This window comes from Ochotona curzoniae, unplaced genomic scaffold (assembly GCF_017591425.1).
Source record: "Ochotona curzoniae isolate NIBS_2020 unplaced genomic scaffold, NIBS_Ocur_1.0 contig_3255, whole genome shotgun sequence".
NCBI classification, from domain to species: domain Eukaryota; kingdom Metazoa; phylum Chordata; class Mammalia; order Lagomorpha; family Ochotonidae; genus Ochotona; species Ochotona curzoniae.
The window spans coordinates 754,991-826,579 of NW_024465777.1; the positions used below are offsets into that span (position 1 = coordinate 754,991).

At 47.2% G+C, this 71,589-nt stretch overlaps 2 protein-coding genes and 1 pseudogene across 2 annotated transcripts; all 3 read left to right on the top strand.

Moving 5' to 3' along the window:
* The first annotated feature begins 17,777 nt into the window (after window positions 1–17,777).
* LOC121156114 (proproteinase E-like) lies at window positions 17,778–27,398 on the top strand. Its single transcript, XM_040979727.1, has 7 exons — window positions 17,778–17,831; window positions 18,977–19,074; window positions 19,208–19,324; window positions 20,505–20,641; window positions 20,918–21,060; window positions 21,630–21,782; window positions 27,351–27,398. The coding sequence occupies exons 2-7, from the start codon at window positions 19,052–19,054 to the stop codon at window positions 27,396–27,398; spliced, it is 621 nt and encodes a 206-aa protein (XP_040835661.1). The 5' UTR covers window positions 17,778–17,831; window positions 18,977–19,051.
* On the top strand, window positions 24,287–24,738 carry LOC121156162 (annotated as a pseudogene).
* A 19,341-nt stretch (window positions 27,399–46,739) lies between the features above and the next one.
* LOC121156129 (chymotrypsin-like elastase family member 3B) lies at window positions 46,740–52,183 on the top strand. The gene is made up of 7 exons (XM_040979739.1): window positions 46,740–46,779; window positions 48,078–48,187; window positions 49,043–49,140; window positions 49,270–49,398; window positions 50,887–51,023; window positions 51,305–51,447; window positions 52,016–52,183. Exons 1-7 carry the CDS (start codon window positions 46,740–46,742, stop codon window positions 52,181–52,183), a joined length of 825 nt encoding a protein of 274 aa, XP_040835673.1.
* Window positions 52,184–71,589: the final 19,406 nt, after the last annotated feature.

Consider the following 71,589-nt stretch of genomic DNA (forward strand, 5'->3'; position numbering starts at 1 on the left):
ATCCACCATGGGGGGAGGGTTGGGGGTAGGGGGAATCCAGTGCCTAAAAAACTGTGTCACATAATGCAATGTAATAATAAAAAAAAAGTATCACTAAACCTATGATGTGAATTTTTTCCATTTTTAAATTTAATTTTTTTATTTTGAAAAAAAAAAACCAGCCTGGAAACAGCTTCCTGTGGATGTACCAGTTCCAAGTGGCTGGGAAACATCAGGAACTTAAAGCGAGCAGCAAGAGAGGCATCAGAGAGAGATTCCTTAAAACAAGACACGACTGGGCCCGGCGTGGTGGTACAGTGGTTAAGGTCCTCACCTTGCACGCCCAGGATCCCACATGGGTGCCGGTTCTAATCCCGGCAGCCCCACTTCCCTTCCAGCTCCCTGCCTGTGGCCTGGAAAAGCAGTCAAAGACAGCCCAAAGCTTTGGGACCCTGCACCCGCGTGGGAGACCCGGAAGAAGTTCCTGGATCCTGGCTTCATATCGGCATAGCATCGGCCGTTGCGCTCACTTGGGGAGTGAATCATCGGATGGAAGATCTTCCTCTCTGTCTCTCCTCTCTGTATATCCACCTTTCAAATAAAAATAAAATAAATCTAAAAAAAAAAAGACACGACTGCTTGAGGCGTCACCCGCTGTCTCCCGAGAACACACTTGCAGTCAGAGCATCTTCAGTGCCCACTCTGATACGGGACACAGTGTCCCCAGTGGCATCTTAGCCAGCGTGCCAAGTGCCCACTTCTGCCTCCTGGGTTATCTTCTCTTTCTGTATTCCACCAGTCCTTCATTCACCCTCGCATCCACCCACTTGTTATCCATTCTACTAACATGAACCAAGCTCCATCTCCGTGTCAGGACATAGGAGCGCATCTCCAGCACTCATTTCCACAGCCAAGAAGAGCTGGTGATGAGAACTCTTCTCAGAGAAAGCCTGCAGTGAGGACCGTGGCTCACGCGCGCCCCCTGCTGCTCACCTGAGATGCTACATGCTGAGCTCGATGGCACCAGTGCCCCTGTGGAAATAAACCCCTGGCACTGCCCTCTTGGGTCCTACACTGTAACTGAGGCTGGCAGCTCCACCTGGGGGAGTCTGAGTGTGGGTCTTTTCAGAAATGTTCAATGTGCCGGCATTTGCCAGGCCCTGGTCACAGGCTGCCTTAAGAGGCAGTGGGAGATTTTTTCACGTGCACATTTTTCTTATTCGATTGAAGAGAGCTTGATTATCATGTGTGGTGGTGGAGAGAGCTTAATTATCGCGGTGAAATTCGCTTTTGGTCAACCCTGTTGGGAGTTCTGTGCCCCTCCTGGATCTTGTTTCCCAATTTTTCTTCTGATGAGGAAAATTTTTCTCCATCACTAAATACACTTTCAAAGCAGCTTCTCTTTCTGCACATTCTGGAACTCCCATAACTCTTATATTTGACCTTTTAATGGTGTCTCTTAATTCTTGAATACTTTTTTAGCTTGACCGAGCTCTACTTCCAGCTTTTTGATTGTTTCCCCACTGTGACTAGAAATCTTTGAATTCTAAGATTCATTCTGCTGCCTCCTACACTCTCTTACTGAGACTTTCCATTGAGTTTTTATTTTGCTCTACCATGTCCTTCATTTCCAAGAATTCAGCTTGATTTTGTTTCAGTGTTGCTATTTGCTGTGTGGCAGACTCCTTAAATTCTTTGAAATCCTGTGTGCCTTTCATTGTTGATAAGAAGCTTTGTAATGAGTTTTCTTAATTTTTTTCAAGATTGATTTTGATTATACAGTCAGATGTACAGAGAGCAGGAGGGACAGAGAGGAAGATGTCCCGTCTGCTAGTTCACTCCCCAGATGACAGCAATGGCCAGAGCTAAACCGATCCCAAACCAGAAGCCCGGAGCCTCTTCCGGATCTCCCACACAGGTGCAGCGCTCCAGGCTTTCGGCCATACTTGACTGCTTTCCCAGGCCACAAGCAGGAAGCTGGATGGGAAACGGGGCTGCTGGGATTAGAACCGGTGCCCATTTGGGATCCTAATACATGCAAGGTGAGGACTTCAAACACTAAACTATCATGCCAGACCAAATGTTATGAATTATGTATCACCCATTTTCTTGATGTATTTCTCAGTTAACTCTGAGGTTGGCAATGGCGTTTGCTCCTTTGCAGGGAAGTTTTCAGTAATATTCATTGTGCCTCTGTCTCTTCCTTTGTTTTGGTCATTGTACTTCTGGTTAGCAGGCTCTTCTCCTTGGAGCAGGTTTCTGTGCTGTGTCACCCACAGGTCTACACTTGGATTTACTTACTATTGTTGGTACACAGTTCTTTGTTTGCCATCAGTTTCAGATCTAGTCTTATGTTAAACTTCCACCCCGGTCTCCCTACTTACCCCAACTCCTGGCTCATCTCTCTCCACCTTCTGTGATCCCGTGCTGTGGTTGCACCATTGTCTGTACAATCTTTATCCCACTTCCTGTGCAAGCAGTTCCCGGGATTGGGAAGACACCAGGTGTCCTAAATAGCTAGATTGATGATGGTGCTGATCTTGCTGGAACCTGCTGGCCGTTAGGTCTGAGGGCCACATAGACATATTTTGAGTCATAAGATGCCAAAGTTGGTATTGTTTTCTGATTTGTACAAGTGCAAGGCTCTGAGCTCAGTGAGTTCACACCCAGCTCAGCCCATGCACAGCTCACTGTTGTCCCTGCAGACTCACAGCCTCACTGTGCAAAATGGTGCCTAATGTGCCACTCATGGATTTTTGGGGCTACCTGGACCTATTTTGGGTGGATCCTGTAGGATGATACATCATTGCAATTCACTGAGCCAGAAATCAATTCACACCCAGCAACTTCCCACCCTAGATCTGTCTCTCATTGTCTTGTGGATATGAAATAGCATGTTCCTAGTACAGCATGTTTGGAGAGATGTGAGGGCACAAGCAAGACCGCCAGAGCAGGTCTTTCCCTACACCTGCTCCATGACACTCCCCAAAAGTCCCAGGCTGAACCAGCTCTCACCAGGAGCTCCTAGACTCTGGATCCTGGCATCTGCCCCTTCTGTCTCCCTGTCCCCCTGTCCTGTGATCCTGGGAGGTGGCTTCCTAGCATTTTCCTAACATGAGTGCCTAATGCCCTGGGTTCTGTTCAGTTGTGTTGCAAGGGCCTGACTATAAGCATCCCAGGCTGGGAAGGAAGCTGGCAGCCTGTGCAGGGCAGAGCCTGGGAACAGCAAGGCACCGAGGCACAAGTCTTGGGTCAATACAGTGCCTCCACTGGAAGGCAAGCACACACACAAATTCACAATTGTGTAGTTAACACAGGATTTCTTGCAGCTTCATCTGAAAATACTTGTACTTTCAGAAATACAATTAGAAATCCATGGCATCCCCCAATAGCTGTTTCCCTTTTCTTCCCCATGCCCAGGGCTGGGCAGAAGGAAAGCCACTTCTCCCTCCCTCCACAACAGCCAGGTGAGGCCAAGTGCAGAGGAGGTGGGTGCAGACCCCAGGCTGGGTGCTCAGTGATGAGGCCTGCCCCTCCTGTCTGCAGAGTGGCTGTGGGGCTGGAGCCATGCTGGGCTGAGTTCCTTTGCTAGTGCTGCCATCATGAGGCCTCAGCCTCGCATGACAGTCCTGCGAGCAGCAGTTCTAAAGGTCAAGAGTCCAGCATCCAGTGGTCAGCAGGTGGCTTCCCTCAAGGACCAGGACTGGTCTGTTTCAGGTCTCTCTCCTAGGCCTATAGAGAACCACCCTCCCCCTACACTGTCTCCTGTGCCCCTATTTCTCCTCTCTGCAAAGGCTCCTGTCACAGTAAATGTGGGAATCCCTGTCCTGTGTCTCATATTACCGGCAGTTACTCTATTCCAGATGAGACCACACTCACTGGGGTTAGGACATCAACAAAGGAATTTAGAGGACATAACTCCATACATGGGAGGAGCTTGTAGGTTAGGGCGTCACCTAGGAATGGGGCCATGAGATAGTAAGGAGGTGGTGTCCCATAGCAGAGACACAGGCCAGCTTGGAACTGAAGGGGCATAAACTGTCTCACTACATGCACAGTGATTGGTCTCTGTGATCTTCCACCAAACCTACAACATTAGTCAGAGCCTGGAAGGAGAACTGAGTGACATTTGATAAAAGTGGGGACACAGCTACAAAAACTCACAAAGTACAGCGATCTTCAAGTCCAACTGCAGCAGAGAACTGAGGATGCTCGTAGGCCTGAAGTGGGCTAGACTGAGGACTTACTGAACCCAGAAGCAGGACGCTGCGCAGCAGCAAAGGCCCATCAGGAGGAAAGCAGCCAGTGCACACATCGACACTGTGAGGAAGCTGAGGAACAGGTGTCCTGACTGTGCTCTCTTCCTGTCTGTGTCTCCAGCTGCTATCTGTCTAGGTGTCAGCAATGCTGTCTCTCTATCAGCAAGAGGGACCCAGAGAAGCAAGGTGGTGGGAGCAGGGGAGAACAGGCAGGTGCAGACTGCGCTGCACTCCTGCTGCTGTGCCCCCTGAGCTGTGAGCTCCCAAAGGGCCAGACCCTTGTCTGTCTTCCTCATTGAGAATCCAGGGGAAAGGATACTGCCTGGGACCACGTCTGTGTTCTACAGATGTTTGCAGCAGATGCATTTACCAGGAGGACCTCAGAACAAGAGTTTGGAGGGAGACTTTCACTGCCCACTATCCCCAAGGGTAACAGAGAAGCATCCCCTGCCCATCACAGCTCAGTTCTAGAAGGCATAGCCACGGTTGTTAGAAAAGAGTCAAGGCTGCTTCCTCAACCAAGGCCATTTCCCAACACTCAATTGGCAGCCAAGTTCATCATGGCCTGCCATCCACTGCTCTGTCATTTCTTCTGAGGAGGACCAGTTCTCACAGCTGAGCCCATGGACTTGGACCAGGAGGCCTGGGTCTCACCAGAACACCTGTCCCTGAGGTCATGGACCAAGTGCCCATGGAGCCTGGATCAGCATGGCTCACTTCACTTTGGCATCCACCAGGGGGTGCTGCAGTCCAACCTGGTCCAGCCTGCTCCCAGTTCCAGCTCCTGCTGGTTGCTGATACAGTCTAGCCCAGCATACCCAGTCCCCAGTCTTGATCCTAATGTGAAACGGCTGGTGTTACAGTCCAACCTAGCTCATCCCACATTCCATCCTACTTCTCAGATCTGCCAGTGGATGTTATGAACTGGCCCCTAGATGGAAGCCCTTGACTAGGGGACCTGGTCCTGCTACAGAAAGAGATGTTGAGGCTGAAGGAGGACCTGAAAGGTGGAAACAGCTGCAGGTGTCAGGAGAAAAAAGTTTCATGGCCTTTCTGGTAGGGAGGCGTAGGACTGGAGTCAGAGTCCTTCTTGAACCACATAATGGAGATCATCTAAGGATTCCAGCCCAGCTGTGGCTGTGTGGACACAGGGCCCATCTGCCCTTCCTTAGCGAATATACTCTTGGGCTATCACCCACTCAAGGGGCTTTGGGTGTCCCCTCTGACACAGCTTTAGGTGAGCACCTGAAGATTCAATGCCTGCTTCATTCCCCTGTCCAGTTTTCAGTTGGAGAAACCACAACTCTGAGATGAAAAAGCTGCCTAGGCTTAGGCTGCCTAAGACCTCAGCCTCCTAGGAGGGACTGAGCGCTGAAGACGGGGCAAAGACCACCATGTGTAAGATCATCCTTCTTTGCCAGGCTGCCAAGCAGCCCACTGAGCATTCCAGAATGGAGACTGAAGAGTACCCAGAGACTCAAAGAAATCAGGATGATTAAGAAATGTCACTTCCTGGGGCCCAGCACTGTCCGTCCAGCAGTACAGTCAGCGTGGGCTGCAACCAACCTAGGAGGACAAGAGACACGAAGAATGGACAGCAAGACAGGAGGTCTGATCAAGCTGCCAGATTATTGCTTTCAACTGAGGGTTTTTATATTCTTCAGTAACTAAGGCTCAGGGAGGAAAGGAGAAACTGGGACACAAGCCATGGTCTCAAGACTGATTCTTCTTGAGCAGCCACCATATCAACAATAGTAACAAACTTATCAACAATAGCATAGGTAATCAGTAACAAGATGTCGGCAGGTACAGCATAAATCACATTCTGAAACAGTTGCTAGAAACAATTGAAGCTAATTGTGTGATTAGTTTTATAACCTCTTTCCCAAGCATCTAGCCAACCGGGGGTTTTCCATTGGCCCATAGTTCTATATTCAAAATGGCTTCAGTGTGGCTATAGTACTCGGCTCCTGACATCTCCTCCTTTTTTCTATGTATCAACGAAAGCAGCGAAAAGAAAAAGATTCGTCTAGGCAAAATAAATGCTACCAGTCTTAGGTTCATCCTGAGGGACCCTCAAGTCTTACCTGTTTCTGGGCAGCCCTGCCGGTCATCCAGGGCTCCCTGTATTAGGTTGCCCTGGGAAAGCAGTGGAGGACGGCCCAAAGACTTGGGCCTCTGCACCTGCATGGGAGACCCGGAAGAGGATCTTGGCTCCTGGCTTCAGATTGGCATAGCATCAGCCATTGCGCTCACTTGGGAAGTGAATCATCAGATGGAAGATTTCTCTCTGTCTCTCCTCCTCTCTGTATATATCTGACTTTGCAATAAATAAATCTTTAAAAAAAGAAAAAGAAGTGTCACTGCCTAGCAGTATGATGGCTGATTGGCTAGCAGCCATCCTAATACTGATTTTAGGTCCCAGATCTGCAAGAACCTTCTGTGGTTCTTTCAGAGCCTGAACACACGTTCGTCTTCCCACTTCATGCTAGGCAAACGTTCAGGAGGTCCCATTAATGAGGATGCAGCTCAGCCAGGGACATCATCAGACTCTTCTAGGAGATGCTGTAAATGGCTGAGACATGAGGGGCACACATGGAGCACACTGGGGACATGCTGGTGCAGGAGTCACTCAAGGCTGTCTCGTCTCAGCAGCCTCTCTTCACATACCCCAATGTCACCTGGAGTCAGCATCACTGGTTAAGTCTCAGTGCTTCTTGGTCCAGAAACAGGAGAAAGCAAACTAAAAGTCCTCTTAGGTGCAGAATCTAACCACGCCATGGAAATCAGAGACACCGTTCCATTTAACCTTTTCTTTGACTGAGTGTGAGAAAAATCCATTTGAACCTGTAGTTGGACCTGTCTCTTGGGCAAGACAGCTTTATTTCCTGGGACTGTGCACTCCAGGCGTTTCTCGGCCTGCTGGTTGTGGCTTTCACAAGGACTAGCCTTTCTTCTGCCTGCTGCCTCCATCTTACACACTTTTTGGCCTGCTTTAATGTATTGATCCCAGGCTTACACGTGTCACAGCAAGATAAGCTGTACCCTTTGTTGTCAGCAATCTAATGAGAGCATGCATCAAATACTGGCTGCTTCACTTCTAACATGGCTCCCTGAAAATGTGCCTTTGAAGGCAACAGAGGAAGTCCCTGAGTACTCAGGCTGCCTCTCCTACATGGCAGACCCAGATCAAAGTTGAGGGCCCTGGTGTCAGCCTTTGCAAGACCTGACTCTTATAGCCACCTGTGGAGTGACCCAGCACCTAAATGATCTCTCTTCTCTCTTTCTTGCTTTTTGTAATTTTTCAAAGAAATAAAGAACATCTTGAGCAAACAACATGTACATATATGTGTATATATATGTGTGTGTGTATACATGTATATATGTGTGTGCACATGTGTATATATGTGTATGTATATATGTGTGTATTTGTGGACATATGTATGTATGTGAGAGAGAGTTCCTATGTGTTCAAACAAGCCATCAGCTCTGGCTTTCAGAATCCATGCTCTGGCTTTGGGGCCTGAATGGGAGCTGCTGTAAGCACACCCACAACTCCTTCAATTACCTGAAATATCAATGTCTGTGTCCACAGTAAACATGTGCCGTGGGAACTAAGCAAGCTGACAGAAGTCAGTATCTGAGAAGGTGAAATTAGCAGGAGAGGTGTGAGCCAGAGATAAGACCTAGGGCTGTGGTGTTCTTGAACTGCCAAACACAAGCAGCCCTGACCTCTCTTCTAGACTCAGGATTTAAATTGGAGGAAAATGGAGGAAGAGGTCACACAGGGCCATTATCAGCGCAGAGCTCTCACCTGAGCTGTGTGGCTCACACTTCCTCCATTCCCATCACTGGTTCTCCTACAGCAATCTGGTGCTGCATACTACTGCGGCAAATGAGGGATTGAGCCACTGTGTCACAATACTGCCCTGACCCAGGTAAAGGTAAAAGCAATCCATGTGGGAAAATAGAAGCCCGGTGCCATGGCCTAGCAGCTAAAGTCCTCACCTTGAGCGTGCCTGCACCCATATGGGCACCGGTTCTAATCCCAGCAGGTCCACTTCCCATCCAGCTCCCTGCTTGTGGCCTGAGAAAGCAGGCGAGCATGGCCCAATGCTTTGGGATTCTGCATCCATGTGGGAGACCTGGAGGAATTTCCTGGCTCCTGCTTTCAGATCTGCACAGCACCAGGCATAACACTCACTTGGGGAGTGAGTCATCAGACTGAAGATCTTCCTCTCTATCTCTCCTCCTCTCTGTATATCTGACTTAGTAATAAAAATAAATAAATCATTAAAAAAAGATATGCATGTGGGAAAATAATCCAATAATATGGAAGGGGATAAAATGAAAAGCTAAGGACTTTCTTATCATCATTAACATTTGTGATAAATACTTCCAGATATTTAAACAGATATGCATATTCTTTTTATTTAGACAAAATGTCATGCATTTTACTATATACTTTTTCATTACCCAGAAAGTCTAAGAGGTCTTACGTTATGAACAAAAATAGTTTTATTTGGGTGGAAAAGTTATTTCTGATAGCCCTGTGTGTCTCTCCAGTGCTCACTTTCCAGGCAGAGGAGTGAGGTGGAGGACAAGAGTACATCTCTGTGCCTGTGACTCCTTACTAAACCCTATACGATGGGCACAGAATTGTCCATTTGTTTCTAACTTTCTCCCTCCACACACATGTTCTATGATCCAGATCATCTTTGGCAGAGATGTATAACCGAGATGAAGGAAGTAAGCCTGGACCAGTCAGAGGCAGGGCAAGCGGAAACACGTTGGGTCCATTCTTCTCCTTTCTCTGACTCCAAGAAGACCCACTTTCCTGGTCAAGCCTACTGATGTGGGTGCAAGTGGATGTGGAGACTAGGGAAAAAGGTTGGTTGCCACTCATAGGATCATGTGGAGGTTAACTCAGCTGCTTGTCATAGGCCAGGACCAGTCTGATGGGTGCCAACACTCATGCCCAGGAGAGCATCTTAAGTGCAGCTCCTGCTTTCTGTACTCCATCCTGCAGCCCTTGGGGAGACGGCCAACGCTGGGATCCTGACAGAGAAAGCACTTCGAGACTCTCTCATTCCATGTGTGAAGCATCAGAAGAGCATCATTAGGGGCACATGAAGCTTCCCAAACAGGGTCAGCCCCTGGGAGCTCACAAGAGGGCACACAGAGCATGGGAACCCAGGGCAACACACATCGAGAAGGGCTCAGCTAAGTGCCCTGGGAGTTCAGAAGAGGCAAGCATCACTTTTGGCATGGGAGGCAGAGCTGCCTTTGAGCATAGGGGGCCTTGTGTTGGTTCATGAATCATTAAAAACATTTCTGAGGGCCAAGTCTTTCAGGTAATTAGGCAAAACAACAAAAGTAAGTAAAGTCAGATCCCTGCCTGCTCAAGGTGGTTGGAGTAGCATAGACACAAATCATTGCAACCTGGTGTGTCCCGGGAATGGGAAAAAGCAATGATAACACACAGGCAGTTAGCAGTTGCTGAGACTGGCCCAAGACGACCTCTCTCTGGGACCTAGGCTAGCCGATAAGGAGAGAGCTGAAGACTGGCAGACAGGAAGGAACAACAGAACCTGCAGAGGTGGGAAAGGACACAAGCACAGTGCTGGTGGAAGGCACAATCCATGATGGGAAGACACAAAGACCCCTTCGTGTCAAAATGCTTTTTCACGGGTCATAGTCACTTCTGGGACATTGGTCTCAAACTGCTTGTCTGTAAAGTCAAACAATGCCTTGTTACCAAAATAGTGTCTTTCCTTGCAGTTTAGAAAAATGTGCATTAAATGAAATACTACTCAGTTACAGTTCAGAACAGTTTCTCTCTAGCATAGACTACTCTTAAGGGGCCAGTGCAGTGGCACAGCAAACTAATCCTCTTGTGTCGTGCTGCCGTCCCATATGGGCACTGAATGTGTCCCAATAAGAATCCGACTCCTGCATGTGGTCTAAGAAGGCAGCATAGACAACTTCCTCTCTCGGGCCCCTTGTGTCCACCCAGGAGACCAGGATGAAGCTTCTGGCTCTTGGCTTCATTTGGCTCAGCTCCAGCCATTGAGGGGTAAACCAGTAGATGGAGCTCTCTCTGTGTGTTTCTCCTTCTCTCTGTAAATATGTCTTTCAAATAAAAATAAATAAATTCTTATTTTTAAACATTTTAAGTCATGGTATTTGCTTAATACAGGTGTTGTGTCACCTTTAAAGAACCTCTGACTTGAGGTTATGCTGCTCCTTTGATTTTAATATTTTATGTTGACAATTACATCATTTTCCTTAAAAGTAAACTACTTCTGTTTGCCTTTTGATTCTGCACTGTGTGTTCTTTAAATATGTATACTGCAATTAGTTTGATTAAAAGCTTAGATTGGAAATGCCAGGGTATATTTAAAGTTCATGGAAAATATAATTAAAAGATAAGTAGCTTTGCGTTAAAAAATGTTTGAAATCCATGCATGTCAGAACAGTGACATAAAGCATAGCTTTGGGGTGATTGGCCTGGTGGTCAAGATCCCATGCCCCTTACTGGAATCCTGTGCTTGGTGCCAGCTCTGCCTCCTGACTCCACCTTCCTGCCAATGCAGACTCTGGGAGGCAGCCATGTTTGCTGAAGACACTGGGTCCCTGCCCCCCACTGGGAAGGCTGCATTGAATTCCCAGATTTGGTCCTGGCCCAGCTCTGGCCAGTGCAGGCTGTGGAATGAATCAACAGATGGGAGTTCTAGCTTGTCTTTGTATCACTGTCTCTGTCAGCAAAGATAAAGCTGACGGGGTTCACACCATGCCTCTGCTATTTATTAGCTATGTGGAGCCTACATAAGATACTGACATTGGTTTGTCTCTTATAAAATGAAGGCTGCCTACAGTGCCTACCTCATGTTTGAGCAAAGATTTAAAATCATCCAGAATTCATGTATAGTTTCAATTTTCATTTTTCAGCAAGAGAAATATATGTTTAAGTAAGTAGAAAGTCAGAAGGGCAGAAGTGTGTGGCTGGGGCATGGGCAGGAAGAGAGAGAAAGAGAGAGAGAGAGAGAGAGAGAGAGAGAGAATAAGACACAGACATATTCCATCTGTAGCCTCACACTCAAATGTCCACAAAAACACACAGCAACAGCATGTTGAAAACCATCCCTCACTTAGCCCAATCTGATTAATCCAGTGAAAAATTCAAAAGAATTTCTAACATTTTTTTTACTGTTAATTATATAAGGTTTACTTTCATATACTTGAAAGCAGAGAATTAGATGGGCATATACACACGTACACATAACACACATACACACACACATACACACACACTCGTGCACACATTGTGATGTGGGGAAGGTCTTCCTTCCATCTGCTAGTTCACTCCCAGAGTGAATAACCAGAGGCCTCAATAACCAGGACTGGGCCAGGAAAAAGCCTGGAATCTGGAGTCCAACCAAGTCTCCCTGATGGGTGATAGGGGCCCATGTGCTTGCGCCATCACCTGCCACCCTGGAAATGCAGCAGGAAGCTGGGAAGAAAACAGAATTGAAGGGACTCTATAACAGGCACTCCTGTATTCAATTCCAGAGTCTCAGGTCATAGCCTGATTTACTGAGCCTCAAATCCTGCCCCAGTTCTGCTCACGTGAAATGATTCTGAAACTTCTGCAGGAATTAGGGCTTCTTGCTGTTGGGTAGAATCGTCCTATGCATGTGCTCTTCACCAGGAGTAGCTGTATTAGGGTGAATGTGCCACTGCTCATCTGTCAATAATACACATTAAATCCTTGGCTAGTACATGAACTTTACATTTGACCTAAGGATGTTTTAGTGAAAACTGATTACTCTGAAGGAGAAGATAATGATCAAAACATAAGATGAGGCTCGTTCATATTGGTTCTGAACACTTACTGAAATGTTGACTTGGCATTTAACTGGTCAATGTCTTTTAAATTTCTTACCTATTTGCTAAAATTATCTCTGCTCTCAATGAAAAATGTACTTCCCTAAATACTCTTTCTTAGCTGCTATGGAAGAGATAACTGCTGTTTTTCAAGGACTGCATTTATTTCTCTATTGTGGGAGATGTCCTGTAACTCCATCCCTGCGCAGGACCTGCTCTGGAGTGAGGCTCCGGCCTCTCTGAATCCATGCAGATGTGGAAGGTGTGTGCAGGCCACCCTGGACAAGGGACAGGTTGCTCTTGGTTGACCACAGCAGACATCATCCCGGGTGACTGGGAAGCTGGGGAGCAATGTGGCAGTCACACATATGAAGTAGCTCTGAAAGAGAGAAAATTCACATCTGCCCTCTCACTCTCCAATGGATGCAATGTCTGAGTCTGAGCAGAACAAGGTCAAAATCCAGAATCCTAATCAAGGTCTCCCACATGGGTGTCAGAGCTCCTGTCATTTAAGTCACCACCTGCGGACTCCCAGGTGCACAGCAGCAGGGAGCTGGAATCAACACCTGCACTAGAACCCAGGCACTCTGACACTGTGAGAGGGATGATCAGGGGTTGTATTGACCTCCAAATTAATCCTGCCTCCAATTTTTCATCCTTTATCAATTTTCAATGTGATTGAAAGACAAACTAGGACAAGGAAATGAACACAGATATACAGAAATCCTCCATCCCCGAGTTCCCGTCCCAAAGACCTGCACCACTTGGGATTGTTCAGGTCGAAGCCTGGAACTTGGAACTCCTTCTGAAATGGGTGGCAGGGATCCAACTCTTGGATTGTCTTTGCTACTTCAGGTGCATTATGATGGAACTGAATTGGAATTGTAGCACCCTACAATTGATTAACCTATTCAGTACTGGTGTCTCAGGTGATATCTGAACCTGCTATAGCATGGCATCCATATGGAAAAATGAAGTTTGCTAAAAGAATTATTATTTCGGTTTCAGAACGTCATTATAATACAACCTTACTAGAGTTATTATTATTTCTTCCGCTAAGTTTGTCAGTTGAGTCAACCATATGACATCTCAATTTACATAACCAGGATTTTATTGTAGTGTTTAACAACAACCACGGCACCAGTAGGGTCTATCCAGGCCTCTCCTTGGCAAGTAGGAGCCTCTCTCTTACACTGTCTGTCTCTTACACTGCCCTATTCCCCTCTCTACAAAGACCTACATTCTATACTCCTCACAAGCCCCAATTCTCCTACTGCCTGATCAAGTTGCTTGCCCTCACCTGAACCTCTACTGCCTGGTGGAAGTAGTTTGTTTTGTTTCAGGCTGAGGACACAGTAGAGCTCACCCTGACTGTCCCTGATATTTCCTTCTTCCCAGGAGGGTCATGGATAGGGAGCTTTTTACCTTTTTAAAAAATATATATTTACTTAAATGTCAAAGTACAGAGAGAGGAACAGCAAAAAAGGGAATTTGAATTGGCTGATTTATTCCCCAGATAGCAACAAAGCACAATGTTAGGCCAGGACAAATCCAACAGACTCGTTTTCACCTCCCAAACACCTGGGCCATCCTCTGATGCTTTCCCAGGTCTTCATTCAGAGCTGGAAGCAGAAGTGGAGCAGCCATGATGCAAACAGACACACTTGACATGCTGCCATTGCAGGCAGGAGCTTAACCAGCACTGGGAAAACACTGTCCGCTCCCAGGAATTTCTCTTAATGATTTTGCTCCCACTGCTCCTGGACAAGATATTTTTACAGAAGCGGTCAAGTCTTGGTGTGACAAGTTCACCTGACACCAGCTTCTATGTCAATGTGGGCTCAAGTCCAGCCTCATCTGCATCCCATCCACCTTCCTAATGATGCTGTTCAGAAAGCAGCAGGTGATGCCCCAACTAGAATAGAAGACATGGCTAAGATTTATTTGAAAGAGTGAACCAGGACATGGTGTGTATGATTTCTCTCTCTCTCTCTCTCTCTCTCTCTCTCTCTCTCTCTCTCTCTCTCTGCCTTTGGAATAAATAATGAAATAAATAAATAATGAAATAAATAAGCATCTTACATAGAAGAACTAACTTTGCAGCAGTCTGACCTACCTAGGAGCCCTCCAGGACCTGCAGTCCTCCCCGCTCCCACCTGCAAGCACTGTCCCTTTGAATTTAAGTTCTTGCAGCAGAGTTGTGTTAGCCACAGTCTTCACCCCATAACCTGTTCTCATCATCCACATCTGAAATGGTGTCAATCTACTCATGACCACTGTTCTTAGTTAAAATCATGGAGATTTTCAATAATGTCTTTTGAACCTCCCTGACTACATGGAATACAAGGACAAGATGGATCCCAGAAACAAGGTGCTCAAGGAGAAATGCCAGGAAACAAAGATACCTATTGTGTGCTTCAAATCTTGCGAAGAAATTCTGGGAAAGGCAGGACCCTCCTGGCAGAAGGCAGAGAGCCAGGTGCCAGGGGCCTGGTGTGGGAGATGAACTATGACGAGACAGGAGGGAAAGTCAGAGTAGTATGAATGTCTGTGGTGTCATAACATTAGATGCTTGTCAAATATCTTAGTTTTCAGCTGAATACTGGAGTATTCAGTCATGTGCCAAGTAACATTTCAGAAATCTAGAACAAAGCTTTGACTTCCAGCAGCAGCTAATCTATCCCGTGTCCCAGATGTAAGCAAAACATCATCCAGAGCCTATGTGTATGAGGCCTTTGTTTCCCTTTATATATAGTGTTGTTTGTGATCCAGATCAAGTACTTCTTAACGTTTTGGTTGCATTAATTTCTTTTTTAAGATTTATTTATTTTTATTAGAAAGGCAGATTTACAGATAGAAGGAGAAACAAAGAGAAATATCTTCCACCAGCTGGTTTAATTCCCAAGTAGCCACAACTGCCGAAGATCAGGGAATCTGAAGCCACGAGCTTCTTCCAGATCTCCCATGCAGGTGCAGGCTCTCAAGGCTTTGGGCCATCCTCTACTGCTTTCCCAGGCCATAATCGGGGTACTGGAAGGGAAGTGAAACAGCCATGATACAAACTGGCACACAATTGAGATCCCAGTGCATGCAAGGTAAGAATTTAGCCACTGAGCCATTACACTGGGCCCAGTCTTAAGTTCCTCAAAATTATGGGATTGAGTGTTGAGCCTTGTATATATAAGACTTTCAAAATGCTTGCTTATGAATCTCAGCTCCTATTCCTGCCTGCATATGCCAGCATGTGCAGGCCTGGGAGGATGGGATGATAGCTCAAATAAGTGTGTTTGTGCCATCAGTGCAAGGGACCTGGATGGAGCTCCTGGTTCCTTGATTTAACCTTAGTCATGTTTGGGAACAACCAGTCAAGGGACTGGATCTCTCTCTCGATCTCTCTCTCTCTCTCTCTCTCACTCTCGCTCTCTCTCTCTCTCTTTCTCCGTGTGTGTATATTTGTGTGTATATATTTCAGTTTTCATACTCTGTGCATTTCACTTTCCCTACTTCTTACATGAGAAAAGCAGGTATGTATGAACATTTGGTACAAACATTAGGTCACGTCTGGGAACCCTTCATCCCATATCAAAGTGCCTGGGTTGGAGACCCAGTTTTGCTTATGATTCCAGCTTCCTGTTGATACACATGCTGGAAGCAGTAGGTGATGGAATCAGCATAAGAATTCCTTCCACACACAGGGAGGACCCAGATGAAGCTCCAGACCTCAGGCCAGCTCAGCCCCTGCTGTTGCAGTACAGGTATGTGGAGAGTGAATCCGTGTACAAGAAATTTTTTAATCTCAGTCAATTTCTAGTTGTCTATTTTCCAGTTCCCTAAACAAATCTCTTTATTGAGGTGAATACAAATCTTGATCCCATATTGGAGATGGTAAAACTGAAACTCAGAGAAGTGAAGCTGTGAACCCAAGGATTCAGAGCCGGGAGGCAGAACAGGCAACATGTTGATCAGATCTGAGGGGTTCCAGCACCTGTGACCCTTCCTGAAGTAGATGGCATGTTAGGATTTCAACTTTCCATCCTGCTCCTATTATCAATTGGCCACCTGGTGCCACCTATGCAGCCACACAAAGAGGGAACCCTGAGTACTTCCCTTGGCTGTCAGTCCTCCATGTGCAGCTGGTGGGGACTGTGGCCTTGGACCATGGGAGATCTGGTGCTCCACCACCTGTTCTGGAGTGGGGCCCAGTCCAGCCCCCTCCACCTCTCTGCCCTATATTAGAGGCCAGGTTCCGTTTCTCCTTCCCTTCTTCTCCAGATCCACAATGATCCGGCTGCTGAGCTCCCTCCTCCTTGTGGCCCTGGGTAAGTCCCTGCCCAAGTCTACCTGTGCTGCCTTGGGCCAAAAGCCCTGAAATCTGCTCCCCACCCTGGGTCCCATGATCCCAACACCTGTTTCCAGAGGAGGAGTCTCAGTGTGTACCTGGGTTTGGTAGTGGGAGCTTTCAGCTTAGTGCTGGGGAGCAGAGAGGAGGGAAAACAGGAGGACTGGGAGCCGCACCAAGGGCAGTGTCACTGCTAAAATCACTGCTGAAGAACCACATGATTAAGAATCTGGCTCTGTGCTTAGACTGCATGATATGGAATTTGCACTCCCCTGATGAACACTCTAATTCTCCACTCACACTCCTTCTACCTGGCTCTATAGCCTATGATCAGCCTTGTCCTGGTCTCTGTCACACTAAGTGGCAGCTCTGAGCCACCTCTTGTGAGCAGCCTCTGCTGACTGACAATCATGGTAACATGAGATTTACTGAGTGGTAACCATATGCCCAGAATATTGAGCGGTTATTCTGTGGGTTCTCATGTCATTCTTATCACAGCCCCTCTGGGTCATTGCTGTAATTGTCATTTTACAGACTGGCACACTGATCCTCAGAAGAGTAATATAGTTCAACTTAGAACAAGGAGCTGAGCTGCACTCTGAACGCAGAAGGTCTTATTTCAAAATCTATTTAGAAAAATTTACTGACGTATTTTATTACAGAGAGAGAGAGAGAGACAGAGACGGGGGAGAAAGAGTGAGAAAGAGAGAGAGAAGAGACTGACAGACATATGTCCCTCCCTCGAGTTGCTCTCCAATGCATGACTGAAGCCAGCAGTCAGTGGGGACTGGGGCTCCAGCACTCAGGCCATCATTTCAGCCTCCTAGGGCACACACTGAAGGGAGCTAGAGCTGAACACACAGAGTCAAAGCACAAACCAGGCACTTGGTGTGGGCTGTGGGTGACTGACGAGCTGTCCTACCACAGCACCAATGCCACCACAAAGCCTCCACCCTCGGGGACAGCAGCCAGCACTGGGAGAGGGCTCCTTGTCCCAGACTGTGTGAAGTGTCACCCTCCTCAGACACTCCATTTACTGAGGCTGCATTTTTATCTCCATCCTTGGACTCCTGGGGCTCTGGAAAGTCCTGTTGTAGTCCCAGTGCTCACTTCAAAAGTGGCTGCTGAGGGTCAGAGAGCCAAAGGAGCTTGTGGGGGTTAAACAGCCTGTGTGGGATCATGGAACTGGGATCCTTCCCAGCTTTCTTATTGGGGTCCCTCTTCTGACTGATGCCCCTCCTCTTCTCTCCTCTCTAGCCACAGGCTCACACCCACCAATCCACATCCCCTCCAGCCACTTCTCCAACCCCTCCAGCCGAGTGGTCAATGGTGTTCCTGTAGAGCCTCACAACAAGTATCCCTGGCAGGTAAGAGCAACCCCAGCTGCACTGACTCCCACTATGGGCTTGGGACTCCATGTTCTGATTGCAAAGTCTCAAATTCTGACCCCACAGCTCGCTTTGAAACCCTCACATCAATATTCTAGTTTATAGACCTGTAAGAGTCAACCTCGCACAGAGATTTTACCCATGCCATCTACAAATCTCATTGGACTGTTGGCAAATTAAGAGTCATCTGGGGTAGGGAAAGTCTTAACTCAAGCAGCTGGTACAATAATAGAGGAATCCAAGCTCTATATAGAGGCAGAGCTGTGGACTCAGTTCCACTTTCCTGAGTCTCAGAGCAGGGTCTAAGAGCTGGGGCACATAGAGTAGAGTGAAGGGCAGCGCTGAGGGTGAGGTTTGCTGTGGAATACAGTAGCCATTGGCCATATAGGGAATTCATATGTGAATTAAATGCAATTGCATCCAACATTTAGTTTCTCTATGCCATCCACACTTTAAGTGTCCTAGAAATGCATGTGGCCAGTGGTTCCCAACTTCAACAGCAGAAACAGAGAACATGTCCAGTGCAGGGTCAAGCAGTCTGGATTGGAAGGGAGCAGTGCTGTAGCCCTGTCAGGCACATGGCTCCTCCAGCAGTGACTTAGCCCTGCCATTGCAGCAGGAAAGCAGCCAGAGAGCATGTGTGCCTGAGTGAGCATCCTATGTGCAGTCAGCATCTGTGTGCACACAGACCACAGCCAGCCTGGGAACCGAGGGCCACACTTCACTCCCCCACCCTTGGTCTCCAGGGAGATATTGAGAATCTGAATGAATAGGAAATGAGAATGGAGGCAAAAGGAGTCAGAGTGAGCTGTGCTTCAGAAGCTCTAGAGGGCCTTGAAGAGCTGAGGTGCAGAAGAATGGGAACCTAAAAGAAAAGATGGTCCCGGAGGCTCTCAGGAGACAGAACATGTGATGCTTCCCTAGAGGGAAGCGAATGCTGGGGTTCTCAGGGTGGAGAGACTGAGAATCCCAATGATCCCTGAGGTAAAAAGGATAGGACTTTCATGAGCGGATGTGCAGGTTGTCCACTGCGTCACTCAGAAGAAGGGCTATTCTTCTCTGTGAACACACAGTGCACAATCTACAGTTGTGACCTAAACCTCTTATCTTTTCTGGGCTTCCAGGTTCTCTTGCAGTATCAGGTGAGTGGAGGCTGGTCCTTCACCTGTGGAGGGACCCTCATCGGTCGTTCCTGGGTTATGACTGCTGCCCACTGCATCTCGTGAGTTCTCCTTCTGCCCCACCCCTGCACTGTCCTTTGTCCCTGTGTGAGAGCCAGGAAGCCCAGGCCATGGAGTGATTATGCAGAGTTGGCATTCAGGCCCAAACTGACCTCCACTACTCTGACCTGGCAGGAGCGGCCGGACATACCGGGTCGTGTTGGGCGAGTATGACCGCTCAGTGATAGAGGGACCTGAGCAGTTCATCACTGTGGAAAAGGCCTTTGTACACGAAGACTATGATGGAGATGGGTGAGTGAATTCCAGCCTGGACCGGGCTCCTGTGTTCTTCCCTCCATGACCACAGCTCAACTAGTCCCACACCAGTGTTCATGTGGCTGATAATTTACTGATGAGAGTTCACAGTCAGGAGCAGAAACATTAGAAACCCAATACAGGACTTAGAGACTATCGTCATGGAAACCCCAGTGCACCCCCACAAGGAGCCTGTGGCTGTAAAAAGTGAGACACAAGAGAAATGTCCAGAGTGACAGCAGGCAGAGCAGTGGTCCCCATGGTGTGGTCTGTGGGGGCACCAGCCGCAGTGTAACCTGGGAACCCTGTGAGTGATGTCAGACCTCAGGCCTTGGCCAGAAATAGTCTCAGAGCCTGGGATTGGGTCCCAGAATACTGGATGCCTTTTTAAAAAAAATTGTTTATTACTTATATTTATTTGAAAATCAGAGAGAGAAAGAAATGTTTCTTCTACTTATTCAAATCCAAATGTCTGCAAGATTTACACCCACATGAGATGAGAGCCAGGAGGCTGAAAATCTGTCAGGATGTGCAAGCAGGAGGCAGAGTTCAGGCAACAGAGCCCCCAGCTGCTTTTGCAGGTGTACATGAGGAGGAAGCTGGAACAGAGCAGCTGAGACTGGCACCTGGCACTGTGATGGGGGATGTAGCCCCTAACCAGTGAGCTACCTGTCCCCCAATAACTATGTGCCACAGCTATCCTGGGCATTATGATGCAGCTGCAAGATGAGACCATAAGTAGTACTAGGACAACTGCCAAGGCCTGACGGCTTCTGGAAGCTTCTGAAGTCTTAGAAGAAGAAAGTAGTAGCAGGAGTCTCCAAGGCCATTAGGCTATACATGATATTGAAGATATATTTATTTATTACTGAAAAGGCAGAGCTACAGATGTAAGGAGACAGAGATCCTCCATCCTCTGGTTCAGTTCCCAAATTGTAGCAGTAACCAGAGCTGATACAGTCTAAAACAGAAGCTTTTTCCATGTCTCCCACAACGGGGCAGGAACCCAAGGACCTGGGCCATCATCCACTGCTTTCCCAGGCCATAAGCAGGAAGCTAAATAAGAAGTTGAGCAGACAGATATCAAACCAGTACCCATTTCTGAATCCAGCACCTATGGGGTCCAGCCTGAAATGGTACCATACCATGCTTCCAACTGATGTCTTTGTCCCCACAGCAATGATATCGCCCTCCTCAAGCTGTCTGAATGTGCCGAGCTGACGGATGAGGTCAAGCCTGCCCGCCTCCCTCCTGCTGGCTACATCCTACCCCATGGGACGGAATGCTACGTCAGTGGCTGGGGCCGGCTCACCAGTACGTATTGACCAGGGACCATGGCAGAAAGACAGGGCCTGGGGGCCAGGGACGCATGTTAATTTATGTCCAGTTTAAGAGATTTTCTATTTCTCAAGAATCCCAAACTGAGCATCTTGAAGGCTTTCATGTGCTAGATCAGGAACATAGAGTCACACACAGTATGAAGATGGTGTAACTGGGAGACGCCCTCAGGCCAGGAGAGCCCTGGGACTCCATGGCACTCCCCAGGCTCCTAGCCTGCCCTCTGGCCCTCATTGCTCTCTGTCTTTGCAGCTGGTGGGCTACTCCCAAATGTACTGCAGGAAGGGCTGCTGCCCGTGGTGGACTTTGAACACTGCTCCCAGCCTGACTGGTGGGGATCCTATGTGGATGAAACCATGGTGTGCGCCGGCGGGTATGAAGTCTCTGGCTGCAACGTGAGTCACTTAACAGCAGTCCCAGGTGGGAAGGATCCCAGGTCCCTCTGCCATCTCCATGGAGGCAAAGGAGCTGTCCGCTCTGTTGACCCCTCTTGGGCTTCTGATCAGACTGATTTAAGCCAGCACAACCCACATACTCTGACTCCTGGCCCAGCTAACAGGCTCCCTCACCTGGGACCATCACTGTCCTCCTCCTGCTCAGGCTTCCCCAGCAGCACAGCCGGGACACTCACACCACCATCTGAAGTCACCCACTCTGGGCTCTGCAGGGATCCTCAACCACTGTGCTGTGGCAGCTGAGTCCTCCTAGGCAGCAGGGAAGGTGCTGCCAGCAGGGGGCGCTGGCGTCTCTCGGGGCTCCCTCTGTGCCAGGGGCTGTGCTGAGGTCCTGTGTGGGTCCCTTCCTGCTCAGCAGCTGTGGTAGCACAGACCCTGGTCCTGGCCAGCTGAGGCCCTGAGGGTGGGGGAGGTGCAGCAGTGTAGGTGTGTCTGCAACCCCCAGGTCAGGGACAATTCCTTCCAGGTGAGACATGGCAGCTCAGTCCCCACCCCTCTGACCATCACAGGGTGACTCTGGAGGACCCCTCAACTGTCCCGGAGTGAACTGTGAGTGGGAGGTCAACGGCATAGCCAGCTTTGTTTCTGCCCGTGGCTGCAACACAGAGAAGAAGCCCACGGTGTTCACCCGCGTGTCAGCCTACATTGACTGGATTAAGAAGGTGAGGACTGAGGAGCCGGGATGACTCCAGGTTGGGAGTTCTCTTACAGGAGGCTGGGTGACATGGTAGGAGGGTAGATCCTGGTGAGGGGCAGCAGGGAACCCAGAAGGGCAGTGGGGGAAGGAGCCTTGGGGACATTCCCGAGCGGCCTGTGGATGTGCTCTGCTCTGTGTGGCCTCAGAATTTAACAGGCTTTGGGTGGAATTTGCACTTCCGTATTCAGTGAGGGTTTCTAATTGTGTCCTCTGGTACGGTCCTTACTTGTCATAGAGGACAGAGGGACACAGGGACATGTGGCCACCTCGTGGTGTGGGTGTGAAAGGAGCAATAATGGTGAGGCATAGTGAGAGCAATGATGCAAGTTGGGGTCCAGACATCATCAAGGACAGCTTGTTAGAGAGAAAGAGTTAATACTGTCCATGATAGCGGAGGTGACCATCAATTAGAGACCATGTAAATGTGCACCAGTCCAGTGATGGGGTTGTTGGATAATAGCTAATCCTGAATGGAGCAAGTATTGTGGTCACCACTGCCATTAGAGGAAGAAGCTGAGGCTCAGAGAGGGCAGGACACTCTCTCGGCTCACACAGGGAAGGAGTGGTCAAGCAGGGAATTGACCCTAGTTCCCTTTGACTGCAGAATCCATGACGCTAACCAGGATGTTCTGTCCCCTCTCTGCTCATTTCCAGACAATTGAGGAAAACCTTCCATGCCCGTGCTGATCCCACATGTTTATAAAGAATAAAAATCTCCCAGCAAAGCAAAATAATAAATAAATAAATAAAAATAAAAATCACTCAGAAAGTCCTGAGTTGGGTCTCTTTCCTCCATTGCCTCTTCCCCTCTGGCCTGTTCCTGAGATCTGAGAGCTGGTGTGCAGAGATGAGACCAGAATCAGCATCTCACATGAGGACCAGGAGCTCCTGTGGCCCTGGATGAGGAGTTGTGAAGGGGTGACCATCCTCTGGGTTGGATGGGACTGTGGGTTCTCAGTCCCAGGATTTCAGTGTGGAAACTGAGGCAGTCCCAGCACAACTGGGACAAACAGGTCCCCCAGGATAGAGTCCCTCAGAGAATCCGTGCAGGCACAGCACAAAGTGACACCTGCAGAGAACCTGAGCTTGCCCCCTATTGAGAGGCTCGTGGTAGAGTGGAAGGACCAGGGGTTTCTGCCTCCACTGACTGGCAGAAGGAGGGGGGCTGTGGTCATTTATTCATTCAGTATCATTAATCCCTCATTTCAGAGGAGGGCTCTGAGAGGGACAGATGGTTCCTGCTCTGAAGTGATTCATTATTTTCAGAGAAATGCATTTGTTGGTGTTGGGTGCATCAGGTAAAGCCTCTGCCTGCAGTGCCTGCATCCCATATGGACACGAGTTCAAGTCCCCACTCCTCTGCTTCTGAACCAACTCCCTGCAGATGGCCTGGGGGAAAAGTGGAAGATGGCCCAAGTCCTGGGCACCTGGTCTTGCTTGGGAGACCTGGAAGAATTTCCTGGCTGCATTTCCTGGCTGCTGGCTTCAGATCAGCCCTGCTGTGCTGTGGTGGTCATTTAGGAGTCCTAGATGAAAGATCATTTATCTGCCTCTGATTCCTGGCTTTGTCTTGATTCAGCTACAGCTGTTAATACCAATTTGAGTGAATAAGCAGATGGGAGATCTTTGTGTCTCTTCCTCTCCCACTGTAAATCTGACTTACAAATAAAAATTAAATAAAGAATCAAGATGGCAGAATAGGATAAGGACATGTTTAAACAGATGGAGAAATATTAGCCGGCGTGAACCAGAGAGGGCACATTCCAGTAAATAGAAGAAGACAAAACAACAGCTGAGGGGTACCTGGAGACTGACAGACACAGGAAAGCATTGGACATAATGGTGTGGTGTTGCAGTGACTGATACCCCAGCAGCATTCAGCAAACGGCGATCTGAAGCCCACCGGCAGCCGGAACTCCACCAACAACCAGATGGGAAGGGACTTTCAAGAGAGCTCAGGAGGTGAACCCAGACAAAGAACTGTCCATCCTGCTGGTCTGTTTGATTTGACCAGGAGCAGAGACAGAGTGGCAGATCCCAGACCAGCGATGGGAAAACAGGATGGATTTCATAGCCCAGTCGGCCTCCTAGAGCTGAATCAGGCACCATTTTGTTTAAGGAAACAAGGGCTATGGGGCAGAACTGCACGTGCACTGAGCTGGGCGTGAACTCATTTCTGGCTCAGTGAGCTGCAACAACGTAACATCCTGCAGGTTCCACCCAAGACAGGTCCAGGTAGCCCTCAGATCTGAAGAACTCTAGTAGTGGCACATCAGGCACCATTTCTTACAGTGTGGCAAAGAATTTAAGACTGCAGAGGACAACAGTGAGATATGCATGTGCTGAGCTCAGTGAGAACTCACTAAGCTCAGTGTATTGCATTGGTCCCACAGAAAAATAACGATGTCTATGGCATCATAAGGGACAAAACATGTCCATGTGATCACCGGCCCAGCTGCAATTGCCAACATGGAGCGAGTGGGCCAGCAGGCCAGGCCAGCAATGCGAGGAGGAGCTCAGATGTCTGGGGTGGCTGATAGGGCAGATAGCAGTGGCAAGCACTCAGCCCGGGATGCTGGAGCCAAAGAATGCCACTCCTGCCCACACGCAGCCTCCCAGGGGCCCTGTGGACCTCTGAGAAGTGTCACTATATCCGACTGGCAGGCAGTGATCAAGAATGCAGACATGTCTGAGGACATGCAACAGGATGCTGTTGACTGCGCCACAAGGCCACGGAGAAGTACAACATAGAGAAGGACATTGCTGCCTAAATCAAGAAGGAATTTGACAAGAAACACAATCCTACCTGGCAATGTATTCATAGGCTGAAATTTGGCTGAAATTTTGGCACAGATGAGACAAAGCACTTCATCTATTTTTACTTGGGTCAAGTTGCAATCCTCCTCTTCGAGTCAGGCTAGGTGGCTGTGGCTGTGGTGACAGTGGAGGCGGTGATGGCAGCAGGCAGTGTTGCTGGGACTGTTCTTGCACTGGGGCCAGCATCAGAATGTCCTCTCCAATAACTGTGCTACTGCATGGACTGTATACTCGATTTCATGTGTATGTCACAGTAAACAAAACCAAACTCCTTTCTGTTTAGTTGCCTGGGGAAGAAGGCCGGTTTATGTTTATTTTTCAAGATTTTTTAAAAACTTATTTTGGTTGTATTGCACTAGGAAATCTCTCCCTGCCTCTCTTTTCTCTTTCTTTTTCTTTCTCTCTCATTACACAAAATAAAAAGCCCTTAACAACCCTCCCCCTTTAAATATAGGTCAATGTGGCCATCAGACCTAACAGTCAACAGCTTCTGGCAAGATGAGCACCAATAACAACCTAGCTATATAGGAAACCTGGAGTCTCCCTAATCCTGGGACCTACTCCAACTGGAAGTAGAAGAAACGTTGTACAGAAAATGGTGTAGCCTAAGCATGGTATCACAGGAAGTGGAGACTGATGAGTCAGGAGCTGGGATTACAGTGACCATGGTGAAAATCTAACGTAAGAACCCAGATCTGGGACTTGCAGGAGGAAGTGGCACAAGTGAATGTAAACTAAAAGATGTGTATTGGGCCCAGTGGCATGGCCAAGCCTCTGAAGTCCTCGCCTTGAACGCACCCAGGATCACGTGTGTATGCCGGTTCTAATCCCAGTGACCCCACTTCCCATCCAGCTCCCTGCCTGTTGCCTCAGAAAGCAGTCGAGGACGGCCCAATGCTTTGGGACCCTGCACCCGCGTGGGAGACCCGGAAGAGGTTCCTGATTCCCGTCTTCGGATCGGCGCAGCACCAGCCATTGCGCTCACTTGGGGAGTGAAACATGGGACGGAAGATCTTGCTCTCTGACTGTTCTCCTCTCTGTATATCTGACTTTGTAATAAAAAATAAATCATAACAAAAAAGCTGTGTACCAACTGCAATAAGAAAAATCAAACTGTAGACCTGTGGGTGACACAGCTTAGAAACCTGCTCCAAAGAGAAGAACCAGATAACCAGAGGTACAATGATCAAAAACAGAAGAAGAGACAGAGGCGCAATGAATATTACTGAAGACTCCCCTGCAAAGGAGCAAAACCTTTTGCCAACATCAAAATTAACTGAGGAAGACATCAAGAAAATGGGGGACATAGAATTCAAAACACTTGTTATAAAACTTATCAATAACAAGAAGCATGTAAAAGCAGGCATTCAAGGAATTTCAGGAATATGTCACACTGAAAATGACTCAAATGAAAACTATCTATAATAAATGAAGAATACAGTGGAACAAATTAAAAGGACAGTGCAGAGTCTCCAAAATAGAATGAAACAAGCAAAGAGAGAATCCCAAAATTAGAAGATATTTCCTGTCACCAGGGCGCAACAAACAAAAAGCTGGAAGCAGAACTGGATCAGGCCAAAAAAGGAGTATTCAAGAATCGAAAGACATTGCTAAAAGGCCAAATATAAGAGTTACAGGAGTCCCAGAATGTGCAGAAAAAGAAGCTGGGATTACAAATGCATTTAATGAAATCATAAGGGAAAATTTCCCTAATCTGGAGAAAGAATTGGGAAACAACATCCAGGAGGGGCACAGAACTCCCAACAGGCTTGAACAAAGCAATCTTCACCATGACACATGATAATACAGTTCTCTTCAATCAAACATAAGAAAAACATCCGTAAATGGGCACGTGAAAAAAAATCAACTGACATATAAAGGAATGACAATTAAACTCACAAGAGACCTCTCACAGGAAACTCTACAGACAAGAAGAGAATGGAGTGACATGTTCCAGATTCTAAAAGAAAAAACTATTGGCCCAGGATAACATATCCAGCAAGGCTTTCCTTTGTCTTTGAAAATGAAATAAAATTATTCCACAGTCAAGAAAAGTTAAAAGAATATGCCTCTTCCAAACCTCCCTTACAAATGATACTTCAAGATGTTCTCTTAACAAAAAAAGGAATAGCGCCCACCAAACCAAAGGCAAAAGTGAAGAACATTCCAGTAAAACAACAAAAGACTAAAGCAATGAACAACCCATTACTAAAATGATAGAACCAAATTATCAGGGCCTGTTGTGATAGCGTTGTGGTTAAGGTCCTTGCTTTGCACGCACCGGGATCCCATATGGTCGCTGGTTCTAACCCTAGCACCCTGCTTCCCATCCAGCTCTCTCGTTGTGGCCTGGGAAAGTAGTTGAGGATGGCCCAAAGCCTTGGGACCCTGCACCCACGTGGGAGATGTGAAAGAGCTCCTGGTTCCTGGCTTCGGATTGGCTCAGCTCCAGCCATTGTGATCACTTGTTGTGTGAATCATCAGATGGAAGATCTTCCTCTCTGTCTCTCCTCCTCTCTAATATCTGCCTTTCTAATAAAAACAAATAAATCTTTAAAAAAAATTACCAACTATTTGTATTAACCCTGAATGCAAACAGCTTACAGTCATCAATCAAACATCACAGATTAGTAGACTGGATAAAAGAACAAAAAATCAGTAGCTTTTTAATACAGCATAGTGTCAGTAGCTCAGGTTCCTTTAAAAAACAACAAAGACTATTGCTTCCAACTTCCTTTTTAATTACAGAATGTTAATCACCTGATTCTCCTGTAGAAATCACTGGTGTGCAGCATAAGCTGGCAGAGGTTGGCACTGGGGGCTAAATCTGTCAAGTTAAACTCCAAAACCATGTGGAGAGTGTAAAATTCGAGAGCGGAAGTGGCCTAGTAGGGAAATAGTGGACACCGCCCTCTTGGGTTACCACTCCCACTGGAGAGCATGAAAACCAGGACAGGGGCAGGAGTGGCTAGACAAAAAGGCACCCACCAGTATGTGTATGGGCTGAATAGTAGGTTGGTTGGGTTGAACTAGGCTTCAATGCCCATTGACAAGTATGAGAGCTAAATGGGATGTGGGACAGACTGAACAAGTCTGCTGTACCTACTGGCATGCATGGGAACCAGGGTAGGGGGCAGGCCTGGTGGAGGTTATGAGGAGTCACCCAACTAGGTTGCTGCTCCCACTGGTTTGCATGAGGGCCAAGTATGAAGTGGGCAGGATTGGGCTGGACTGCAACACCCACTGGTTCAAGTGGAAGACAGCGATGGAAACAGAACTGACCAAGCAATTGCAACGACCAGCATGTGTATAAGCTGATTGGGGTGGCGGACTGTGTTGGACCCTGTACTGGCAAACACACACAAGAATCAGGTCTGGGATCACCTCAGATGTAGTTTCTTTGGAGATCCCTCCAACTGAACTGCTGATTCCAGAACCCCAACCATGAAGACTATGTCAGCCAGTGGATTCTGAAGAGATTTCATCATGCTTGGAAGAGCGATATGGGTAGCAGTTTAGAACTATTAAACTATTAAAACTGCTTGAACAGGACTCTCGGAGCATGCCTCACATCGGGGAACTGGGATGGGTGGGAGGCTGGGTGGGGCTTCTCCCTTTGTTTCTCCCCTGACCCCAGATACAGGGGAAAACAGTGATGATAGTAGTGTGGAAACAATGGTATTACCCACTTTTCTATAGCCCTTGACCCTTTGCACCCTAGTCAACTAAGTAAGATTATAAAATAATAATAATTATAATTAAAAAGTACAAAAAAAGAAATAATTGCCAAGCCATTCATTCCTTTAACCAACAGGGTCAACAATTTGATTTTTCCAAAGGACATTACTTATTAGTGCCCACATTTTAGACTTCTGCTTTGAGAAATAATTTTTTAAAACTTATTTTTGTTTATTTGAAAGGCAGGGTGACAGAGAGAGGGTGAGACAGAAGGAGGAAGAGATCTTCCATCTGCTGGTTGACCCTCCCAATGGCCATAACAGTCAGGGCTTCTCCAGGCTGCAGTCAGGAACCCGGAAGTCCATCTGGGTCACCCAGTTCAGGTCTCTCACAGCTTTGGACGACAGGACCCAGGTACCTGGGCTGTCCTCCACTGCCTTCCCAGGTGCGTTAGGAAGGAGTTAGATCAGAAGTGGAACAGCCAGGACTCTAGCCAATACACAGTCTTGGGATCTTAAACACTACACCACATGTCAGCCAACATATAGGTGAATTTTTATTATCTATTTCTTTCTCCTTTGAGTGACTGTAAGAGACCAAGAGACAGCTGTCACTCTCACCCATTGGTACACTCCCAAAATTTCTGCAATGGCCAGGACTGGGCTGGGTTGAAGGTGAGAGCTTGAAACTCAACGAGGTCTTTCACATGGGTGGTAAGAACATGGTCTCTAGGGCAATGACCTACTGAAGCCCAGGTCTGCATTGACAGCATGCTGGAGTCAGGAGCTGGAGCTGAATATGGAAGGTGAGAACTATAGATGAACTATAGAACTATGTGGGACACAGGCATCCTGATCACTGAGGTGGGAGAGTGTCTGCCCTCAGGTGCAATAATTAAAGAGAGAGAGAGAGAGATTTCATCTGCTGGTTCACTCTCCAAATAGCCACAAGAACTGGAACTGGGACATCCTGAAGCCAGGAGACAAAACTCAAGATGCATTTCCTGCTGTGTGGTAAGGGCCCCAGGCATAAGGCCAGTCTTTGCTGATTTCCAAAACACATCAGCAGGAAGCTAGATCAGAAGTAGAACAGTCAGGTCTTGAACTGGCACACAAATGAGATGCTGGCATCACAGGTGATTGCCTTACCCACTATGCCACCCTGCCAGCTCCTAATTGCTGAAAATTGTTAAACAGTTAAATTTCCCACTGCAACAAACCCTCCCCTTCGCCTGGGATGGCTGCTTCTTTCTGTTCCCGTGCCTGCTTCCCTAGTGGGGATTGTCCATTTAGTCTTCAGTTATCATGCTAGTTTCAGGCTGTTTCCTAATGTTACCTGGTTCCTGTTGACAGTGCACCTTGGAACACAGGGCAGTATTGGTGTTCCTAAACAACATGTTCATGGATATGAATAAAATGGAAGATTTCTACCCTTCCTCTAGCTGAAACCAACACTCTGCCTGGCTCTCACAGTCTTGTGACTCAGATGACACCCAGTTTATGCGTTTCTTCCGCCTGGAAGTTACTGGAGCTTTTCCTCCTGATGTTCCATGTAGCTGAGGGTTTATTCTCACCTTTACAGGACTATTCTCCCATATTTATTTGGAAAATCTATAGAACTTATGGTTTATAGAGTAAGTGTGTACCAATATGAGACTGCTGCTGTTTGCTTCACCTGCTTGTAAACACTGAAGTTCCCAATGTGATGCTTGTTGCCCTACCTGGCAGGGTGGATCTGAAGGAGCCACAGTGGATATTCTATGAACATATGAGAGGTTTCGAAGGCCTTCCAATGCAAGGTTTCCATCCTCCCCAGGTGAGGCTGTAACATGCACTTCAATGCCTCGCTAACTTTTGGCATTCATAACCCTTCAGGGGACAAACTACACTGCCTGAGGTGAGGAAATTGGGGCTGAAGAAGTCAGGCAGCATGCCTAGGGCCCCACAGCTCTGCAGAGCCTGAATTCACACCAAGCCTGACTCTGTTTAGACCAGAACAGGGGGTTGCTGGTAACGTCCGCTAGAACTATCAGAGCAAAAGTGTAAAGAACACTGTCAGCCTGGAAACAGCTTCCTGTGGAGGTGCCAGGCCCAAGTGGCTGCGAAATAGCAAGAACTTAAAGCAAGGTGCCTGAGAGGTCAGAGAAAGATTGCTTGGCCCAAGACACGACTGCTTGAGGCGTCACCTGCTCCCTTCCAAGGGCACATTTGCAGTCAGAGCACCTGCAGTGCCCACTCTGATACGGGACACAGTGTCCCAAGTGGCAACTCAGCCAGCGTGTCAAGTACCTGCTTCTCTCTTCTGGGTTATCTCCTCTCTCTCTGTTCCCCCAGTCCTCCATTCACCCTCGCATTCACTCATTTACTATCCATTCTACTAACATAAACCAAGCTCCAGCTCTGTGTCAGGACATAGGAGCGCATCTCCAACACTCCTCTGGACCACCAGGAAGAGCTGGTGATGAGAACTCTTCTCAGAGAAAGCCTGCAGTGAGGACCGTGGCTCACGCGCGCCCCCTGCTGCTCACCTGAGATGCGACAAGCTGGGCTGTAGGGCAACAGGGCCCCTGTAGGAAGAAACCCCTGGCACTGTCCTCTTGGGTCCTACCCTGTAACTGAGGCTGGCAGCTCCACCTGGGGGGTTCTGGGATTGGGTCTTTTCAGAAATGTTAAATGTGCCAGCTTTGCCAAATCCTGACCACAAACTGCTTTAACAAGCAGTGGGGAGATTTTTTTCACATGCACATTTTAATATCTTTTCCTTATTGTCGATTGAAAGGGGCTTGATTATAACTTGTCAAGATGAAGATTTTTTTTGGTCAGTTATGGTGGGAGTTCTGTGCCCCTCCTGGATGTTTCCCAATTCTTTCTCCTTATTAGGGAAATTTTCTTTATTGTTTCATTAAATACACTTTTAAATTCAGCTTCTCTTTCTGTACATTCTGAAACTCCCATAACTCTTATATTTGTCCTTTTAATGGTGTCTCTTAATTCTTGAATACCTTTTGACCAGCTCTACTTTCAGCTTTTTGATTGCTTCCTCATTGGGACTAGAAATTACTTGCATTCTGGAGATATTTTTTAAAGATTTATTTAATTTATTTTTAAAAAGGAGACATACAGAGGAGAGAGGAAGATCTTACGACCAATGGTTCATTCCCCAAGTGAGCGCAACAGCTGGAGCTGTGCCAGTACGAAGCAGGGAGCCAGGAGCTTCTTACAGGTCTCCCACGCTGGTGCAGGGTCCCAAAGCTTTGGTCGGTCCTCAACTGCTTTCCCAGGCCACAAGCAGAGAGCTGGATAGAAATAGGCCACCAGGACTAGAATTGGCCACTATAAGGGATCCTGGCACGTGCAAGCCGAGGAGTTTAACCATTATACTATCGCACTGAGCCCATCAATTCTGAGATTCTTTCTGCTGCCTCCTATTTCTATTACTGAAACTTTCACTGAAGTTTTAATTTGCTCTATTATGTCCTTCATTTCCAATAATTCAGCTTGATTTTGTTTTTGTGCAGCCTTTTCCTCTGTGGCACTCCTTAAATTTCTTGAATGCCTGCTTTACATGTTTCTCATTGTTGACAAGAACCTTTGTAATGAGTTTTCTGAAATATTTCTTTCAAGATTTATTTTTATTATAAAATCAAATATACAGAGAACAGGAGAGACAGAGAGGAAGATTTTCCATCTGGTAATTCAATACCAGATGACCACTATGGCAGGAGCTATACTAATCCAAAGCCAGGATTCCGGAGCCTCTTCCTGGTCTACACACACACACACACACACACCACACACATACACACACACACACACAGATTTAACCCGAGACCTGATTCTCTCACAGGCCATATACAGCCATGGGCAGGCCCACAATTACCTGACAGCAATTCTGAATCTCAATGGTGTGTACTGTGGTATGATCTCATCAAATGTGCCCCTACTACTCAATTATAAGTGCTGGGGACATGGTGAAGGAATAAAGTATGTAAAAAAAACAGGAGAGAGGAAGACTTGGGTGTGGAGCACAGCAGTTAGCATGCTGGTCAGGCTCTCTGTGTCCCACACTGGCAGAGTGCCTGGTTTTAGACTGCATCTCACTCCACTTGCAGTATCAGCTTCGTGCTAACACACACACTGTGAGTCACATCAGGGGACTTGGGCCTCTTGCTATCCATAGGGGAGACCTGATGGAGTTCCAGGCTCCATGATTTGCCCAAGCCCAGTTCTGTCTGTTGAAGTCACTTGGGGAGTAAAGTAGCAGGATAAAGCTCTCTATACCCCTGTATCTCTGTCCAAAGAAAACCAGGAGACTCATTCATCTCTTAATTATGGAATGCATTACTAGAACATGGAATACATTGCTGGAACACATAATACACCTACGACCTGAGAGAGAGTCCTGGCTCCTGGCTTCAGATTGGCGCAGCACCAGCCATTGCAGTAACTTGGGGAGTGAATCATCAGACAGAAGATCTTTCTCTCTGTCTCTCCTCCTCTCTGTATATATCTGATTTTGAAATAAAAATAAATAAATCTTTAAAAAAAAAGAGAAGAGTGGCACTGCCAAGCGATATGATGACCGATTGGCTAGCAGCCATCCTAACATTGATTTTAGGTCCCAGATCTGCAAGAACCTTCTGTGGTTCTTCCAGAGCCTGAACACACGTTCGTCTTCTCGCTTCATGCTAGGCAAAGGTTCAGGAGGTCCCACTAATGAGGATGCAGCTCAGCCAGGGACATCATCAGACTCTTCTAGGAGATGCTGCAAATGGCTGAGACATGAAGGGCTCACATGGAGCACACTGGGGACATGCTGGTGCAGGGTCACTCAAGGCTGTCTCGTCTCAGCAGCCTCTCTTCACACACCCCAATGTCATCTGGAGTCAGCGTCACTGGTTAAGTCTCAGTGCTTCTTGGTCCAGATACAGGAGAAAGCAAACCAGATACAGGAGAAAGCAAACTAAAAGTCCTCTTAGGTGCAGAATCTAACCACGCCATGGAAATCAGAGACACCATTCCCTTTAACCTTTTCTTTGACTGAGTGTGAGAAAAATCCATTTGAACCTGTGGTTGGACCTGTCTCTTGGGCAAGGCAGCTTTATTTCCTGGGACTGTGCACTGCAGGCCTTTCTCGGCCTGCTGGTTGTGACTTTCACAAGGACTAGCCTTTCTTCTGCCTGCTGCCTCCATCTCATGCACTTTTTGACCTACTTCAATGTATTGATCCCAGGCTTACACGTGTCACAGCAAGATAAGCTGTAGCCTTTGTTGCCAGCAATCTAATGAGAGCATGCATCAAATACTGGCTGCTTCACTTCTAACATGGCTCCCTGAAAATGTGCCTTTGAGGCAACAGAGGAAGTCCCTGAGTACTCAGCCCCCCTCCCATGCAGGGAAGACCCAGATCAAAGTTTAGGGTCCTGGTGTCAGCCTTTGCAAGACCTGACTCTTATAGACACCTGTGGAGTGACCCAGCACATAAATGATCTCTCTTCTCTCTTTCTTGCTTTCTGTAATTTTTCAAAGAAATAAAGAACATCTTGAGCAAACAACATATACATATATGTGTATATATGTGCGTGTATATACATGTATATATGTGTGTGCACATGTGTATATATGTGTATGTATATATGTGTATATTTGTGGACATATGTATGTATGTGAGAGAGAGAGTTCCTATGTGTTCTACCAAGCCATCAGCTCTGACTTTCAGAATCCATGCTCTGGCTTTGGGGCCTGAATGGGAGCTGCTGTAAGCACACCCACAACTCCTTGAATTACCTGAAATATCAATGTCTGTGTCCACAGTAAACATGCACCGTGGGAACTAAGCAAGCTGACATAAGTCAGTATCTGAGAAGGTGAAATGAGCAGGAGAGGTGTGAGCCAGAGATAAGACCTAGGGCTGTGGTGTTCTTGAACTGCCAAACACAAGCAGCCCTGACCTCTCTTCTAGACTCAGGATTTAAATTGGAGGAAAATGGAGGAAGAGGTCACACAGGGCCATTATCAGCACAGAGCTCTCACCTGAGCTGTGCGGCTCACACTTCCTCAATCCCCATCACTGGTTTTCCTACAGCAATCTGGTGCTGCATACTACTGCGGCAAATGAGAGATTGATCCACTGTGCCACAATACTGCCCTGACCCAGGTAAAGGTAAAAGAAATCCATGTGGGAAAATAGAAGCCCGGTGCCATGGCCTAGCAGCTAAAGTCCTCACCTTGAGCATGCCTGCACCCATATGTGTGTCGGTTCTAATTCCTGCAGCTCCACTTCCCATCCAGCTCCCTGCTTGTGGCCTGAGAAAGCAGACAAAGACAGCCCAATGCTTTGGGATTCTGCACCCATGTGGGAGACCTGGAGGAATTTCCTGGCTCCTGCTTTCACATCTGCACAGCACCAGCCGTTGCGCTAACTTGGGGAGTGAGTCATCAGACGGAAGATCTTCCTCTCTATCTCTCCTCCTCTCTGTATATCTGACTTAGTAATAAAAATAAATAAATCATTAAAAAAAGATATGCATGTGGAAAAATAATCCAATAATATGGAAGGGGATAAAATGAAAAGCTAAGGACTTTCTTATCATCATTAACATTTGTGATAAATACTTCCAGATATTATGAATGAGACACATGTGAACAAATTCACATATTCTTTTTATTTAGACAAAATGTCATGCATTTTACTATACACTTTTTCATTACCCAGAAAGTCTTAAAGGTCTTATGTTATGAACAAAAATAGTTTTATTTGGGTGGAAAAGTTATTTCTGCTAGCCCTGTGTGTCTCTTCAGTGCTCACTTTCCAGGCAGAGGAGTGAGGTGGAGGACAGGAGTACATTTCTGTGCCTGTGACTCCTTACTAAACCCTATACGATGGGCACAGAATTGTCCATTTGTTTCTAACTTTCTCCCTCCACACACATGTTCTATGATCCAGATCATCTTTGGCAGAGATGTATAACCGAGATGAAGGAAGTAAGCCTGGACCAGTCAGAGGCAAGGCAAGTGGGAAACAGGTTGGGTCCATTCTTCTCTTTTCTCTGACTCCAAGAAGACCCACTTTCCTGGTCAAGGCTACTGATGTGGGTGCAAGTGGATGTGGAGACTGGGAAAAAAGGTTGGTTGCCACTCATAGGATCATGTGGAGGTTAACTCAGCTGCTTGTCATGGGCCAGGACCAGTCTGATGGGTGCCAACACTCATGCCCAGGAGAGCATCTTAAGTGCAGCTCCTGCTCTCTGTACGCTATCCTGCAGCCCTTGGGAGACAGCAAAGGCTTTACAGGCTGGAACTTGACAGAGAATGTACCTCATGGCTCTCTCATTCCATGTGTGAAGCATCAGAAGAGCATCATTAGGGGCACATGAAGCTTCCCAAACAGGGTCAGCCCCTGGGAGCTCACAAGAGGGCACACAGAGCATGGGAACCCAGGGCAACACACATTGAGAAGGGCTCAGCTAAGTGCCCTGGGAGTTCAGAGAGGCAAGCATCACTTTTGGCATGGGAGGCAGAGCTGCCTTTGAGCATAGGGGGCCTTGTGTTGGTTCATGCATCATTAAAAACATTTCTGAGGGCCAAGTCTTTCAGGTAATTAGGCAAAACAACAAAAGTAAGTAAAGTCAGATCCCTGCCTGCTCAAAGTGGTTGGAGTAGCATAGACACAAATCATTGCAACCTGGTGTGTCCCGGGAATGGGAAAAAGCAATGATAACACACAGGCAGTTAGCAGTTGCTGAGACTGACCCAAGGAGACTTCCTAGCAGGGACCTAGGCTAGCCGATAGGGCGAGAGCTGGAGACTGGCAGACAGGAAGGAACAACAGAACCTGCAGGGGTGGGAAAGGACACAAGCACAGTGCTGGTGGAAGGCACAATCCATGATGGGAAGATGCAAGGACCGGGCATACATCCCTTCGTGTCAAAATGTTTTTTCACGGGTCATAGTCACTTCTGGGACATTGGTCTCAAACTTCTTGTCTGTAAAGTAAGTCAAACAATGCCTTGTTACCAAAATAGTGTCTTTCATTGCAGTTTAGAAAAATGTGCACTAAATGAAATACTACTCAGTTACAGTTCAGAACAGTTTCTCTCTAGCATAGACTACTCTTAAGGGGCCAGTGCAGTGGCACAGCAAACTAATCCTCTTGTGTCGTGCTGCCGTCCCATATGGGCACTGAATGTGTCCCAATAAGAATCCGACTCCTGCATGTGGTCTAAGAAGGCAGCATAGACGACTCCATCTCTCGGGCCCCTTGTGTCCACCCAGGAGACCTGGATGAAGCTTCTGGCTCTTGGCTTCATTTGGCTCAGCCTCAGCCATTGGGGGGTAAACCAGTAGATGGAGCTCTCTCTCTGTGTTTCTCCTTCTCTCTGTAAATATGTCTTTCAAATAAAAATAAATAAATTCTTATTTTTAAACATTTTAAGTCATGGTATTTGCTTAATACAGGTGTTGTGTCACCTTTAAAGAACCTCTGACTTGAGGTTATGCTGCTCCTTTGATTTTAATATTTTATGTTGACAATTACATCATTTTCTCTAAAAGTAAACTACTTCTGTTTGCCTTTTGATTCTGCACTGTGTGTTCTTTAAATATGTATACTGCAATTAGTTTGATTAAAAGCTTAGATTGGAAATGCCAGGGTATATTTAAAGTTCATGGAAAATGTAATTAAAAGATAAGTAGCTTTGCATTAAAAAATGTTTGAAATCCATGCATGTCAGAACAGTGACATAAAGCATAGCCCTTGTGGTGATTGGCCTGGTGGTCAAGATCCCATGCCCCTTACTGGAATCCTGTGCTTGGTGCCAGCTCTGCCTCCTGACTTTACCTTCCTGCCAATGCAGACTCTGGGAGGCAGCCATGTTTGCTGAAGGCACTGAGTTCCTGCCCCCCACTAGGAAGGCTGCATTGAATTCCCAGCTTTGGTCCTGGCCCAGCTCTGGCCAGTGCAGGCTGTGGAATGAATCAACAGATGGGAGTCCTAGCTTGTCTTTGTATCACTGTCTCTGTCAGCAAAGATAAAGTTGACTGGGTTCACACCGTGTCTCTGCTATTTATTAGCTATGTGGAGCCTACATAAGATACTGACATTGGTTTGTCTCTTGTAAAATGAAGGCTGCCTACAGTGCCTACCTCATGTTGGAGCAAAGATTTAAAATCTTCCAGAATTCATGTATAGTTTCAATTTTCATTTTTCAGCAAGAGAAATATATGTTTAAGTAAGTAGAAAGTCAGAAGGGCAGAAGTGTGTGGCTGGGGCATGGGCAGAAAGAGAGAGACAGAGAGAGAGTTTAAGACACAGACATATTTCATCTGTAGCCTCACACTCAAATGTCCACAAAAACACACAGCAACAGCATGTTGAAAACCATCCCTCTTCAGCCTAATCTGATTAATCCAGTGAAAAATTCAGAAGAATTTCTAACATTTTGTTTTACTATTAATTATATAAGTTTTTACTTTCATATACTTGAAAGCAGAGAATTAGATGGTCATATACACATGTACAAATAACACACACAAACACAAAAACACACGTGCACACATTGTGATGTGGGGAAGTCTTCCTTCCATCTGCTGGTTCACTCCCCAGTGGCCTCAATAACCAGGACTGGGCCAGGAAAAAACCTCATATCTGGAGTCCAATAAGTCTCCCTGATGGGTGACAGGACCCGTGTGCTTGAACCATCACCTGCCACCCAGGAAATGCAGCAGAAAGCTGGGAGGAAACCAGAATGGAAGGAACACTAACAGGCACTCCTGTATACAATTCCAGAATCTCAGGTCATAGCCTGATTTACTGAGCCTCAAATCCTGTCCCAGTTCTGATCACGTGAAATGATTCTGAAACTTCTGCAGGAATTAGGGCTTCTTGCTGTTGGGTAGAATTGTCTCATGCATGTGCTTTTCATTAGAAGTAGCTATATTAGGATGAATGTGCCACTGCTCATCTGTCAGTAATACACCCTAAGTCCTTGGCTAGTACATGAACTTTACATTTGACCTAAGGATGTTTTAGTGAAAACTGATTACCCTGAAGCAGAAGACAATGATCAAAACATAAGATGAGGCTCATTCATATTGGTTCTGAACACTTACTGAAATGTTGACTTGGCATTTAACTGGTCAATGTCTTATAAATTTCTTACCTATTTGCCAAAATTATCTTTGCTCTCAATGAAAAATGTACTTCCCTAAATACTCTTTCTTAGCTGCTATGGAAGAGATAACTGCTGTTTTTCAAGGACTACATTTATTTCTCTATTGTGGGAGATGTCCTGTAACTCCATCCCTGCACAGGACCTGCTCTGGAGTGAGGCTCCAGCCTCTGTGAATCCATGCAGATGTGGAAGGTGTGTGCAGGCCACCCTGGACAAGGGACAGGTTGCTCTTGGTTGACCACAACAATCACTGCAGCAGGATGCCTGGGGAGCTGGGGAGCAATGTGACAGTCACACGTGTGAAGTAGCTCTGAGAGAAAGAAAATTCACATTTGCTGTCTCACTCTCCAATGGCTGCAAGGGCCGAATCTGAGCAGAACAAGGTCAAAATCCAGAATCCTAATTAAGGTCTCCCACATGGGTGTCAGAGCTCCTGTCATTTAAGTCACCACCTGCGACCTCCCAGGTGCACAGCAGCAGGGAGCTGGAATCAACACCTGGACTAGAACCCAGGCACTCTGACACTGTAAAAAGGACATTCAGGGATTGTATTGACCTCCATATATCCTGCCTCTGGTTTTTGGTTCTTTACCTATTTTCATTGATTGAAAGACAAACTAGGCAAAGGGGAATGAACACAGATTTGCAGAAACCCCCCATCCCTGAGATTCCCTTCCCAAAGACCTGCACCACTTGGGATGGGCCAAGTTGAAGGCTGAAACCTGGAGCTCATTCTAAGCATCCGATATGGGTGGCAGGGACCTAAGCACTTCGATAGTCTACCACTTCTCCAGGTCCGTTAGGGTGGATCTGGATTGGAAGTATAGCAGCCTACATTGGATATACATTCAGTGCTGGAGTCTCAGTGGTGTCTGAATCAGCTATAGCCCTGAATTTTGCTGGAAAAATGAAGTTTGTTAAAAGAAATATTATTTCTATTTCAGAAAATCATTATCATACAAACTTACTATTGCTACTACCATTTGTTTAACTGAGTGAATTGAGTCAGCTATATGATTTATCAATTTACATAACCAGAATTTTATTATAAGACTTAACACCAACCATGACATTACAATTAAATCATTGTATTACATAATAGAACTTTTTATCCATTAGGTAACCTGAAAAAATAATACATATGAATAGCAGATGCTCACACAGGTATAGATGATTAACTGGCCTACTTATTTGTCTCAGATAGTACACAAATAGTGTTCCTGAAATACAAGATAAGCAATGTTTGAATTATTACAGGTCATGTAAATTATTTGTTTTGCAGGAGTATCAAGATGGTAGAATAGGGTAAGAACATGTTTAAACCGATGGAGAAACATTTAATCAGAATGAAGCAAAGAGGACATATTTCAGGAAATAAGAAAGGACAGAACAACAGCAGAGGGGTACCTGGAGACTGACAGACGCAGGAAAGCAGCAAAAACAATGGTGTGGTGTTGCAGTGACTGGTACTCCAGCACGGTGATCTGAACTCCACCAGCAGCCAGAACTCCACCAGCAACCAGGTGGGAAGGGACTTTCACTGGGAGCTTGGGAGGTGAATCCAGACAAAGAACTGTCCATCCTGTTGGTCTGTTTGACTTGACCAGGAGCAGAGACAGAGCAGCAAATCTCAGACGGGCAGTGCAAGAACAGAGTGGATTTCACAGCCCAGTTAGCTCCCTCAAGCTAAATTGGGCGCCATTTTGCATGAGGAGGAAAGGGCAAGGGGAGGATGGAGCATGCTAAGCTGGGAGTGAGTTCATTGCTGACTCGGTGAACTGCAACGATGCAGTATTCTACAGGTTCCACCCAAGACAGATCTGGGTAGCCCTCGGATCTGACGGCCAGCAGATCAAGAATTGTAGTGGTAGTACATCAGGCTCCATTTTGTACACTGTGGCAAGAGCTTAAGGACTGCAGGTCACAACAGTGAACTGAGCATGTGCTGAGCTCGTGAGAACTCGCTGACGTCCCACCGGAAAATAATACCGACTGTGGCATCGTACCGATCAAAATAGGTCCGTGTAGCACCCAGACCTAATGTCCAACAGGTTCCATCAAGATCAGCACCACCAACAACCTAGCTATTTAGGACACTTTGTGTCTCCTCAATCCTGGGACCTGCTCCAACCAGAAGTGGGAGAAAGGTTGCACAGACAATGGTGCAGCCTCAGCGCTGTATCACAGGAGGTGGAGAGTGGTGAGCCAAGAGCTGGGGCTGTAGAGACCACAGTGGAAATATGACATAAGAATCCAGACCTAGAACTTACTGAATGTTGTGGCACATTTGGATGCAAGCAAAGAATTGTGTACCAACTGCAGTAAGTAAAATTGCATTGTAGACCTGTGGGTGACACAGCTTAGAAACCTGCCCCAAGAAGACTCTGCTAACCAGAAGTATAGTGATTAAGAGCAAAAGAAGAGACAAAGGCACAAAGAATATTACTAAAAACTCCCCTGCAAAGGAGCAAAACCCGTTGCCAACCTCAGAGTTAACTGAGGAAGACATCGAGAAAATGGGGGACACAGAATCCATAAGACTCATTTTAAAGATTCTGATCAAAAATGAGAAGCTCATGCAAGAATTCAAAGAATTTAAGGAAGCAGTAAAGAAATCAAGGCTGGTATATCAGAAATTAAGAACACAGTAGAGAAAATTAAAAGTACAGTGGAGAGTCTCCAAAATAGAATGAAGCAAGCAGAAGAATCTCAGAATTGGAAGATACCTCCTGTCACTAGGGGGAAGCAAACAAAAAGCTGGAAGCATAGCTGGATCAGGACCAAAAAAGTATTCAAGAATTGAAAGACACTATTAAGAGGCCAAATATAAGAGTTATGGGAGTCCCAGGAGGTGCAAAAAGAGAAGCTCTGTTTACAAATGTACTTAATAAAATAATCAAGGAAAATTTCCCTAATCTGGAGAAAGAATTGGGAAACAAGGTCCAGCAGGGGCACAGAACTCCCAACAGGTTTGACCAAAAGAGATCTTCACCACAACACATAATCATCTAGCTCTCTTCAATCTTTTCATAAGGAAAAGATCCTGAAATGTGCACGTGAGAAAAATCAATTGACATGTAAAGGAATGCCAATTAACCTCACAGGAGATCTCTCACAGGAAACTCTACAGGCAAGAAGAGAATGGGGTAACATAGTCCAGATTCTAAAAGCAAAAAAAATTGTCGGCCTAGGATAACATATCCAGCAAAGCTTTCTTTCATCTTTGAAAATGAAATAAAATTCTTCCAGAGTAAAGAAAAGTTAAAAGAATATGCCTCTTTCAAACCTGCCCTACAAATGATACTTCAAGATGTTCTCTTGACAGAGAAGAGGAATAGCACCAAACAAAACCAAAGACAAACGGGAAGAACATCCCAGTAAAATGACAACAGAAGACTAAATCAATGAACAACCCATTGCTAAAATGACAAGACCAAAGTACCACACATGTATATTAACCCTGAATGTAAATGGCTTAAGCTCAAACATCATAGACTAGTAAACTGGATTTAAAAACAAAACCCATCTGTTTATTGTCTGGAGAAGACACACTTCAACAAAGATCAGCGGAAACTGTATCACATGGGTTTTGTTGTTTTCTGTTAGTTTCATCTCTTCAAAACACTTTCTTATGATTAAATCATTCAATGACTCATAGATCATGCAGTGGCATCATTTTCTTCAAGAAGGTTCTTGATTTTCATTTCCTCAGCTACACGTTAGTCATTTAATAGCATGTTGTTAACTTCTTGGTGTTGTTAATTTCTTGTTTCTCCTGGATGTTGATTTTGTTTTGTGGCTCTTCATTTAAGGGGAATGTATAGTAGTTGTGTAATGGAGACTGTCATATCTAATAACATGTCATTTAACTTCATGGCATTGTACATTTGTATTTTTCTTTCTATTGTTGATTTTGTATCATTACTTTTCATTTGAGGGGATGTACAGTAGTTATGAAATGGAGACTAACATCCAGAGGTGAGGATGCAGTGTGGTATGCATTTCTGTTTCCAGACAAAGATGGACTTACAATGAAACTGTTTACTCTATCTTGACAACAGGATTCTGGACTCTCTGCCATTGTCCATGCCCGCAATGATGGACATATATGATGAACTATATGTTAGTAATGATATAGAGGAACTAGGTGGGGGGAGGGAATTGGGGAGGAGATAAGGGAATATGGAACTGTATCATAAAATGACAGCAATAATAATATAATGTAAAAACAAATTATTTGCTTTGCTTATCATAGGACCAAAACAAGTGTTTACGCATTTCACTAACTCATAAACCAGTCAAGGGCTGTTGAGGGTAATTTTAGTTCTTAGAATAACACCTGTGTTTGTTGTGTTCAGAATCCATGAAAGATGTTTCTACAGGAAATTTAATGTCAATTATATCCCCAAACTAAAAATTGATAACGTATGTAGGTTTATTATTACAGGTTTGGAGAAACTAGGTCATCAGAGAATCTGCTTCATGTGGTGATTTTTCAGACTTGTTTGATGGAATTCCTGCTTTTTATTCCCTCATGAAATAGTCCAAGTGGAGACACTTGTGTTTGGTGACTTAGCAATCTCCATGCAGCTCATAGCTGTTGTTGCGCCTGTTGACAGTTTGCTGTGGGTAGAAAAGGGGGAGGTTTTCTTAGGTTCCAAGGGAGGTGAATGATGGAGACTTCAGCAGAGGCAGACATTCAATTTACATCATTTGTGGCCTAAACTCCACTGGAGAGCTCTTAGGGCTGCCCTATTAGTACTTTCTTCAGGGGTGGGACTGACCATGATGTTTTACAAGAGACATCTTTAAGGAATCTCCCACAGCAGTAGCTCCATCTCCATTTAAGTCTGAGTGAGGGAGCCAGTACGATGGCTCTGTAGGTAAATCCTTACCTTGCATGCACCAGGAACCCATATGGATGCCAGTTGTGTCCCAGCTATTCCACTTCCCATCAAGCTCCCTGCTTTTGTCCTGGGAGGGTAGTAGAGGACTGTCCAAGCCTTGGGACCCTCACCCACGTAGGAGACCACAAGAGGCCCCTGACTCTTTGGATCAACTCAATTCCAACCACTGTTGCCATTTTGGAAACAGTGGATGGAAGGTCTTTCTCTGCCTGTCCTTTTTTTCTATAAATATGCCTTTCAAATTAAAATAAATAAATATTTCTTTTTTTAAAAAAAAAAGAAGAGACTGTGCAGTAGCTTAGCATCTAAAGTCCTTGCCTTACACTCTCCAGATTCCCATTTGGGTACCGGTTCCTATCCCTACTTCCCATCCAGCTCACTGTGGCCTGAGAAAGCAGTAGAGGATGACCCAAAGCTTTGGGAACCTGCACCTACATTGCAGACCTGGAGGAGACTCCTGGCTCATGACTTCAGATCAGTGCAGCTCTGGCCGTTGCAACCACTTCAGAAGTGAATCATTGGACAGAGGAACTTCCTTTCTACATCTGATTTTCCATGGAAATAAAATTAGTTTATAAAAAAATAAATTAAATAAATTAAAATAAAAGTGAATAAGGTCTTGTAACAGGAAGTTTTAAACTGTGTATGGTATCATTGTCATTCCACATGAGAATGCCAGACAGTAATGTTATTTGTGAAACTTATGCATAGATGTGAAAAAAAATGGAAGTTTTCTACTATACATCCAAATTGCGTTAACACTACTGACACTGGTTTCCAGCCACCATCTGCTCCTGGGACAATGAAGCAAACAGCCCAAGAGTAAGCTGGGACTCTAGGGAAACAGAACACAAAGCTTCAAATGCATGGGTCACCAGTGATGGTGACATGCAGCTCAACTAACCAACCAGTGGCTGCCCCTCCTTCCAGCTCAGTGAGAAAACCCCTAAGGTGGAGGCTGTGTGAATGAGATGCATTGCTGCTGTTAACCCAGAACTTTCCAAGACAGGAAATCACTCTCCAAAGATGGATTATAGGGGAAGGTAAATTATGACCAAGCAATGGAGAACACTGTACTGTCAAGTGAGTGTGTGTGTGTGTGTGTGTGTGTGTGTGTGTGTGTGTGTGTGTCAGTCATCTCATCACACACGCACCATCAGTGTTGCTGCTCATTGTGTACCAGCCTCCTACAGGAGCAGTATAACTGAGGGACTTAAGTTTGTCACAATCTACTTGGTGCCTCCCTCAGTTCCAGCCTTTGTCTTTCTGGAACTCCTCCCTCATCACAGGCCCACATGCTTCTCCACTGCCCCCACCAGGACACATGGCCAGTTTTACAGACTGTACCTGCCTGTCCTGTGACCTCTGACACTATTTACAGTCTTCTCCACTCAGCAAAAATGTCAACACAAGTTGGATCGTGCTGTTCTCTCACTGAAACCCTCCATGTTTCCCTGTGGGCCCACAGCACCTTCTGTGCTGGGGTCTCTGTCCATCTCTGCCCTCACCTCCCACAAAAGCCAGGCCCTAGATGTGTCTCTCACTGTGCTGTGTTTGGGCAGGAGAAGGTTACATTTCCATTAAGATAGTAGGAGCAGAAGAGATGGGAGGAGAGGAGGACAGCCATGGCAGTTCTTGCCTTCCACCTCCTGCCTGCTCTACTCAACAACACTGAGCTGACCCAGCTTTGGCGATGCAGCAGCTCCAGAGCGCTGGCTGCTGCAGCCTGCTGCCTGACACGGTCCCCTTTGCGCCCTCTGTCCTACCATCCTGCAGGTGACATTAAAGCATTTCCCTCACCTGGGTAACCAGTTCCATGAATTCCATTCATTTGTAGTTCAAGGACTTAGGACTTCTGTTTTCTGCTATCCCATTTTGTGGGAAAGAAGTCATCAGCCTGGGAAAGGCACAGAGGCTCAATACTTTAATACCAGATCTCCGCTGGAATGTCCTGTGACATTAAAATCCTTCTAATTGTGTGATTTACGTAGACCTTCCTGTGGCTGTGTCTGAAAACACTTGTGTCTCCCAGCACAGCCTTGTAATGGCCACCAATGCCCTTCTTTTCATCCATGATAACTGGATTTTCCCTGTACACAGCACTGTACAGAATGAAAACCAAACCTTCACATATTCCTGGCACCCAACTACACCATGTGAAGAGGAGATGGGTGCAGGCCCCAGGCTGAGTGGTCATTGATGAAGCCTGCCCCTCCCTCTCCTGTCTGTAGCGTGGCTGCGGTGCAGCAGCCACGCTGGGCTGAGTTCCTCTGCTAGTGCTACGCTCAAGGAGGGGCCTGGATAGATCCCTCCTGGTCCTCAGAGGAAGCACCTGCTGACACCTGGAAGCTGGACTTCTGGTCTCTAGAACTGCTGCTCACAAGACTGCTGTGTGAATGAGGCCCTTGAGCCCTTGATGGTGCAATTAATTCTGTTTCTGCCACCTATGCAGGGGACCTGCATTGAGCTCTTGTTCCCAGCTCCATCTTTAATCATGTTGAGGAGCAAACCAGTGGATGGAATGGATCTCTCTCTCTTTCAATTTGTCTCACACACTCTGTGTATTTAACTCACTCTACCTCTCACATGAGAAAGGCAGATATGTGTGAACATTTGGCATGACAGTTGGGTCACGTGTGAGGACTCCTGCATCTCGTATCAAAGGGCCTGGGGTCCCAGCTTTGCTTCTGATTCCAGCTTCCTGCTGATACACAAGCTGGAAGCAGCAGGTGATGGAATCAGCATAAGTATTCCTAACACACACACAGGGAAGACCAAGATGAAATTCCAGACCCCAGGCCTCAGGCAGATCAGCAGGAATTTGAGAGTGAATCCGTGTACAAAAGATTTTTTTATCTCAGTCAATTTTTGGCTGTCTAGCTTCCAGTTACAAAAACAAATCTCTCTATTCAGGTGGTAACAAATCTTGATCGCATATTAGAGATAGTAAAACTGAAACTCAGAGAAGTGAAGCTGTGACCCCAAGGAGTCAGAACTAAGAGGCAGAACATGCAACATGTGGGATCAGATCTGAGGGGTTCCAGCACCGGTGACCCTTCCCGAGGTAGGTGGCATGTTCTGATGCCAACTTTCCATCCTGCTCCTCTGTTATCAATTGGCCACCTGGTGCCACCTATTTAACCTCACAGTGAGTTATCCCTGAGTTCTTCCTTTGGCTGTCACTCTTCCATGTGCAGCTGGTGGGGACTGTGGCCTTGGACCATGGGAGATCTGGTGCTCCACCACCTGTTCTGGAGTGGGGCCCAGTCCAGCACCCTCCTCCTCTCTGTGCCTGCCCTATATTAGAGGCCAGGTTCCGTTTCTCCTTCCCTTCTTCTCCAGATCCACAATGATCCGGCTGCTGAGCTCCCTCCTCCTTGTGGCCCTGGGTAAGCCCCCATCCTGAGTCTGTGCTGCCTGTGCTGGCTTGGGCAGGAGCCCTGAAATCTACCCCCCACCCTGGGTCCTGTGATCCCAACACCAGTTTCCATAACAAGGGTCTCAGTGTGTACCTGGGTTTAGTAGTGGGAGCTTTCAGCTTGGTGCTGAGGAGCAGAGGAGAGGGGAAACAGGGGATGGATCAACTCAGAGGAAAGACAGGGAGCAGCACCAAGTGCAGCAGAGTCCTTGGTGGGGAGAGAACAAAGTCTCATGGTTAAGAGTCTGGCTCTGTGCTTAAAGTGCATGAGATGGAATTTCCACTCCTCTGATGAACACTCTAGTTTTCCACTCACACTCCTTCTAGCTGGCTCCATAGCCTGTGATCAGCCTTGTGCTGCTCTCTGCCATGTTAAGTTGAGCTCTGTCCCTCTCCTGTGAGCAGCTTCTGCTATTGACAATCATGGTGACATGATATTTACTGAGTACTTACCATCTGCTCAAAATACTGAGTGATTTTTCTATGTCCTCATGTTATTCTCATCACAGCTCCGTAAGGTCAGTACTATCGTCCCCATTTTACAGATTCTGTCATTAACCCTCAGAGAGGTAAAGAAGTTCACCCTAGTACAAGGGGATGGGCCGTGCTCTGAACGCAGGGGATCTTATTTCAAAACCTCTTCCGAAAAACTCGTTCAGAAAAATTTACTGGTGTGTTTTATTTTTTAAAGAGAGAGGAAAAGCTCAGAGAGAGAGACTGATAAACACACCTGTCCCTCCCTGGGTTGCTCTCTAATGCATGACTAAAGACGGCAGTCCATGGGGACTGAGGCTCCAGCACTCAGGCCATCATTTCAGCCTCCTAGGGCACACACTGAAGGGAGCTGGAACTGAACACACAGAGTCAAAGCACAAACCAAGCACTTGGTGTGGGCTGTGGGTGACTGACGGGCTGTCCTACCACAGCACCAATGCCACCCCAAAGCCTCCACTCTCGGGGACAGCAGCCAGCACTGGGAGAGGGCTCCTTGTCCCAGATTATGTGAAGTGTCACCCTCCTCAGTCACTCAATTTAGGGAGACTGCATTTTATCTCCATCCTTGGAGTCCTCGGACTCTGGAAAGTCCTGTTGTAGTGCCAGTGCTCACTTCAAAGGTGGCTGCTGAGGGTCAGAGGGCAAAAGGGGCTTCAGGGCTAACACAACATACGTGGTACCATGGGATTGGGATCCTTCCCAGCTTTCCTGTTGGGGTCTCCCTGGTTGACTGATGCCCCACCTCTGCTCTCCTCTCTTGTCTCTGCTCTCTAGCCACAGGCTCACACCCACCAATCCACATCCCCTCCAGCCACTTCTCCAACCCCTCCAGCCGTGTGGTCAATGGTGTTCCTGTAGATCCCCCATACAAGTATCCCTGGCAGGTAAGAGCAACACCAGCTGCACTGATTCCCACTGTGGGCTCTGGACTCCAGGTTCGGATTGCAAAGTCTCGAATTCTGATCCCATAGCTCCCTTTGCAGCCCTCACACCTGCTTCATATGTTCTAGCAACCTGGAAGAGTCAGCTTTACCCAGAGATTCTACCCATGCCATCCACAAACCTCACTGGGCTGTTCTCACATTGGACTCATAGATAGAGAATGTGTCCATGGCCCAGAGTGTTCTCAGGAACATTAGCAAGCATGTTCTAGGAGGGGCAGAGAGTGAGTTCTGTAGCCCTGTCAGCTACACGGCTTCTCCAGCAGTGACTTAGCCCTGCCATTGCAGCAGGAAAGCAGCCAGAGAGCACGTGTGCCTGAGTGAGTGGCCTGTGTGCAGTCAGCATCTGTGTACACAGAGACCACAGCCAGCCTGGGGCCGTGGGTCACCCTTGTACAACCTTGGTCTCCAGAGAGATTTTGAGAAACTGAATGAACAGGAAACCAGAAGGGAGGCAAAGGAGTCAGGGTGAGCTGTGCTTCAGAAGATCCGAGAGTGCTGAAAGAGCTAAGATGCAGGAGAATGGGACCTGAGAGAGCAGAGAATCTTAGGGCTGTCAGTGGACAGAAGATGTGGGGCTTCTCTTGGGTAAGGAATGTTGGGGTCTTAAGTGTGGGTAGACTGAGCATCCCAGTGATCCCTGAGGAAAAAGGGATAGGGCCTCCATGAGCAGGTGTGCAGATGTGCAGGTTGTCCACTGTGTCACTCAGAAGGGGCTGCTGTTCTCCATGTAAACACACACTGCATAATCTGCAGTTTTGACCTAAACTCTCAGAATCATCCTTTCTGGGCCCCCAGGTTCTCTTGCAGTATCAGGCGAGTGGAGGCTGGTCCTTCACCTGTGGAGGGACCCTCATAGGTTGTTGCTGGGTTATGACTGCTGGCCACTGCATCTCGTGAGTTCTCTTTCTGCTCCCATCCCTGCCCTGTCAACTGCCCCTGTGCAACACCCAAGCATCCCAGGCCAGGGGGTGGTTATGGGGGATTGGCAGTTAGGCCGAGGCTGACCTCCCCTCTCATGGCAGGAGTGGTCGGACATACCGGGTTGTGTTGGGAGAGCACGATCGTTCAGTGACAGAAGGACCTGAGCAGCCCATCATTGTGAGTGACATCTTCGTGCACCCCAATTATGACGACTATAATGTGGCCAATGGGTGAGTGAGCTCCCAGCCTGGGACCGGGCTCCTGTGTTCTTCCCTCCATGACCACAGCTCATCTAGTCCCTCACCTGTGTCTGGGTAGCTCAGCATTTTCTGGTGAGATCACAGCCAGGAGCAGAAACCTTACAAACCCAATACAGGACTTAGAGACTATTGTCATGGAAACCACAGTGCACCCCAACACGGAGCCTGTGGCCATAGGAAGTGAGACGCAGGAGAAATGTCCAGAGTGACAGCAGGCAGAGCAGTGGTCCTCATGATGTGGTCTGTGGGGCATCAGCACCAGCATAACCTGGGAACTCTGTGAGTGATGTCAGACCTCAGGGTTCAGCAGGACACAGCCTCAGAGCCTGGGTTTGTGTCCCAGAATAATGGCTGCCTTCTTAAAAATTATTAATTAATCAAAAACCCCAGCCATGTGTTGTCAGTGAAAATCTGGGTAAACAAAGACTCTAAAGTGGACTATGTCAACCACTGGATTCTGCAGCAATTTCATAGTGCTTGGAATGGTCAGATTGGCAGCAATTCAGAACTGTTGAGTTATCAAAACCACTTAAGCAGGACCCTCAGAGCATGCCCCACATCAGGGACCTTGGATGGGTGGGAGGCTGGGTGGGGCTTCTCCCTTTATCTCCCCCCTTTACCCCAGATACAGAAAAAATAATAATAAGTCTTACCCACTTTCCTGTAGCCCTTGACCCTTTGTGCACTAATGCAATTTCAAAAAAATCATTAATTTTTATTTTTGAAAATCAGAGGGAGATAAAGAAATCTTCCATAAACTGAATTAAATCAAAACACCTACAAGAGTTACAGCTGTGCCACATGAGGCCAGGAAGCCAGCAACCAGTCAGGATGTGCAAGCAGGATACAGAGTTCAGGCAACAGAGCCCCCAGCTGCTTCCGCACGTGCACGTGAGGAGGAAGCTGGAACGGAGCAGCTGAGACTGGCACCTGGCACTGTGATGGGGGATGCAGCCAATAACCACTGTGCTACCTGTCCCCTAATAACTGTGTGTTGCAGCCCTCCAGAGCATTCTGAAGGGTGACACCAGGAATGACACCAGGCACAGTTATAAAAGCCAAATGCTGAGGGCTTCTGGAAGCTTCTGAAGTAGAAGAGGAAAGTAGTAGCAGTATCCAAGGGGTTTCCAAGGCCACCAGGCTATATATGACTTTTTAAAAAAGATTTATATTACTGGAAAGGCAGAGTTTAGGGAGGTAAGGAAACAGTCTCCATCCACTGGTTCAGTTCCCAAATTGCCACAGTGGACAGAACTGTGCCGGTCTAAAACCAGAAGCTTTTTCCATGTCTCCCACATAAGGGCAGGGGTCCTCCACTGCTTTCCAAGGCCATTAGCAGGAAGCTGAATAGGAATTAGAGAAGGCACAAACTGAACACATATGTGATGCCAGCACAGATGGGATCTAGACTGAAATGCCACCATACTATGATTCCAACTGACCCCTTTGTCCCCACAGCTATGACATCGCCCTCCTCAAGCTGTCCAAATGTGCCAACAAGACGGATGAGGTCCAACCTGCCCGCCTCCCTCCTGCTGGCTACATCCTGCCCCACGGGACAGAATGCTATGTCAGTGGCTGGGGCCGGCTCACCAGTACGTGTTGCCCAGGGCCCATGGCAGAAAGACAGGCCGGGGTCAGGGACAGACGTTATTTCAGGTCTGGTCTCAGGGATTTTCTCAAACAGTGTGCTCAGCAGAGTATTTTGGAGTCTATATCATGGATATAGAGTACTAGATCAGGGATGTAGAGGCACATAGAACATGATGATAGTGTAACTGGGAGACCCCTCAGCCCAGGAGAGCATGAGTCACCATGGCCCTTTCATGGGCTCCTACCCTGCCCTCTGGGCCCTCATTGCTCTCTGTCTCTGCAGCTGGTGGAAAACTGCCAAACGAACTACAAGAAGGTCTGCTGCCCGTGGTGGACTACGAACACTGCTCCCAGTCGGGCTGGTGGGGCTCCACCGTGAAAGAGACCATGGTGTGCGCCGGCGGGGAAGAAGTCTCTGGTTGTAACGTAAGTCACTCAACTTCCATGGAGAACAGAGTCCTGGTGTACCTCTGCTATTCATGTAGGTGGAGAAGCTATCTTCTCTGCTGACCACAGTGAGGCTCCAGGCCAGGCAGGACCTGCGAAAGCACAGCCCACACACCCTGACTCCTGGCCCACCTCAAACGCCCCCTCCCCTGGGACCATCACTGTCCCTCCTCCTGATGCTCAGCCTGCCCAAGCAGCACAGCAGGGACACTTGCACCACCACCTTGAGTCACCCACTCTCTGGGCTCTGCAGGGATCCTCAACCACTGTGCTGTGGCAGCTGAGTCCTCCTAGGCAGCAGGGAAGGTGCTGCCAGCAGGGGGCGCTGGCATCTCTCGGGGCTCCCCCTGTGCCAGGGGCTGTGCTGAGGTCCTGTGTGGGTCCCTTGCTGCTCAGCAGCTGTGGTAACACAGACCCTGGTCCTGGCCAGCTGAGGCCCTGAGGCTGGGAGAGGTGCAGCAGTGTGGGTGTGTCTGCAACCCCCAGGTCAGAGACAATTCCTTCCAGCTGAGATGTGGCTCAGTTCCCACCCCTCTGACCATCACAGGGTGACTCTGGAGGACCCCTCAACTGCCCAGGAGAGGATGGTGAGTTGGAGGTTCATGGCGTGACCAGCTTTGTTTCTGCCCGTGGCTGCAACACAGAGAAGAAGCCCACTGTGTTCACCCGCGTATCAGCCTACATTGACTGGATTAAGGAGGTAATGTCTGCATAGCAAGGAGGGTTCCAGGCTAGGAACTCTCTGACATGGGGACTGGTGACAGGGCAGCAAGGTCAGATCCCGGTGAAGGGCTGCATCGAGCCCAGAAGGGCAGTGGGGGAGGGGTCCTTGGGGACATTCCCAAGGGGTCTAGAGATGTGTTCTGCTCTGTGTAATCTCAGAACTTCTCAGCCTAGACTGGAGCTTTGCACTTCCTTATTCAGTGAGGGTTTCTCAGTGTGTTCTCTGGTCGGGTTCATACTTGTCATTGAGGACAGAGGACACATGGCCAGCCACCTGGTGCAGAAGATGTGCAATGAACAATAATGGTGAGGAATGGTGAGAACTATAATGGGAAGCTGGGGGCTCAGGCATCATCAGCGGACAGCTGGCCACAGAGGGTTAATACTGTGCATAATTACAGTAGTGAGCATCTTTTAGATATCATGTAAAAATGCCCCAGGGTCTTCATGGGATCCTTGAATAATGGCTAATCCTGAATGGGGTAAGTACTTTCATCACCACTGCCATTAAAGAAAGAAACTGAAGCTCAGAGAATGCAGGACACTCTCCCATGTCACACAGGAAATGATGCTAACCAGGATGTTTTGTCCTCTCCCTGTTTATTTCCATACAATTGAGAACAACCTCCCATGCCCGTGCTGATCTCACATGATTATATAGAATAAAGTTCTCTCAGCAATTCCTGAGTTGGGTCTCTCCTCCGTTGCCTCTTCCCCTCTGGCTTGTTCCTGAGATCTGAGAGCTGACGTGCAGCCTCAGACTCTTACGTAAGGACAAGAATATCCTGGGTCCAAGAGAAAAGGGGTCATGATGGGGTGACCACACTCTTGGATTTCCTGGGACTGGGGCGGTTCTCAAACCCAGGACTTCCAGTGTAGAAAGAGAGGCAGTCCCAAGACAACCGGGACACACTGGTTCCCCAGGATAGAGTCCCAAGAAAGTAGTGGTATTCAGGGACAGCACACAGTGACACCTGCAGAGAACCCAAGCCTGCCCTCTTTTGGGAGACTCGTGATAGGGTGCAGTACCAGGGATTTCTGCCTCCACTGACTGGCAGGAGAAGGAGGGCTGTGTTTATTTATTCACTCAGTATCATTCATTCCTCATTTCAGAGCAGGGCTCCGAGAGGCAGGGAGATGTGGGTCATGGTCGGAAGTGGTTTATTATTTAAAGAGAAATGCACTGGCCTGGTATATCAGGTAAAGCCTCTGTCAGTGGTGTCAGCATCCCATATTGACACTGGTTCAAGTCCTGCCTTCTCCACTTCCAATCCACTCCCTAAAGATGGCCTGGGGAAACTGCAGACAATGGCCAAATCCTTGGGCCCCTGCTCTCACCTGGGAGATATGGGAAGAATTTTCTGACTCCAAGTAGTGTTGCTTCTCCTCCAGGGTATGTAATAGAACATCTTCCCTCTATCCTAAAGACATATGTGGCAGGTGGCTAGCTTTGACCAGGCTGAAGCATGAAGACACATGGTTATGAGCAAGCTCTCATTGTGACTCCATGCTGATCAGCCAGGACTCTGAGTGAGAAAATATTGATCAAAGCCTCCCCCAGCCCCTGACAAGATGCAAGTTCTGCTGTCCTCACCATCAAGATTTTAAGCATTGTCTGTTGTAGGGATTGGACCTACCCTAGCTCAAGGATACAGTGGGTTTGGTTTTCTCCTGCCCCTCCGTCTGGTGTATCCCTTATGGAAATGCCCACACAGAACACGGTGCATTGCTGTGGTCTTTAGAACAAGCCAGGCTGGCATAACAATATGAGGAGCTCTTCATATCGCGGCTGCTCCACTTCACATCCAGCTCCTTGCTTGTGGTCTGGGAAAGCAGTTGAGAACGACTCAAGGTGTTTGGTTTTGCACAGGCATGGGAGACCTGGAAGCAGCTCCAGGCTCCTGGTTTCAGATCAGCTGAGCTCTGGCCATTGCTACCATTTCAAAACGAACTAGTGGAAGGAAGTTTTTCCTTCTTTTCCTCTCTCACTCTTAACTTGTCTTGCAAATAAAAATTAAATAATATTTTAAACACACCTAGCCACATGCTGAATGAGCAGACCTGCTACTTCCCTCTTCCTCATGACCTTGGGTTCCTGAGGTCTCTTCTTGTTGCTTCATTTCTGCCTTATGTCTGTTAGTGTGTGTCCTTTATATGACAACACCAGTTGTCTGTTCCTGCCCTGCTGATGGACACTCAGAGCAGGGTCCTTCTCCTGTGATTACAAGCAGTACTACATCCATGTGCTTGACACGTGTCCAAGTGCACCTGCGTGGGAGTTTCCCTAGAGACTATCCTAAGTGCTGTGGTGGCTGAGTGGGAGGTGTGCTCATTCTCATCTTACCAATGGCCACCTTGCTCTCCATGGGACAGCACCAACAGCACTTCTCACAAGTCCCTGCTTCTTCTGTCCTCATCCACTGCCCCTTCACATACATTTCACATCTTATTTTCTAAGGTCACTTCTGATGTCTCAGTCTCTACTATAAAGCCTGCTCCAGCCATGACTCCCTCTCTGATCTTTCCAAAGCCAAGAGCTAGTCTGCAAGGACTGGAGGAGGGCAGGACAGGTACACAGGCAGAACAGACTTCAGCATCATGAGCAGGATGGGTGGGGGCTCTGGAACACACAGACCGTAGTCCTTGTGACCAAGGCACACACACTGATCAAGGCACAGCAGGGCTGTAAAGGCTGAGTGTCCACTTCTTCCTGAGGGCCAGGAAAGGCCCTTTGCGCATTGTCCATGACAGCTTCAGGTGATGGATGAGATTATTGTGTAGATGGTGGACCCCAGGATACACCCCTCCAGCCTCAGGAAAAGCCTGCAAACAGCTTTGACCCTTCTCACCACACACAGGCAGCGAACAAGCAGGAAATCTTAGCAAACAATGCCAACAATTTCATCAGCAATTAAATTTTAGTTTTTAAAAAAATCTCCAAGACTATACAAATTTTTACATAACATCTAGCCACTAATTTATATTTTAACTGGTATCTCAGCCTTCAAGGTTCTGCTTTTGTTTCCAAATCACAGAAAACCAACACCTTTTTGACACAGCACAATGTCATTTGCTCAGTTTCCTTCTTAAATTGATAGAGACCATTGCTTCTATGCGTCCTTTTTAATCACAGAATGTCAACAATTTAATTCTCATTCAGAAAATAAGTGTCATTCATTCACTCCTTTAATCCATAGAGTCAACAGTTTGACACCCCCCCCCCAAGGACATTATTAGTGCCCACATTTTAGAGACTTCTGCCTTAGGAAATATTTTTTTAAATTTAGTTTTGTTTATTTGAAAGGCAGAGTCAGAGAGAGAGGGTGAGACAGAGGGAGAGAGAAATCTTCCATCTGCTGGTTCACCATCCATTGGCCATAATGGTCAGGGTTAGCCAGGCTGCAGTCAGGAACCGGAAAATCCATCTAGGCCTGCCACATTCAGGTCCCTTACTCCTTAAGGGTGACAAGACCCAGCTACTCAGGCTGTCCTCCACTGCCTTCCCAGCTGCATCAGGAAGGAGTTAGAAGTGGAGCAGCCAGGACTCCACCCAGTATACTATCATGTGATCTGGTACCTTATAAGGCAACTTTAACACTGCAACACAACCTCAGCCCAGCATATACAGGTATTTTTCTAATCTATTTCTTTTCATTTGAGTGACTGTGAGAAACTGAGACAGCTGGCACTTTCATCCAAGGTACACTCCCAAAATGCCTGCAGTGGCCAGCACTGGGCTGGGTTGAAAGAGGGGGCTTCAAACTCAACCCAGATCTTTCACATGGGTGACAGGAACCCAGTCTCTTGACAGTGCCCAGCTGGTACCCAGGTCTGCATTGGCAGCATGTCGGAGTCAGGAGCTGGAGCTGAGTAAGGAAGATGGGAACTATAGATGTGGGACACAGGCCTACTAATCACTGAGGTAGGAGAGTGTCTGCCCTCAGGTGCAATAATTAAAGAGAGACAGTCAAAGTGAGCGAGAGAGAGAGAGAGAGAGAGAGAGAGAGAGAGAGATGTACTGACTTGTTTACTTGACATGTAGCATGAAAGAGAGGAGTAAAAGAGAGGCGTGGGACACAGACAGAAAGAGGTATTTCATCTGCTGGTTCACTCTCCAATTGGCCACAAGAACTGGGACTGGGCCACCCTGAAGCCAGGAGACGAGGACTGAATCCCCATCTCCCCGATGGGTGGCAGGGCCCCAGGCATTAGGCCAGTCTTCATTGATTTCACAAACACATCAACAGGGAGCTAGATTGGAAATGGAAAAGTCAGGTTTTGAACTGGTGGCCCAATGAGATGTTAGCATCACAGGTGGTAACCTTATTCACTACGCCAACCTGCCAGCACCTAATTTTGGAAAACTGTTAAACGTCTTCAAAAGGACCTCTTCCTGCAACAAGCCCTCCCCTTCCCCTGGGATCACTGTTTCTTTCTGTTCCCATGCTTACTTCCCTAGTGGGGAATGTCCATTTAAGTCTTCTGTTATCAGGCTAGTTGCAGACTGAGTTCCCTAACATTACCTGGCTCCCATTGACAGCATGCCTTGGAGCACAGGGCAGTATTGGTGTTCCTAAATGACGTGTTCACAGACATGAACAAAATGGAAGATTCTACTCCTCCTCTAGCTGGAACCAGCACTCTGCTCTCAGGGTCTTGTGACTCAGACACACCCAGTTTATGTGTTTCTTCCTCCTGGAAGCCTTACCGGAGCTTTTCCTCCTGATGTTCCATGTAGCTGAGGATGTATTCTCACCTTCTCAGGACCACTCTCTTACTTTTGTTTGGAAACCCTGTGAAACTAGTGGTTTATAGAGTGAGTGTTACCAATCTGGCACTGCTGCTGTTTGCTTCACCTGCTCATAAACAGTGAAGTTCCCAACGTGATACATGCTGCACTACCTGGCAGGGTGGATCTGAAGGGACCACTGTGCACAATCTATGAATGTTTGAGAAGTTCTGAAGGCCCTCAGATGCAGGGGAACAAACTGTCTCACTACATGCACAGTGACTGGTCTCTGTGATCTTCCACCAAACCTACAATATTAGAGCCTGGAAGGGGAACTGAGTGACATTTGATAAAAGTGGAGACACAGCTACAAAAACTCACAAAGAACAGCAATCTCCAAGTCCAACTGCAGCAGAGAACTGAGGATGCTCGTAGGCCTGAAGTGGGCTAGACTGAGGACTTACTGAACCCAGAAGCAGGACGCTGCACAGCAGCAAAGGCCCATCGGGAGGAAAGCAGCCAATGCACACATCCACACTGTGAGAACGCTGAGGAACAGGTGTCCTGACTGTGCTCTCTTCCTGTCTGTGTCTCCAGATGCTATCTGTCTAGGTGCCAGCAATGCTGTCTCTCTATCAGCAAGAGGGACCCAGAGAAGCAAGGCGGTGGGAGCAGGGGAGAACAGGCAGGTGCAGACTGCGCTGCACTCCTGCTGCTGTGCCCCCTGAGCTGTGAGCTCCCAAAGGGAGCTTGTCTGTCTTCCTCTTTGAGAATCCAGGGGAAAGGATACTGCTGGGACCACGTCTGTGTTCTACAAATGTTTGTAGAAGATGCATTTACCAGGAGGACCTCAGAACAAGAGTTTGGATGGAGGCTCTCCCACTGCCCACCATCCTCTCAGGGCCCAGAAAGGCAACCACTGCACATCTTAGCTCAATCCTGGAAGGCATAGCTGTGGTTGTTAGAAAAGAGTCAAGCCTGCTTCCTCGACCAAGGCCATTTCCCAACACCTAATTGGCAGCCATGTTCATCATGGCCTGCCGTCCACTACTCCATCATTCTGCTAATGAGGACCAGTTCACAAAGCTGAGCCCGTGGACATGGGCCAGGAGACCTGGGCCCCGCCAGAACATCTGCCCCTGATGTCAGGAACCCAGCACCCATGGCACCTGGACCAGCATGGCTCACTTCACTTTGGCATGCACCATTGGGTGTTGCAGGCTGGTCCAGCCTGCTCCCAGTTCCTGCTCCTGCTGGTTAGTCTTGCAGCCCAGCACAGCCAGCCCCCAGTCCTGGCCCTAATGTGAAATGGTTGGTGTTATGTTGCTGGATTGGCAGGATCAACATCACCAAAATGGCCATATTACCAAAAGCAATATACAGATTCAGTGCAATCCCGATCAACAATCCCAACAACATTCTTCTCAGAAATAGAAAAGATGATACAAAGTTCATCTAGAAACACAAAAAACCATGAATAGCCAAAGCTATCCTGAAAAATAGAAATCAAGCTTGAGAAATCACAATTCCAGGCCTCAAGACATACTACAGAGCAGTGGTGACCAAAAAGACTGGTACTGGTACAGAGACAGAGAAGAAGATAGGTGGAACAGAATAGAAATACCAAAAGGGAACCCATGCATATATAACCAATTAATCTTTAACAAGAAAACTGAAAACAATCCAGGCAAAAAGCCTGGTCTATTCAACAAATGCTGTTGGGACAACTGGATAGCAGCTTGCAGAATGAAGAAGCAAGACCCGCACCTGTCACTTTAAATCAGCTCTAGATGGATCAAGAACCTACATCTACACCCAGAAACCATCAAACTATTAAAAGAAAGCATAGGAAGCACTCTCCAAAATATAGGAACAAGGAAAGATTTCGTAGTAAAGGCGCCAAAAGCAAAGGCAATCAAAGCCAAAATGAACAAATGGACTACATCAAACTAAAAAGCTTCTGTACAGCAAAGGAACAATTAACAAAATGAAGAAACAACCAACAGAATGGAAGAAAATTTTTGCATACTACACAAATGCTAGGGGACTAAAATCCAGGATTTACAAAGAGCTTCAGAATCCCAGTGGGAAAAAAAAAAAAAAACCTGTGAGAAAATGGACAAAGGAAATGAACAGACGTTTTTCAAAAGAACAGATTCAAATGGCTAACAGACCTATGAAAAGATGCTCAGGCTCCCTAGCCATCAGAGAGATACAAATGAAACCATGTTGAGGTACCACCTAACTCCAGTGAGACTGGCCTACATTCAGAACTCAACTAACAACACCTGCTGGCGTGGATGTGGGGAGAAATATACCTTCCTTCACTGCTGGTGGGAGTGTAGGCTAGTAAAACCACTGTGGAAATCAATATGGAGAGTGCTTGCAGAATTGCAAATAAATCTGCCATATGACCCAGCTATTCTGCTCCTAGGGATATACCCAACAGAAATGAAATCTCCATATGAGAAGGGGATCTGTAATCCTATATTTGCAGCAGCACAGGAAACAATCTAGATGTGTATCCAAAGAAGAGTGGCTAAAGAAACTATGCTGCTCCATGGAATATTATTCAGCTATTAAGAAGAATGAAATTATATTATATATAATATTATTTACAATGAGGTGGTCACAACTAGAGACCATTATGCTCAGTGAAATGCCGATCACGAATGAACAAATGCCATATGTTTTCTCTTCTAAAAGGAAAGCAGCATGGAAAGTGTAACTTCAATAATTCAATCCATGCAGCTTTTTTTGTTTTTTGTTTTGATTTGTTTTGTTTTTGACTAACTCCCATGTATTTTGAACTTTTTCATTTCAGCTTTATTTATGCCAAATACTTTCTTTTCTCTAGTCGAATTCATTGCTGGATCATGAATTACATGGTGGCATCATTTTTCACAAGAGACTTTTGTGTTTCCTTCTTGTCACCGATGTGTTGGTTATAAAGTGGCATGTTTTTTCATGGTGCCATAATTTGTCATTATTGTTGTTGCTATGGCTGTTGTTCTAACTCATACCAGTTGTTGACCTTGTTTCATGGCTTCTCAATGATGGAAATGTATAGTGATGGAGTACAGAAGTCTATCATATACAGATGTGGGGATATAACGCAACATGCACCCCCCAGTTCCAGACAAAAGATAGATTCCCAATGAAACTGTTGGAAATGTGTAGACAATGGGATGCTGAACTGTCTGACATTGCTTGTACCAGCAGTGTTGGGGTACACTTAAATAAGAGACTGATGGAATTATGATTCCTTACGAAGGGCTAAACCATTCTAGTAAAATGGGGAAAATCTGTCAGGACGTCGGAGTTTGGGGAGGAAATCCAGTATACACAAAGTTGTACCACATAATTCAAAAATTGAAATATATATATAAAAGAAATGGCTGGTGTTACAGTCTGACCTGTCCATCCCACACTCCATCCTGCTTCTCAGATCTGCCAGTGGATGTTATGAACTGGCCCGGCATGGCCAAGCCCCTGACCTGACTCACATGTATGCTGGTGGGTGCAGAAACCTTGCATGGTCTGGGCTGCTCATGGCTTACACCTTGCGCTCGTCTGCAGGGACTGCATCCTGATGAAGGAGTTCCACAAGCTCCTCTGTCAGGTCTTCTCCAAGCTCTGATCCCACACACACCAGTGGGTCAATAGCCAAGGTAGACTTAATCCACCCCTGGTCCAGGCCAAAGCAGTCTCCCTTCCCCACTGGCCCACACTCATTCCACTTGTTACTCTGGGAGTTGCAGCCCATCTACATCTGGTCCATACCCAGACACAGCTCTCACATGGTCCAGTGGGAGCCGTGAACTAGCATGGCCTATTCTGCACCCACCCTGGCTCTCATGAGTACCAGGTGCTGGAATTTGGCACAGACTTGCACTTCCCAGACCCTGTCCACACCCATGCCAAGGGAGACTGCAGCCATGTCCAGCCCAGACTGCTGCCCCCATTCTGGTTCTTGCACTTACCAATAGGAACACCAACCCAGATGGGACATCCCCTTAGTTCCACAACCAGGCCTGTTCCCAGACACAGATCTTGCACATGCCCGCAGAGATTGCAGTTACACATGAGTGAACCCACATATCACCCACACACACAGATTTCGTCACCAGCCAGATTCTCTTGCATGCTGCTTAGTGCGCAACATTTTCTAACAGCTATTCTAAATCTCACTGGTGAGTACGGTGATCCAATCTCATCAAATATGCCCCTATTGGGGCCCGGCGACGTGACCTAGCGGCTAAAGTCCTCGCCTTGAACGTACCAGGATTCCATATGAGCACCGGTTCTGGACTTGTGAGATCCACCTCCCATCCAGCTCCCTGCCTGTGGCCTGGGAAAGCGGTCGAGGACAGCCCAATGCTTTGGGATCCCACGCTCATATGAGAGACCTGGAGGAAGTCCCTGGCTCCTGGCTTAGGATCAGAGCAACCAGCCATTGTGCTCACATGAGGAGTGAATCATCGGATGGAAGATCTTCCTCTCTGTCTCTCCTCCTCTCTGTATATCTGACTTTGTAATAAAAAAAAATAAATCTTTTTTAAAAATGTATTCTTATTACTCAATTATAAGTGCTGGAGACATGGTAAAAGAATAAAGTATGTCCTTGGTCTTCTGAACTCTTCCTATAGTGGATAAAAGAGAAGATAGACCTGGGTGTGGAGCACAGCAGTTAGCATGCTGGTCAGGCTCTCTGTGTCCCACACTGGCAGAGTGCCTGGTTTTAGACTGCACCTCACTCCACTTGCAGTATCAGCTTCCTGCTAACACAAACACTGTGAGTCACATCAGGGGACTTGGGCCTCTTGCCTTCCATAGGGAGACCTGATGGAGTTCCAGGCTCCATCATTTGCCCTAGTCCAGTTCTGTGTGTCAAAGACATCTGGGGAGTGAAGTAGCAGGATGAAGCTCTCTATATCCCTGTATCTCTGTCTAAAGAAAACCAGGAGACTCATTCATCTCTCAATTATGGAATACATTACTAGAACATGGAATACATTACCGGAACAGGTAATACACCCATGAACTAAGTGGGAATCCTAAGACGGAAAATGTAGAAGAAAGTTTCATGCCAGATTTTAAAAGTTTATTAAGGCAGCCTAACTATGGGATTATATTCCTGGGGCAGCAGACATTGTAGGCATACCTATAGTAAAGCTTCTTTCACACAGAGAGGAAAGTAAACTTCACATATTCATAAGGAAATATGAGTTGGGAGATGAGATACACAGCACGACTTCTCTGTACTAATCTCTAGGAAACTCCTTAGGCCACTCGCTGAGCTTGTTGTCAATCAACAAGACTTGTATTTAGTGTTACGGCGTTGTGGACCCTACCTCTAATGCATTGCATAGAAAATAAACAGGTCTCATCCTTGTCTCTTAATTATGCCATAAGATAAGGTGCCAGTGGGGTTGAGAGGTGAACAGCAACAGTAACACTCTCAGACAGCAAGACTCAATGTGACATCACTGCTGCTCTCATACAACTGTGATGGCACCATGTGATCAAAGCTTAAGGAACCTCTAATGTGCATGCAGCAACATTGAGCAAAACACCACTACATAATTTATGGCTGTGATCATGAGAACAAACAAGGCTATGAACACACAACAAAATGGATGTCTGTGGGACAGGAGAAGGACGTCAAGGTCAGCTGTAGACAGAATCCACCTGAACTGGATCTCAGGAAAAGGCACTGAGGGTGGATCTCAGAGAAACAGGGGAAGATGAGCTTCTGAGGATTGCAAATAACAAGACCAGTGTGCTGAAGCAGTGAATAACAGCGAGTGTGGAATGGGAGTGCAGCTCGGTGCAAAGCTTAAACTTGGCCTTGAATCATCGACACAGAAGCATCTAAGCCTAAACTGTAATAAGTGTCACTGCTATAAGTCAGAAAATGCAGTTTACTAACTCCCAGCAGGTTTCTGAGAACCTCCCAGATGGAAGCCCTTGACTACGGGGCCTGGTCCTATTACAGAAAGGGATGTAGAGGCTGAAGGAGGACCTGTAAGGTGCCCTTCCTTAGCGAATTTACCCTTGGGCTATTACCCAGTCAAGGGGCTTTGGGTGTCCCCTCTGACACAGCTTCAGGTGAACACCTGGAGACTCCATGCCTGGTTCATTGCCATGTCCAGTTTGCAGTTGGAGAAACCACAACTCTGAGATGAAAAAGCTGCCTAGGCTTAGGCTGCCCAAGACCTCAGCCTCCTAGGAGGGACTGAGTGCTGAAGACGGGGCAAAGACCACCATGTGTAAGATCATCGTTCTTTGCCAGGCTGCCAAGCAGCCCACTGAGCATTCCAGAATGGAGACTGAAGAGTACCCAGAAACTCAAAGAAGTCAGGATGATTAAGAAACATCACTTCCTGGGGCCCAGCACCAGGGTCTAGAGGCTAAAGTCCTTGCCTTAAACACACCGGGATCCAATATAAGCACTTGTTCTACTCCCAGCTGCCCTGCTTCCCATCCAGCTCCCTGCTTGTGGCCTCGGAAAGCAGTCGAGGACGGCCCAAAGACTTGGGATCTCTGCACCCATGTGGGAGACCTGGCATCGGATCTTGGCTCCTGGCTTCAGATTGATATAGCACCAGCCATTGCAGTCACTTGAGGAGTGAATCATCAGATGGAAGATTTTTCTCTCTGTCACTCCTCCTCTCTGTATATATCTGACTTTGCAATAAAAATAAATAAATCTTTAAAAAAGAGAGAAGAAGAGTGTCACTGCCAAGCGATATGATGACCGATTGGCTAGCAGCCATCCTAACATTGATTTTAGGTCCCAGATCTGCAAGAACCTTCTGTGGTTCTTCCAGAGCCTGAACACACGTTCGTCTTCCCACTTCATGCTAGGCAAAGGTTCAGGAGGTCCCACTAATGAGGATGCAGCTTGGTCAGGAATCTTCAGACTCTTCTAGGAGATGCTGCAAATGGCTGAAACATGAAGGGCACACATGGAGCACACTGGGGACATGCTGGTGCAGGAGTCACTCAAGGCTGTCTCGTCTCAGCAGCCTCTCTTCACATATCCCAATGTCATCTGGAGTCAGTGTCACTGGTTAAGTCTCAGTGCTTCTTGGTCCAGATACAGGAGAAAGCAAACTAAAGGTCCTCTTAGGTGCGGATACTAAACACACCATGGAAATCAGAGACACCATTCCCTTTAACCTTTTCTTTGACTGAGTGTGAGAAAAATCCATTTGAACCTGTGGTTGGACCTGTCTCTTGGGCAAGGCAGCTTTATTTCCTGGGACTGTGCACTCCAGGCATTTCTCGGCCTGCTGGTTGCGGCTTTCACGGGGACTAGCCTTTCTTCTGCCTGCTGCCTCCATCTTATGCACTTTTTGACCTGCTTCAATGCATTGATCCCAGGCTTACACGTGGCACAGCAAGATAAGCTGTAGCCTTTGTTGCCAGCAATCTAATGAGAGCATGCGTTCAAATACTGGCTGCTTCACTTCTAACAAGGCTCCCTGAAAATGTGCCTTTGAGGCAACAGAGGAAGTCCCTGAGTACTCAGGCCCCCTCCCATGCAGGGAAGACCCAGACCAAAGTTTAGGGTCCTGGTGTCAGCCTTTGCAAGACCTGGCTCTTATAGACACCTGTGGAGTGACCCAGCACATAAATGATCTCTCTTCTCTTTCTTGCTTTCTGTAATTTTTCAAAGAAATAAAGAACATCTTGAGCAAACCAAATATACATATATGTGTGTGTGTGTGTGTGTGTGTGTGTGTGTGTGTGTGTGTATCTATGTCTAGATAGAGTTCCTATGTGTTCAAACAAGCCATCAGCTCTGACTTTCAGAATCCATGCTCTGGCTTTGGGGCCTGAATGGGAGCTGCTGTAAGCACACCCACAACTCCTTGAATTACCTGAAATATCAATGTCTGTGTCCACAGTAAACATGCGCCATGGGAACTAAGCAAGCTGACAGAAGTCAGTATCTGCGAAGGTGAAATTAGCAGGAGAGGTGTGAGCCAGAGATAAGACCTAGGGCTGTGGTGTTCTTGAACTGCCAAACACAAGCAGCCCTGACCTCTCTTCTAGACTCAGGATTTAAATTGGAGGAAAATGGAGGAAGAGGTCACACAGGGCCATTATCAGCGCAGAGCTCTCACCTGAGCTGTGCGGCTCACACTTCCTCCATTCCCATCACTGGTTCTCCTACAGCACTCTGGTGCTGCATACTACTGCGGCAAATGAGGGATTGATCCACTGTGCCACAATACTGCCCTGACCCAGGTAAAGGTAAAAGAAATCCATGTGGGAAAATAGAAGCCCGGTGCCATGGCCTAGTGGCTAAAGTCCTCACCTTGAGCATGCCTACACCCATATGGGCGCCACTTCTAATCCCAGCAGGTCCACTTCCCATCCAGCTCCCTGCTTGTGGCCTGAGAAAGCAGACAAAGACAGCCCAATGCTTTGGGACTCTGCACCCATGTGGGAGACCTGGAGGAAGTTCCTGGCTCCTGCTTTCACATCTGCACAGCACCAGCCATAACACTCACTTGGGGAGTGAGTCATCAGACGGAAGATCTTCCTCTCTATCTCTCCTCCTCTCTGTATATCTGACTTAGTAATAAAAATAAATAAATCATTAAAAAAAGATATGCATGTGGAAAAATAATCCAATAATATGGAAGGGGATAAAACGAAAAGCTAAGGACTTTCTTATCATCATTAACATTTGTGATAAATACTTCCAGATATTTAAACAGATTTGCATATTCTTTTTATTTAGACAAAATGTCATGCATTTTACTACATACTTTTTCATTACCCAGAAAGTCTAAGAGGTCTTACATTATGAACAAAAATAGTTTTATTTGGGTGGAAAAGTTATTTCTGCTAGCCCTGTGTGTCTCTTCAGTGCTCACTTTCCAGGCAGAGGAGTGAGGTGGAGGACAGGAGTACATTTCTGTGCCTGTGACTCCTTACTAAACCCTATACGATGGGCACAGAATTGTCCATTTGTTTCTAACTTTCTCCCTCCACACACATGTTCTATGATCCAGATCATCTTTGGCAGAGATGTATAACCGAGATGAAGGAAGTAAGCCTGGACCAGTCAGAGGCAGGGCAAGCGGAAACATGTTGGGTCCATTCTTCTCTTTTCTCTGACTCCAAGAAGACCCACTTTCCTGGTCAAGGCTACTGATGTGGGTGCAAGTAGATGTGGAGACTGGGAAAAAAGATTGGTTGCCACTCATAGGATCATGTGGAGGTTAACTCAGCTGCTTGTCATGGGCCAGGACCAGTCTGATGGGTGCCAACACTCATGCCCAGGAGAGCATCTTAAGTGCAGCTCCTGCTTTCTGTACTCCATCCTGCAGCCCTTGGGGAGACGGCCAACGCTGGGATCCTGACAGAGAAAGCACTTCGAGACTCTCTCATTCCATGTGTGAAGCATCAGAAGAGCATCATTAGGGGCACATGAAGCTTCCCAAACAGGGTCAGCCCCTGGGAGCTCACAAGAGGGCACACAGAGCATGGGAACCCAGGGCAACACACATTGAGAAGGGCTCAGCTAAGTGCCCTGGGAGTTCAGAAGAGGCAAGCATCACTTTTGGCATGGGAGGCAGAGCTGCCTTTGAGCATAGGGGGCCTTGTGTTGGTTCATGCATCATTAAAAACATTTCTGAGGGCCAAGTCTTTCAGGTAATTAGGCAAAACAACAAAAGTAAGTAAAGTCAGATCCCTGCCTGCTCAAAGTGGTTGGAGTAGCATAGACACAAATCATTGCAACCTGGTGTGTCCCGGGAAGGGGAAAAAGCAATGATAACACACAGGCAGTTAGCAGTTGCTGAGACTGACCCAAGGAGACTTCTCAGCAGGGACCTAAGCTAGCCGATAGGGCGAGAGCTGGAGACTGGAAGACAGGAAGGAACAACAGAACCTGCAGGGGTAGGAAAGGACACAAGCACAGTGCTGGTGGAAGGCACAATCCATGATGGGAAGATGCAAGGACTGGGCATACATCCCTTCGTGTCAAAATGCTTTTTCACGGGTCATAGTCACTTCTGGGACATTGGTCTCAAACTTCTTGTCTGTAAAGTCAAACAATGCCTTGTTACCAAAATAGTGTCTTTCCTTGCAGTTTAGAAAAATGTGCATTAAATGAAATACTTCTCAGTTACAGTTCAGAACAGTTTCTATCCAGCATAGAACTACTCTTCAGGGACTACTGCAGTGGCACAGCAAACTAATCCTCTTGTGTAGTGCTGCCGTCCCATATGGGCACTGAATGTGTCCCAATAAGAATCCGACTCCTGGGTGGGTCTCAGGACGGGGCTTCTCATGCCTGGATCCCAGACGCAGCCACCATGTGCACGTGGTGAGCTGTCCCCAGGCCTGCTCCAGCTCCGGGGCCTGCTCCCTTCTGGGTGAGTACACCGAGGGGAGACGTCTCTGTGACTGGGCAGGTCTGGGACCACCCACCACGTTCATTTTGCAGTGAATGGGATTGGGGAGGGGCAAGACCTTGGGCCTGGGAGTTTAAACTTCCAGCAGCCTCCTGGTTGCTGGTGGGTCTCAGGACGGGGCGTCTCACACCTGGATCCCAGATGAAAGCCACCATGTGCACGTGGTGAGCTGTCCCCAGGCCTGCGCCATTTGGTGCCAGGCTCTGCCTGCTGGCCGCCCGGCTGGGGAACTCTGGGGTTTTGGTTCTTTGAGTCACTGCTTAGTTATCTCCATGTTGAACCCATTGTACTTCTAGGACGTGAAGCATTCATAAAGATTCCCATTGACAGTAACTCTTGCTTTGCAAAACTTGTAATCACTGAACAATGCTGACCACCAAATACCAGGCCATGCTGAAGCTATGGCTTGGGGCTTGTCCTGCAGATTTATATCATGTTACCTGACATGATGATGGATCAGGAGAAGGGTCACATTGAGTGAGCCATTACATTAACTAGCACTCAAAAACCATAACCGGGGGTAGATTCTGTGAGGGATGTGTGGGCCACATCCTGTGAAAATTCTAGCCCCACTGGTTAGCTCAAGAGTTGTGGTTGTGATGGACTAAGCTAGGTGTGACCAAGGAGTCTGCCATGAGTCGCAGGTAAAGGAACCCCCAATAGTCTGGACTGGTCAGGGAAGCAGCACCTGATTGTACATCCTGATTAGGGTGTGGGGTGGGCCGGACTGCAATGTTCACCAGCTCATACAAGGCCAAATGGAAGGCCAGACTGCGCCAGGCACTGGCCTAAACCCAATGGCATGTATGAGAACTGGGTCTGGGAGTGGATTAAGTGGAGGAATTTGGGAAACTCCCCTTGCGAGTCATAACTCCCGCTGGTAGACATGTGGTCCAGACCTGGGGGTTGGACAAGCAGGGAAAAGTAGCTCCAACAGCTGGGTAATGTGTCAATTGGTAATGGAACAGGGTAGATCAGGCAGGACTGAGCAAACCTTAGCCAACAAGCAAAACTAGAGACCAGAACGGAGCACAGGTCATGCCGAGCTAGGCTCTTGTACCCACTGGTCTACATGAGCCAGGAACACTAAGCCACTTCTAAGGAAGAGGTCAGGACAGGTGAGGGGCTGTGCCAAGCTGAGTCAGAGCAACCACTGGCATGCAAGTGATCTATGGCTGGGAACAGGCCCGGTTGGGGAGCTAAGGGGACAACCCTAGCTGGGTTGAGGTTCCCACCAAGGGGTGTGTGACCTGGAATGGGGTCTGCGTTCTGATCGGGAAACAGTTGTAGCCTCCCTTGGCACAATGTGGACTGGGATTGGATGCACCAAGCCGGGCCAGACCCCAACACCCTCTGGTGTCCTGGAGGACTGGGATAGATGTGCGGTGGACTAGGCAAGGTCTCAAACCCCTACTGAGCCATGTGTGAGCCATATGTGGGTATGGACAAAACATTGCTGGCTGAAACATCCAACAGCAAGAACCAGGTTGGGTTGAAGGCCAGTCAGGAAAAGCCACTGTTCCTGCTAGGACAGGAGGTGGACTGAGTAGGGCTGGCTCATGGACCCACTGGTAAGCATGAAACCTGGCATTGGGAGAGGTCCTGATGGAGGAACCTGGGCAACTCCTCTGGCAGGACACAGACCCAGCAGGTAAGCACAAGAAACATAAGAAACAGCCCAGAAAAGGCCATGGAAAGCTACACACTGGCATACAATTGGCATGGGTTGGGGGAAGACCAGGCTGAATCTGTCCACGTCATCCACTGGCAAATCCAAGCACCAGAACAGTGTGGGTCGAGCCAGTTTCAGTCGCAACAAAGACTAGTGCACAATACGGAATGCCAAGGTGAGGATGCCTGTACTGGAAGGGACAGCAGTGCCCAACCAGCAAGCGTGAGAACCAGGAAGGGAGGGGGCAGAGCCAGCAGGGGAATAAGGGGTGGTTCCTTTGCTGGACGGCTACTCCCGCTGGAGAGCATGGGCTGGGATGGGGGCAGACCAGACCAAGCAGGGCTATAACACCTGTACGCCTCATGTGGACTAGATCAGGGAAAAGCCAGGCTGGGCTGATTATTCTTACTGGTGCAAACAAAATTAGAGTGGGTGAGGGTTGTTTGGGCTTAGCCGCAGCATCAGCTGGTAGAAGCTGGCACTGGGGGCTAATTCTGTCAAGTCAAACCACAGAACTACCTGGAGACTGCATAATCTGGGAGTGGGAGAGGCCTGGGAGGGAAATAGTGGGCTCCTTTCTCTTGGGTTACCACTTCCACGGGAGGGCACAAAAACTAGGACAGGGGCTGGGGTGGAATGGGGTGTGGGAAAGACTGGATTACTGCTATACATACTGGCAAACCAGGGTAGGGGGTGGGCCTGGTGGGGGTTATTGTGGGTCATTCCAACTAGGCTACAGATCCCACTGGTTTATGCGAGGGCCGAGAATGTGCTGCGCAGAACCAGGCTGGACTGCAACACCCATTGGTTCCAGTGGAAGTCGGGAGTGAAAACAGAACCAACCCAGCAATTGCAACCACCAGCTGATCAGGGCGATGGGCTGTGCCAGGCCCTGTACTTGCTAGCACATACAAGAATCTAGTTGGAGAACACCTCAGACAAAGTTTCTTTGGAGATCTCCCCAATCAAAATGCTGGACTTAGAACCCAAACCAAGAAAAGAGAGAAGACAGAACAGGTCAACCAACCATCTCAGCTAAGATGGACTATGTCAATCAGTGGATTTTTCAAAGACCTCATAGTGCTTGGAGTGGCAAGATTGGCAGCAATTCATAACTGTTGAAATATCAAAACCACTTGAGCAAGAACCTCAGAGAATACCCTACATCCAGGACCTGAGGAGGGTGGGAAATTGGGTGGGCCTTCTCCCTTAATACCCCCTTTAAACATGAAGGAAATAATATGGGAAAAATACTAGTCTTACCCACTTTCCTGTAGCCCTTGAACCTTTTTACCCTAATTAACAATCTTTAGATTGTCAAAATAAACAATATAAATAAATAAATAAATAAATAAACGGATCCTTTTAACTTCTTTGAAAAAAAAAAAAGAACCAAGAATCCAATCCTGCATGTGGTCTAAGCAGGCAGCATAGATGACTCCATTCTTGGCCCCCTTATGTCCACCCAGGAGACCTGGAAGAAGCTTCAGGCTCTTGACTTCATTTGGCTCAGCCTCAGCCATTGGGGATGCACTGCAGATGGGGCTCTCTCTCTCTCTGTGTTTCTCCTTCTCTCTGTAAATATGTCTTTCAAATAAAAATAAATAAATTCTTATTTTTAAACATTTTAAGTCATGGTATTTGCTTAATACAGGTGTTGTGTCACCATTAAAGAACCTCTGACTTGAGGTTATGCTACTCCTTTGATTTTAATATTTTATGTTGACAATTACATCATTTTCTCTAAAAGTAAACTACTTCTGTTTGCCTTTTGATTCTTCACTGTGTGTTCTTTAAATATGTATACTGCAATTAGTTTGATTAAAAACATAGATTGAAAATGCCAGGGTATATTTAAAGTTCATGGAAAATGTAATTAAAAGATAAGTAGCTTTGTGTTAAAAAATGTTTGAAATCCATGCATGTCAGAACAGTGACATAAAGCATAGCTTTGGGGTGATTGGCCTGGTGGTCAAGATCCCATGCCCCTTACTGGAATCCTGTGCTTGGTGCCAGCTCTGCCTCCTGACTTTACCTTCCTGCCAATGCAGACTCTGGGAGGCAGCCATGTTTGCTGAAGACACTGAGTTCCCATGCCCCCCACTAGGAAGGCTGCATTGAATTCCCAGCTTTGGTCCTGGCCCAGCTCTGGCCAGTGCAGGCTGTGGAATGAATCAACAGATGGGAGTCCTAGCTTGTCTTTGTATCACTGTCTCTGTCAGCAAAGATAAAGCTGACTGGGTTCACACCATGCCTCTGCTATTTATTAGCTATGTGGATCCTACATAAGATACTGACATTGGTTTGTCTCTTATAAAATGAAGGCTGCCTACAGTGCCTACCTCATAGTGTTGGAGCAAAGATTTAAAATCATCCAGAATTCATGTATAGTTTCAATTTTCATTTTTCAGCAAGAGAAATATATGTTTAAGTAAGTAGAAAGTCAGAAGGGCAGAAGTGTGTGGTTGGGGCATGGGCAGGAAGAGAGAGACAGAGAGAGAGTTTAAGACACAGACATACTCCATCTGTAGCTTCACGCTCAAATGTCCACAAAAACA

Excerpts from the sequence above, each read along its gene's own strand:
- LOC121156114 (XM_040979727.1), top strand. The coding sequence starts at position 19,052 with ATGACTGCTGCCCACTGCATCTC. Across the intron at positions 20,642-20,917 it reads TGGCTGGGGCCGGCTCACCA|CTGGTGGGCTACTCCCAAAT; the intron begins GTACGTATTGAC and ends CTGTCTTTGCAG. Across the intron at positions 21,061-21,629 it reads ATGAAGTCTCTGGCTGCAAC|GGTGACTCTGGAGGACCCCT; the intron begins GTGAGTCACTTA and ends TGACCATCACAG.
- LOC121156129 (XM_040979739.1), top strand. The coding sequence starts at position 46,740 with ATGATCCGGCTGCTGAGCTCCCTCCTCCTTGTGGCCCTGG. Across the intron at positions 49,141-49,269 it reads ACTGCTGGCCACTGCATCTC|GAGTGGTCGGACATACCGGG; the intron begins GTGAGTTCTCTT and ends CTCTCATGGCAG. Across the intron at positions 51,448-52,015 it reads AAGAAGTCTCTGGTTGTAAC|GGTGACTCTGGAGGACCCCT; the intron begins GTAAGTCACTCA and ends TGACCATCACAG.